The following is a 72089-nucleotide window of genomic DNA, read 5'->3' as shown; positions in this document are numbered from 1 at the left end:
TGGAAAGAAAAACATTTGACAATCCAAAGTGATGGTTAAACCAAAAACACATTTACAAAAAGATTCTAATAATTTCATACAAATTAGTTCATACACAAATATGTAAGTTAAACAACATATATCATTAAGGCAACCAGAACAGTCCAACTACAATAACAACATATGCATGAAAATGTGTTGGCTCTTATTATATAAAGAAGTGTAAGTTCCAATCATACAATACATCCATGTAAACTTGCTAGCCCCATCAGTGAAACGTTACAACCACATCCACATGCTCCTCCAAAGAGATGTACTAGCTTTGTGCAGTGGAGAAGCCAAGGCGCGTTACAATACTGTCCAAGCTTTCTTCAAGGTAGTCTTAATAGAAGCTTGGCTGACCACAAGCTTGTACAATGAGTTATGAGGGAATATTTATAGCAAAGGGTGGGGTGACCCTTGACATTCCCCTTTGTGACCATTCAACTACCCTCATGACTCTTCACCTCCTCTATGACTGTTACATCCACTATTGAGACTTGACTTACACTTGACATGACTCAACGTTACAATGCACATGTACCCATGTGAACAATGGATTGAAAAAGCCAAAGTAGACATCATTATGACTTAGACATCCTCGTGTTGATCAACAGTAACATATTGATGCAAGTATTGGTAGTCCTTGATAGTGTCTGTGTGTTCCAATGTGACATCTGTTTGAAGCTTGAACCTTGCCTCCATAGCATTCAGGTACACTGCTTGGACTCCTCTATCTAACTCGTAAGAAAGCATGTGAATCATTGTCTTCAATGTGGTTGGAGAAAAAACATACTTGTTCATGATGTTTGCACTCATAGGCAAGTCTGATCTGGTGGTGGTGCACATCAACTCGTCGAAGTACGAGTCAAGCTCTTGTCAAACCTGCTTCTTTGCATTCGCCTGGGTGAGAGTCCCAAGTGATGGGATCACATGTGTGTGCACCAAAATGTCCATGCTCTTGAATAATCATGCATGGGAAGCCTGTATGATAGTGATGAGCTACGATAGGTCTTTATAGTTTCGGATCTGACTCCAGATATGTACTTGCAGCTCGACTGCATTGGCCCTCATCATCTTTGGCAAGGGAAGCATGGATCCCTTGAACTTCGTCGTCCATGCTTTCATGTTATCAACAACAACATGTATGTTCTTCAAGATGCGTTCTCTTCTTGTACAACACTATTGCCATCTATGGAGATGGACGACTACTTGGTGCATGGTACCAAACTTGGAGTACAATTCTCGCAAAACTGTGTCAAGGGAAAATACTTCATCTAGTATTGCCTTCTTCAGTTTAGCTCGGGCAGACATTGTCCCAAAGTCTCCTCCTTGCTTGGCCACCTGTAGTTCCTTCACCATTCGCTCATTCTAAACTATGAGGAAACAAACACTTGAGCTAGTGGCTTCGGCATACACTCTAGTTGCATTGGCCAAAGTAGATAGATGCTTGTGCACATCAGTCATGATCACTTGTTCTTCAACTTACACAGGAGATGTTTGGACCTCCGAAGTCGGTATTTTGTGAGACTGCACAACTCTGTGATGAGATTTGTCAAAGGAGATGTTGTGGACCTTTGCTTCCAGCTAACCACCAAGGATCTCAGTGCATCCTTGGTCATTCGAGACTTGCTCATCATCTATATGCATTGAAGCGGGTGAGTCAACCTCTTTGTGGTGAGGCATGAGTTCGGTGTCCTATTCCAACTCATGTTTCTCCATGTCTGCATCCAACTATTCAAGTGCCTGTTCTATCTCATGAACAAAGTCTTTCCTCTGCGATGGTTCACCCTATTCGCCCGATGCCAACTATTCAGATGAATCAACTACTTATACGGGCGCTGCTTTGTCTATCTACAAGTGAAGCACCCCCTGTTGTATCTGCTGCTGTTGCACTTCCTTCTCCCGTTTGCATAGCTCTTATTATTTCTGGAGTTGCTCTCTCAGCTCATGCAACTCCTTCTTTGCTTCTTCCATTCTCTTCTTATCCCTCTACCTTCACGTGATTTGCTTGTCGCGATGCTGCCTCTTTGCCTGAATAGTCATAGCTACTTGTTCTAAGAGTGGATCTACTCAAAACTTCCAGCTTTGCTCCTCCTCCATGTGGTCGACAAGCTTCCTCTTCCCTTTGTCGCACAAAGGTATGCTTGGCTCTGCTACCGCTGCTGCTACTGCTGGTGCTCTCCGTGATGCTGCTTCATGTTGCTTTTCTATCCACTATATGGAGACGTTGACCTATTCATTGGGTCCAGAGCAATTGTAGCAATACCTCCATGAGTCTTCCTTGGCCCAATGAAATGCCCCATGGATCTGTTTGAACTAGACTCTCATGTAGTGATCCTTCACAATGCAATGTGGGTCATATGGGTTGAAGCTTCGGAGGTCGAACTGGTACTTCTTCATCTGTTCTACTTCGACGTCCACTTGCTTGATACTCTGGATCTCATATAACCCGATCCGTAACAGAAGAGTGGGCCAAGGTGCCTTCTTATTCTGCTACAATCTAGCTATCAATCCTCTTGATATGTGACACACTACTTCTTGCATGAAAAGTATGTCCAAGGAAAAATTTGGTAGAACATGCAGAGGCTTCTCCGCACTGAACATTTAGATGAAAGTGTCGGACAGTGAGGCATACCAATCTGAAATACCTAACAACGCCTCCATTTCTTCCATTGACATGCAAGGTAGATCTTGTTTGAATATACCCCTGTATACTGGGGTGACAAAATGGTCAGACAACCGTATGATTACTTCCCTGAAGCTACATTCGGACAACAACTTGAAATATGTGTTCACAACAGTCTCCGCAGGGGACCATGCCCACTCCAAGCCCGAGAACTCATGTCGGGCACATACTGCATCTAGGATGTAGGCAGTCATATAAATCTCTACGTGCATACCCTTAGGTGATTGTCGCGCCTTCATGACTTGTTTGTTCAGCTGATGAGCCAGTATGCCAGACCAGTTACATGGTCTTCCTTCTCTAGCCAGTTGGTCCAATGTGATCACCTAACTCTGAGTAAAGGTTTTAGTGATTGCTTGGCCACTTAGTTGACATGCGAATATGACTAAGTATTGGTACGCCTTCCTCAATATCTTTGTCTTGTAGATCTGGTTGGGTGTCATCCTAAAACGAGCTGGCTCCTTTACCCAATCCTTCAGAATGTCTCTAGAGTTACCTCTGCTGCTGGGAAAGATGAATGGAGGACTCATGACAGTCACGGGCTCTAACATTTGATACATCTCATCATAATCTCGTGCCCAGAAGGTTGCAAGCTTCATCCCACTGACACTGCTCAAGGTCATCGTCTTAGGATCAGTGTGAGAGATGATCTAGTGAATCATGTTCGTGCATGGGAATGCGGGGTATCTACATGCAATTCGGTACAAGCCAGACTTGTGAATGTTCACATACACCTGACGGTCTTCGAGGTCTTCCCCAAAAGTGCTTGTGAATGTTTCATTAACCTCTTTCCACTTCAGTTTGATGTCCTTGTCTAGATACAACTTCGTATCTTCATAGATCGACAGACTAGAGGACACCTGCTCAACTACTGCTCCAACTGCAACTCCATCAGTGTCCTGTGATCCTGTTCTCTTGGAAGCCATTGAGACAGATGAACACCTGAAAGATCTGGAAACAAAGCAAATCTGGGGAAGGATACAACACATACTCGGGAAACTGATGAACAAGATTGCGCAAATTTTACTGGGAGGATGGGTGATTGGCTGCCAGAATTGCAAAAAAGGTGGTCTACACTATTTGGGAGGAAGGAATGGCTGTTGGATCTACAAAATGCACAATCCAGTCAGGCAACTGGCTGCTGGGGTTGCACAATACATAATTCCAGCTGGGAAGGACTGCTAGCCCAGTGACAAATTTGTGCAATTTCTTCGGCCAAGAAGCCACTGTCCTCCAGAAATGTGCAAGACAGTCTTAGAGGCCAGTGCTAAGCAGGAATGTGCATTTCTGGAGAGGAAGGTGAGCCTTCCTTCCATGGAAAATTTTAGGGGCGAATTTTCGCCCTTGGGCTAAATTAAGGGGTTTTATATTTTATTGGGTGAATAGTTTGTATCATAGTACATTGTTACAAATCGCCTCAAATTTATTTTATGAAAAAAATTGGTATGGAGGTTAGCCCACCTTATTTTAAGGGAGAGGGTAAAAAAAGTAAATTTAGCCCTTGAAATTAGGAGTTACAATCTTCTATTCGCCCTCATTTTCAAGAAAATGTATTTATGATAGTTATAAATAAAAATATAAATACAGTGGAGGTATGGTAAATAAATAAAAATACAAATAAACTAGAGGTATGGTAAACAAATAAAACCTCTTTTTTATATTTAGTCCACAACCCTCTTTCTATTTAAGAAGGCTAAAAAACAAGGTTTCATTTAAGTGAATCCTATGGGCCAAATACCATATTTATAAAAGAGGTATGGTAAATTAATAAGAATATAAATAAACGAGAGGTATGGTAAATAAATAAAACATTTTTTTATATTTACTCCATATGTCACCTTATATTTATGAACACCAGGCGTGTAAATAAATAAAATAATAAATAAAGTGGAGGTATGGTAAATAAATAAAACCTCTTTTTATACTTCGAAGGTATGGTAAATAAATAAAAACTCTTTCTATATTTAGTCCATAACCCTCTTTCTATTTAAGAAGGCTCAAAAAAGATGTTTTATTTAATTGAATCCTATGGGCCAAATACCATATTTATAAATGAGGTATGGTAAATTAATAAAAATATAAATAAACGAGAGGTATGGTAAATAAATAAAACATTTTTTATATTTACTCCATAAGCCACTTTATATTTACGAACACTCAAAAGATGTGTTATATTTAGGTGAAGCCTATGGGCCAAATACCATGGGCCAAATTATTATTAATACCATGCAAACAAACATTATTAACCCTAATATTAGTATTAATAAAAATAAATATGGCACATGGTATTGACCCATGGTATTCACATGGAATGCAACCTATTTAAAGGGGGGAATTAAACTAGCATAGATCCATGTTTACTCTGGATTAAATATCGTGATATGCAAACTAACATAGAGTGAAAAATATTTGATTCCTCTCAGGGCTTGGTAGATCAAGAGTAAAAATGGATCTTGTAATGTAATGTCACTTAAACATTTTAACTTTGTTAAAATAAAAAAATAAAATAAAAAACAATTATTAATTTTATTAATTTTTATAAATTACTAATAGTAGTTTTTAAGCTCCAGGTTTATGATAACCCATGGTAATACCATGGTATTCATGTGAGCATAGACTATTTAAAGGGGAAATTCTATTAGTTTAGATCCATCTTAATTCCGGGTCTAATTCTATTAGTTTAGATCCATCTTAATTCCGGGTCTACCATGTACTGGGAGGGATAAATAGATTTCATCCCTCTAAGAGTGGTAGATGTGGAGTTAAGATGGATATAGGTTGGTTTTTATGATAATGAAGATATTAAATAGACTTAGGAAATTATATTGTAAAAAAAAATCTTAAGGTGAATGGTTAAAGCTACATTTAGTCACTTCAAAAAATTTAGTAAAAAATACCGATATCTCCATTAATATTGGTTTTTCTATTTAACAAAAAAAATTCAAAACAATGAAATATTAACTCTTTCCGCATCACCCTCCCAGAAGAGAGATAGTCGCTACCCAGATTTCCCACCATTTTTCAAACATTCTCATTATGATATCTTCATGAAAAAGTTAAGATACTGATCTTGGATTAGTTGTTACTGCACCATATTGTCCTAAAAGGCGGAGATTGTGCACCAAAAAGGAAATTAATCAACATGTTACAATGCTATTAAAAATGGTATGAAGGTAGTGCATTATGATAATAAGAAATTTATATTGGGAGAGACGTAATTAAATTTTATTATTTAATTCCAATTAAAATAATAATAAATCTACATTTATATATTTATATATTGATTCGAAGGATTCTAACAACTGTCACTTCTTTCCATTAGATCCCCTTCAAGCCTTTGGGATACCTACTACTTCATTATATTATATAGTTGGGGCTTGCTACTTGTTGGCGTGTTGGGGTAAAAAAAATTGATGTGTTTTTATTTTATTTTATTTTATTTTATATATCTTGCAGTTGGAGTCTATGGAATAAGAAATAAATTTGATAGCTTGGAAAAAGTGGTAGCTTGACAAAAGTGGTAGAGAAAACATTAATCTCTTCTACCATGACAAACATGGCCACTAAAACTTGCAACATTGTTTGTAGGAAGTGAAAATTATGTTTCTTTTTTCCAAATATATATGTTAGTATATTACAGTTTAATGAATATGTTTTATTATTATCATATATGGTTTCATACTTTAACAAAACATTCGCCAAGACTTCACAATGTTTTATTATTCAGTGAAAGATTTTCCATATATATATATATATATATATATATATATATATACATATTATATATTAGTGATAAAATCGCCTCCCATTTTTCCTATGTATCATGGGGATTCGCCCATTTATTATACATATAAATTTATGGTGGTTCTTAAAATTTTCCCTGCTTCCTTCCCCAAATTGCGCAATGTAGCCTTGGTGAATGCAAAGCCCGGGCCAAGGTTGGCCCGACTAGTCGACGGATAACTAAAAGCAAATAAAATAGTGAATGCATTGCGACACTAAGTGATAGCAGAAGTGATTGACAGTGCATGCAAAACATGAATGAAAGATTCAACAAATAGATCAACATGCATGTGGTTGAGGCAGTTCGCCGGATGGGAAAACGTCCGTGCAAAACAGTTTCATGCATGTGACAACAGTGAGATAGCAACTAAAATTGAAACAGAGATAGGACAAGCTATTACACATGTAAGCGACCACAAGCGTTCAAAGAAATCAAGCAAACAACACTCACACAAGCGAATACACAAAAAGTGACAGAAATGATGAAAAAAACAAGTTGAGGCCACTTACTCACAAATAGCTGAGTTGGATGTGTCGAAGAGTCCTAGATGTGCTTTGGGATGTTAGAGATCTGATGCATCAAATAAATAAGTTCGGTCTCATGACGTGCATGCCACAAATCTAGGAAAAAGCGACACTTGGAGGGAAACTTCTAAAACAACTTTGCCTGTGACCCCCGACTGCTAAAATTAGCTCCTTAAATCATGGGATGCCTTTTTCATGTTTTCTCTTGCTATTCCAAGAAGAGAAAGTCATGCATGCATGGAAGTCAAGTCTCCTTGGTCTCGGATGGAAGTTGTCAACTGGACTGTTCATGCATGCAGTTTTTCAATTGCTTTGGAAAAATGCACATTCTTGGCTGGGAGCTGGGCTGACTGCCCAGGAGGATTGCATAATTTCTGGGTAGATCAATTGAATATTGTCGAGATTTGCGCAAATCCTGGGCCGAGCAACCCTGCTGGGGAAATTTGCGCAAATCCTGTTGTGAGTGTTGGCTAGCAGGATTGCACAATCCTAGAGCCTAGCAGGCTGCCATAGAGGATTGCACAATTTCTGGAGGGAAGGCTGGCTTCCCTCCAGAAATGCACAAATTTCAAGGGGAAGCTACTCAATCTGCAGCTGGAACAAGTCTGGGTGAATAGCTTGTGAGGGGAATGGATCGACTGTGATCGACAAGCTGCCTTTGTGTGAGGAAAACATTGAAGCCTTAGTACTTGACAAAGAAATACAAAGTGTTGTGAAAGCTTGGTAGGGAGGCTCCAAAACAGGTTAAGGAAAAATTTTGGAGGGTGTTTGTAGCCGCTACAACACTTGGCGACACACTAGTAGAACTCTAACTCTCTGAATGGACCTTGTTCATGAAAAGCAAGTCTAACACCTCTAGAAATATTGTTCAACTCTCAACTCATCTTATCTTCACACTAGCTTGATTGTAAGATGCAGCATCTACTAAACTCTTGGTCGATTGACACACATTCCAAGCCAAGGCAACATAGTTTTTTCGATTGGGGTTGAGGGGTATATAAGTGCAAAATCTGTATAGTCGTTAGAGTCTTAGGTTCATCTCTAGTGTTGCTCCACTACCAGTAGGCCTGGATAGTACCCCGGTGGAGTCAAATAAGAACACAAGCATGGCTCCGCTGCCAGTGAGCCTGGTCAGTACCCCGGCGGAGTTACTTGCATCACCTCCTGGTGCAGGAAGCCTTTCTCTTCTTTCACCTTATTCATTTTTCATTTTTCATTTTTTTGACTTTTCATTTTTTATTTTTCACTGTGCATAACACTTATTCATTTCAGAGGCAGAAGAGGGATCCCTACTTATTGAGAGCATAAGAGGTTGTTACAGCAGAGAAGTAATTTATTATATCTCTGATGTGCCTATTAAGGTTTTCCCCCTCACCTTACTCTACTTGACTGAGCTGACAAGGGTTAGCCCAAAAACAACCGACTAGTGAAGGTGACACTAGTTAGTGCACAAGTGTTGTGTTATCACTAAGGTTCACTTTGAAAAATACATATTTTCCTTCGAAGTATCATGGACTAAGAGTAACAAGCTCATCATATAGAGGAAAGATGACATATAACCAAGTAGTGATAGCTGTACAATCCCTCTTGTAATTTACCCAGCTTGCTTCAAGAGTCATACATGGTTTCATGCAAGACTAACCTATGAACGAAACAAACGAACTAACAAACATCAAAGCAAAGAAAAAGTAGAAGGGAAAGTGAAATCAAAGTGAATAAGAAAACAAGCAAGCAAACAAACCAGTAAACAAAGCGTGTAAGAAAACAAGCATGAAAGCTAAAAAATGAAAGAAAACACTACTCCTACTTCTACACTAATGGTGCATGGGCCTGATCACATGAAGTGATATTTCCAATGCAGCCACCGCGCATTGGTAAACCCATGGTGGTACAGGCTTGGTCCACAGCAAGCTAGTTGTGTGGACCAACAAACAAGAAAGATATAACAATGAAGACAGCCACACTTCATGTTTCAAAGTGCCCACAGGACATAAGTGAGTGGAAGTGCATGACGGGTAGTCCGTGGACTTATCATGGTGTTGGGTGACACTACGTGCAACTTTGAAGCACAAGCACACTCTTGACTGTGACATGCAAGCAAATGAAAGAAACAAAGATAAGTTGCATCACACATGAGTGCTTGCAATGTAAGACTCCTCTAATGCATGAGTAATGGGATTGTGCAGTTCGAGTGGAGGAAGTGTGATCTGTGATTGAGATGGATCGTTAATGCATACAAATGAGTGATGAGGAGCCTTGGGTGATTGAACAATTTCATGATTGGAAGTGAGACTAACCCCAAGAGAGTGAGTACTTGACATAACCATCAATTCAGGCTGAAGTGCCTCGATAATCTTGGGTGTTTCAACTTCATCATCAGATAGATCATCATAAACGGGTGGTTTCAAAAGATCAACTACGATAGAGTCATGATCGTGATAAAAAAATGGAAGTAAATGGATCACGACTACCATGATCAGAAAGATCAATGAATTCTTCGACATCCTCATGATCAGATAAATCAAATAGAGGGGTAGATGAAAAGTGAACAAACTCATCCTCTGTATCTCTGGAAAGACAAATGAAGGATCAAGTGGATCTTCAATGAGTAACTTATCTCCTTCGTTGTCGAATGATGGACTAACATTCGGTGATTCATGCGACTAATCAACAATGGGTTTGTCCATGGATGAAGACACACGTGCAAAACCATGGATGGAAGGTTCACCAAAGAGGTTAGGAAAGAACAGAGGGGGCTTCGACAGAAGGGAGTCATCCTTCGCCAAGTGTTGATGCTCAAGTTCCCACTCATAATCTTCATGAATGGAAATGCATGTTGGTTGTGCAACACCAACTCCATCATTGGATTGTTTTATGTTCAAAACAAGTGAAAAGTACGTAATGGATGAACACAAGACAACATCATTCGGAGGAACACTCGAGTGTGAGGACGGAGGTTGTAGACAAGAATGCATATGAGAAATCAAAGGACTCACAACCAAATCTATGTGAAAATTGAGTGGATAGATGTTGGGAGAGTGTGAAGGATGAACAGGTGTGTGAGCATGCTCTTTAGCATGACTTGGCAGTGGTGGAGTTATTGAATGAGAGGGAGGCAGATGGCCAGTTGAGACGGTGTCCACATCCACACGAGATTTCGCAGCTCCATCAATAAAGAATGTTGAGCGAGGCTTGATTTCAAGCTGTCTCTTGGGATGGGCAGATTCCTTAAGACAATACTTGAACCGGTCTCAAAGATAAGAAAATTTCATTTGGCTCCTCAGAGCTTGAAACTGCAAGTCACGGAAGCGTTGCCAAAAATCAATAACTGATTCATGCGGGGCCCTCCATTGCTGTAACAGTTTCTGGTCAAGATGGTCTGGATCAAATGGATAGAATGTGTCTTCAATAAGATCACATAAGTTCTCAAATGAGTGCACAGCGTCAGACGGTAGGCTGAGCACCCAACGAAATGGAGATTTGCAAAGTGTGTATGTAAGCATCAAACTAGTCTATTCGTCAGAAAACTCATCTTCCTCATGAAGCATGGAAATAAAGTTATGTAAGTGCTCAGGCCAAGCCACTTTGCCTTCACCATCATACGTGTGAGTGGACAAGAGATTGAAAAGCTTCCCCGTGATGGAGACATCTTCATGATTCGAAAAACACTATGGGGGAAAAGAGTGCAAGACTCCATGAAAGATGTGTGAAGGTTCAAAACTGGATGAGAGAGCAAAGCTTTTCATCAAGCCCTCCTTCTAGCGCTAGAAATGTTGACGGTGCTAGACCCACCAACATGTCAAGGGGATCTCCCTGGTAAGAAGTCCCAATTAGACCTCAGACCGTTTGGCGTAGGAGTCCCAATAGTGGGTTGTAAGGTAATTCCTTGACCGCGATGTCGCACAGAGGCAAGTAAGATAACTCTGTCAGTAGCAAGGGTGTGACCGTTGCAGTGAGTCAAGGAAGATGCATGAAAGGTTCTAACACAAAGGGGGTGAGATGAGTGCACCCCTTGACAACCTGTATCAGTACTCAACTGGGAAGGGAACACACGAGCAAAGATGCATCACAAGCTGGAAAGCAGAACAATCGACAATCCAAAGTGATGGTTAAACCAAAAACACATTTGCAACAAGATTCTTATAATTGCATACAAATCAGTTCATACACAAATACGTAAGTTAAACAACATATATCATTAAGGTAACTGGAACAATCCAACTACAATAACAACATGTGCATGGAAATGTGCTGGCTCTCATTATATAAAGAAGTGTAAGTTCCAATCATACAATACATCCATGTAAACCTGCTAGCCCCATCAGTGAAATGTTACAACCACATCTTCCTGCTCCTCCAAAGAGATGTACTAGCTCCATGCAGTGGAGAAGCCAAGGCACGTTACAATATTGTCCAAGCTTTCTTCAAGGTAGTCTTAATAGAAGCTTGGCTGACCAAAAACCTATACAATGAGTTATGAGGGACTATTTATAACAAAGGGTGGGGTGACCCTTGACATTCCCCTTTGTGACCATTCAACTACCCTCATGACTCTTCACCTACTCTATGACTGTTACATCCACTATTGAGACTTGACTTACACTTGACATGACTCAACATTACAATGCACATGTACCCATGTGAACAATGGCTTGAACAAGCCAAACTAGACATCATTCTGACTTAGACAACTATAGAAGTCCAACTGCTCAACATCCTCATGCTGATCAACAATAACATATTGATGCCAAGATTGGTAGTCCTTGATAGTGTCCATGTGTTCCGCTGTGACATTTGTCTGAAACCTGAACCTTGCCTCCATAGCATCTGGGTACACTACTCAGGCTCCTCTATCGAACTTGTCTAAAAGCATGTGCATCATTGTCTTCAATGTGGTTGGACCAGCAACATAATTGTGCATGATGTTTGCACTGATAGGAAAGTTTGGGCTAGTGGCGGTGCACATCAACTCGTCGAAGTACGAGTCAAGCTCCCGTTGGACCTCCTTCTTTGTCTTCACTTCGGTGAGAGTCCCAAGTGATGGGATTGCATGTGTGTGCACCAAAACATCCATGCTGTTGAATACTCGTGCATGGGAAGCTTGTATGCTAGTGATGATCTGAGGTAGGTCTTCATAGTTTCGGATCTGACTCTGGATACATGCTTACAGCTCGATCGCATTGGCTCTCATCATATTTGGCAAGTGAAGTGGGGCTCCCTTGTACTTCATCTTCCATGCTTGTATGTTATCAACAACAGCATGTATGTTCTTCAAGATGCGTGCTTTTCTTGTACATCACTGCTGCCATTCGTGGAGATGGACGACTACTTGGTGCATGGTACCAAACTTGGAGTACAATGCTCGCATAACTGTGTCAAGGGAAAATACTTCATCTAGTATTTCCTTCTTGAGTTCAGCTCGGGCGGACATTGTCACCAAGTCTCCTCCTTTCTTAGCCACCTATCATTCCTTCTTCATCCGCTCATTCTCAGCTATGAGTAAATGAACACTTGAGCTAGTGGCTTCAGCATACACTACTTGTACGGGCACTGCTTTGTCTGTCTACACATGCTGCGCCCCCTGCTATATCTATTGCTATTGTGCTTCTTTCTCCCATTGGTGCAACTCTTGCTATTTCTGGAGTTTCTCCCTCAGCTCATGCAACCCCTTTTTTGCTTCTTCCATTCTCTTCTTATCCTTCCACCTTCACGTGATTCGCTTGTCACACTACTCCCTCTTTGCCTGAATAGCCATAATTGCTTGTTCTATAAGTGGATCTGCTCGAAACTTGCAACTTTGCTCCTCCTCGATGTTGTTGACAATATTCCTCTTCCCTTTATCATGCACAGGTATGATTGGCTCTACTGCCTCTGTTGCTGCTGCTACTGCTGCTACTGTTAGTGCTCTCCATGTTGCTGCTTCATGCTGTGTTGCTAACCACTCTACGATGAAGCTGACCTGTTCATTGGGTTTGGAGAAATTGTAACAATACCTCCATGAGTCTTCCTCAGCTCAATGAAATGCCCCATGGATCCAGTTGAATTGAACTCTCATGCATTGATAATTCACAATGCAATGTGGGTCATACGGGTTGAAGCTTTGAAGGTCGAACGGGTACTTCTTCATCTGTTATTCTTTGACATTCGCTTGCTTGATACTCTGGATATCATATAACCCAATATGCAATGGAAGAGTGGGCCAAGATGCATTCTTCTTCCATTGTAGTCTAGCTGTCAATCCTACTGAGATGTGATACACTACTTCCTGCATGACAAGTACATCCAAGGAAAACTTTGGCAGAACATGCGGAGGCTTCTCCACACTGAACATTCGGATGAAAGCACTGGACGGTGATGCATACCAATCTGCAATGCCTAACAACACCTCCATTTCTTCCTTTGACATGCAGGGTGGATCTTGTTCGAATATCATCCTATATACTGGGGTGAAAAAATGGTCGAACAGCCGTATGATTACTCCCCTGAAGCTACATTTAGACAACAACTTGAAATATGTGTTCACAACAGTCTCCGCAGGTGACCATGCCCACTCCAAGCCCGAGAACTCATGTCAGGCACAGACTGCATCTAGGATGTAGGTGGACATATAAATCTTTGCATGCATACCCTCGGGTGATTGTCGAGCCTTCATGACTTGTTCCTTCAGCTGATGAGCCAGTATGCCATACTAGTTGCATGGTCTTCCTTCTCTAGCCAATTGGTCCAATGCGATCACCCAACTCTAAGGAAAGGTTTCAGTGCTTTCTTGGCCACTCAGTCAACATGTGAATATGACCAAGTATTGGTACACCTTCCTCAATATCTTTGTCTTGTAGATCTGGTTGGGTGTCATCTTGAAACGAGCTGGCTCCTTTACCCAATCCTTCAGAATGTCTCTGGAGTTACCTCTACTGCTGGGAAAGTTGAATGGAGGACTCATGACAGTCATGAGCTCTGACATCTGATACATCTCATCATAATCTCGTGCCCAGAAGGTTTCAAGATTCGTCCCATTGACACTGCTCAAGGTCATCGTCTCAGGATCAGTGTGCGAGACGATCTAGTGAATCATGTTTGCGCATGGGAATGTGGGGTATCTACATGCAATCTGGTACAAGCTGGACTTATGAATGTTCACGTACACTTGATGGTCTTCGAGCTCTCCCCTAAAAGTGGCTACGAATGTTTCATTAACCTCTTTCCACTTCAGTTTAATGTCCTTTTCTAGATACATCTTCGTATCTTCATAGATTGACAGACTAGAGGACAGCTTCTCAACTGCTGCTCTAAATGCAACTTCATCAGTGTCCTGTGATATTGTTCTCTTGGAAGCCATTGAGACAGATGAACACTTGAAAGATTTGGAAATAAGCAGCATGCATGGCAAGAAATATGTCAATAGAAACAAAGCAAATCCAGGGAAGGACACAACAGATACCTGGGAAACTGATGAGAAAGATTACATAAATTTTACTGGGAGGCTGGGTGATTGGTTGCCAGAACTATGCAAAAGGCAGTATGGGCTGTCTGGTATGCAAGATTGGCTGATGGATCTACGAAATGCACAATCCAGTCAGGAAGCTAGCCACTAGGATTGCACAATTCACAATTCTAGATGGGAAGGACTACTGGCACAGGGACACATTTTTGCAATTTCTTGGGCCAAGCAACCACTGTCCTCTAGAAATGCAAAAACAATCCTGGAGGCTAGTGCTGGGAAGGAATGCACATTTCTGGATAGGAAGGTGAGCCTTCCTTCCCTAGATTACGCAATGTAGCCTTGGTGAAGGCAAAGCCCGGGCCAAGGTTGGCCCGACTCACTGGCAGGCAACTAAAAGCAAATAAAATAGTGAATTCATGGTGACACTAAGTGATATCAGAAGCGATTGAAAGTGCATGAAAGAAATGAATGAAATATTCAACAAACAGATCAACAAGCATGTGGGTGAGGCAGTTCGTTGGTTCGGCGAACGTCTGTGCAAAATAGTTTCATGCATGCGATAGCAGTGAGATAGCAACGAAAACTGAAACAGACCTAGGACAAGCTAGTACACATGTAAAGGACAACAAGCATTCAAAGAAATCAAGAAAACAACACTCACACAAGCAAATACATAATAAGTGACAGAAATGCTGAAAAAGACAAGTTGAGGCCACTTACTTGTGAATAACTGAGCCGAATGTGTCAAAGAGTCCTGGATGTGTTGTAAGATGTCAGAGCTCCAAGATCAATGTGAATGAATGAGCTATGATGCATCGAATAAATAAGTTTGGTCTCATGACGCGCATGCCACAAATCTAGGAAAAAATGACCCTTGGTGGGAAACTTCTAAAACAACTTTGCATGTGACCCCCGATTGCTAAAAATAGCTCCCTGAATCATGGGATTCCTTTTGCATGTTGTCTCTTGCTATTCCGAGAAGAGAAAATCATGCATGCATGCAAGTCTCCTTGGTCCCGGATGGAACTGGTCAATCAGACTATTCATGCATGTAGATTGGTAAAAATGTGCATTCTTGGCTGGGAGTTGGGCTAACTTCCCAAGAGGATTGCGTAATTTCTAGGCAAAGCAGCTGACTTCTGCCCATATTTGCACAAATCATGGGCTGAGTAGCCCTGCTGGGGAAATTTGCGCAAATCCTATTGGGAGTGTTGGCTAGCAGGATTGTGCAATCCTGGAGCCTAGCAGGATGTTAGAGAGGATTGCACAGTTTTTGGAGGGAAGGTTGTCTGCCCTCCAGAAATGCGCAAATTTCAAGGGGAAGCTACTCAACCTACAACTGGACCAAGTCTGGGTGAAAAACCAGTGAGGGGAATGGATCGACTGTGATCGACAGGCTGCCTTTGTGCGAGGAAAACACTGAAGCTTGAGTACTTGACGAAGTAAGACAAAGTGTTGTGAAAGGTTCGTAGGGAGGCTCCAAAACAGGCTAAGGAAAAATTTTGGAGGGTGGTTGTAGCTGCTACAAAAACTTCCTTGGTAATTTAATTTAATTTAAACTTATTATATATTATATATATATATATATATATATATATATATATATATATATATATATATATATATATATATATATATATATATATATATTCTCAATAATTTTTTTTTTTCTTAAACTCTAATTTTTTAATTTTTTTTCATTTGTTTTTTACTTTATATATATATATATATATATATATATATATATATATATATCTTTTTTTTTTCTATATATATTTATAATAATTTTTTTCTTTTTCTTTTTGAAAAGCTACAACCTTAGTGAAACGTGGTTATTCACCTCTTTGGGGTATAATATAAAATATATGTCCACTTATGTGCCTTTGACTTGGTGAATTTTCTCCACGTAAAAAGTAAAACTTACCATTCACATAAAGAGATTTCATATTCCTTTTGTTCTTATTTTACCTTCAAATACCATGGGCAATTACCATGGGTTTCTGAAACCACGAGCTTGTAAACCACTTAATGAATAATCAAAATAATATTATCTACTCTTCCTTCTCTTATATATAGTTTTAAGATATTTGGAAAGATCCCCTTTTGACTTTATCATGCACTTTTTATCAATAATGTAGATCTCTCTCTCTCTCTCTCTCTCTCTCTCTCTCTCTCTCTATATATATATATATATATATATATATACATATATGTATATGTATATGAATGTTTTCCTTCACAATTTACATTGACTATATTTTTTTTACTAGAATCATTGAAATGTCAATGGCTAAAGGCCTTATTTTTTTTTTCAATTATATATATATATATATATATATATATATATATATATATATATATATATAACTCTTTTATTTTATAATATTTTTTCCAATTCTTTTTTTTTACTTTTTTTTTAAAGTGGCCAAGGGCTTGATCGAAATGGAGAAACTCCAACTCATGTAGAGAAACACTTTAATTGCGATGAAAAGTTGATGGCCAAAGGTCAGGATCTGCTAACGTGGATCTGATACCAATGTAATGACTAAAAGTCGTATACACAACAAAAATATTTAAAATACTTCAAAGATGTAAATTTCCATTGTAAGATGTGTAACAATATATTGAATATTGTATAAGAATTGATATGAGATATAATATGATTACAAATGAGAATGAGGGTCTGCTTATATACCCTAGGTAGGTGTCCTTTCATGAATGGTCATGTCTCTAAGACATTTCTCTTCATATCTAACTAACTAACCATTAGTTAATTAATTATCATTTATTATTATTAGATTTATATTTATTTTTAATATATTTATATGAATTATATTCATAACATTATTTTTCTTTCACATGCCGCTTCCATCTGTCGCGTAAATGTAGTTGACCATGCATTCTGTCGAGTGGAAATTGTTTCCACTTGAGATAAGTCAATACTCGATACAGAGGTGAGAGTTAACTCTTATAACCATTGTGTATTCTAGATTTTAGATGAGATTCACAAATGAACTATTATAAATACATAGATGACGTTAATATTTGTGTTATTTCCAAGTTTATAGGGATACTCACTGAGTTTAAAGTAGTAAATATTTGAATTCGCTTAGCTCTCAAGGATAATTTGTAAGTGATTCTTCTAACACACTTCTGGAAATCAAAACTAGGTAAATATATAGATACTCTTCTTTATCTTTCAAGACTTTTAAATGTAAAATCATCATGGTTCTTATTCGACTATTGCGCATATTCAGGACATTCATGTAATTACTAGAATTATAGGAAAAAAGGTTTTTCTCCCACTTAAAACCCTAGGTTTTCTAGCCACAAAAGGGTTCTTTTCATTTATAGTTTTCGCATCATGATTTACTTATGGTGGTTCTAGTTTTTATTTATCAACTGGTGCTTTCTTTTTTCAGCTTACCAAAACATTCTGAGCCTGTTCTGTTGATATTATTTTTATTGCCTTTCCATTTTCAAAATTTTCCTTTTAGCTAAATGTAGAACTTTTGGCCTTAGTGTCTAAGAGAAATATTTTAATGTTCTTTCCTCTAGGGTTTAAATTACCTGCTCTTCTAAATATAATTTTTTTACAAAAGTTTCCTCATAAACTTGTTTGATTCTCTTGTATATTCATTTAACCAATCTTTTTCTCTTTCTTATGCAGAGGAGGTTTTTTGCAAAATAATCAACAACCATACAAGGTACTACTCTTTTCCTCTTTTGAGTAAAACCCTAGTTCATAGTATAAAATCTTTTATAGGTTATTACTAACCCATTCATGATATTTATTGTGTTTTTGTTCTAATTATGACATGTATTTACTAATTAAATTACTCTTGAGCATGCTTAAGGAAACAACACTGGTGGCAATTGAAGTTCTATTTCCGGGTTTTTAAATTTTAATGTTCGAATTGTGCCTTCTTTAGGTTAGAAAAAAATTTCAAACCCTCTAGCTCCTCTTTAGGAAAAGGAAAACTTATTTATATATGAAGACAATGTTTACTTCTGTTGTCTTTCCTTATTTTACCATGTCACACCTAGCAAGGAAATACCATTCTTATGAGCTAAAGATGTTTTATGTTAATAACAAACTTTTTTTCCCAATTCAAGACCTTGTATTTTTTCGAAATATTTCTTTGGAACATTTTCTCATATATACTTAGATAAGTTTACTATGACTAGATTATGCCATTATATATGTTATTAGAAAACGTTCATTTTTTTGTTTAAAAAGAGAATAGACCTCGTAGAGGCGATTACTTTTTATTTTCTCAAACTATGGTTTTAATATATTTATATATCCTATATTGTTTCTTTACTATCTTTTTCCAATTCATTCCATATGGCTCTACATCAAGATACCTCTCTTGTCATTGTTAGTAACTGTATGAGTATTCATTGTTGCACATTTTTTACTTTAGTTCTTCTTTCTTTTTCTTTAGAATATTTACTATTACTGTGCTTACCTAAATTATATTTCTATAATACTTCTCTCTCTCTCTCTCTCTCACACACACACACACATATATAATTAATTTTTTTTTGCATATATATGAATAGAATACAATGGTTATTGAATTTATTCACGTTGATAAAGGAATGAAATCTTCTTTATTTTACAATTCGTCTATATGCTTCTACATAACCGTCTAATTTTTCTCTACAATTACCTTCTATATCATTCTATTCTAACTACATTTTCGTTTTTTCTATTTAGTTGTTCTCATGCCACATATCATTATGGTTTTATATACAACCTACTCTTAGGTTTCTAATATCAATACTCTACTACTGAATTCAAACTGTATTTAAATAAAAGAAATTATTGTCTCTATATTATTTAAGTTATTATTTTCTTTGATAATACCCACGTATAGAAATGGAACATAAACAAAACATTCCCTGCTTGGTCTTAATAACATAATACATTATTCCTTTCATTCTTCAAACCAATCTAAAGAATAATGAACTAGTTAGGGACAAAATGAACAAGTTTTTTTAATATTCTAAATAATAATAAGAAAATATTAAAGTTGGAGACATTGACTTGAAAAATTTTCCAGGGAAAATAAGAATCAAGTACTTGGCTCCTCCCAACCTTGATACAACCACTACTAGTACCCCCGAGCAACTAGGCCTGCAATTTTTTTCTTCAGTCTATTACTTTTTGCTTCTCTTCAATCTCTCCAATTCTGCTCTTAGAAAATTGTGAGACAAAAGCAAGTAAAATTAAAAATATATTATCCATCTACCACATGTGACAGGTAGTTAACTACTCATTAATGAACTCTTGTTTCCCGCTCTTGAGAACAACTTCATGTCTTCTAGGAAATATTTAATTGACCAATATGATAATTTTAAAATTAAATCTAATTACCTAGATTAGATGCCTAGGACTTGTTGATGGATAATAATATTTTTATTTCAAGTTTCTGCGAACATCATCTTTGTGTAAATCATTTTTCAGATTCATGTCACATTTGGTAGTTGTAGTAATCGATGTTTTGAACCAGCAATGATGGTTCATCATTAGGATAATATATTTTCCAAAATAAAATTGCAGTTTATTCCCCTCTTCCAACCATTAATTTCCTAGTTTTGTTTTTATTTATAGAATAAAAACATAATTACAACTTTATAAACATTGTTAGCCTCTCTCATAAAACAATAATAAATCCAAAAAAAAAAAAAATTAAATATTCCAAGTTAGGAATTTGTGCCTAACTCTTGGGTTGTTCCTCTAAGATAGGAGTTAGTTTAGGTGACTCCTATATTGGTGTGTGTCTGGTGAGAAATTATCTCAACCAAAGGAGAAATTATCTCAACCAAAAGTGTCTAAGATAGCACGCAATATCTTGAGAACACTGTCTCTCATCTATTTATTTGTAACACTATATTCAATTATTTTAATGAATAAAAATATGAGAGAGAATACCTGAGGAAGCCATGAGGCTGAAGCATTTTCTACCAATATTTTGTGTCTGGTTTTTATGTGTGTTTTTCTATAATCTATTTGAGTTAATTTCATTTTCAATATGTGGTATCGGAGCTGCGTCTTGGTTCTATGTATTTTTCACTGTTGAGAGAATTTGTCGTACGCTCTGTCTCGGATGAGAGCCATGGTGATATTTGTGAGCTCCATGACATGAAATCGTAGATTAGTGGTGTTTAATGTTATTCCCTTGATGGCTGCAAGCTTCCTAGGCCGGCCTAGCTGCTTAGGAGTAATCAAAAGTTCTGCGGTGTGATTGTTGTTGCGTTTTTATTTGACATTGAAGGAACTATTGCGTGGGAGAAATCCATTCAATACTGAGGCAATTTGCGGCAAAGGGCATCTACAGTGAGAATAGAGTGGTAAGTTCACTAAAAGAAACCCCTTGATGGTGCTTTATAAATGTCTACATTTCTAGCAAAGCCAACAGATCTGGTTCTTTGAGCGTGTCCTGTTATTCTTTGACCTGTGCTAAGCGACAAGAAGTTGTTGGATGGATGGAGATTTTTTATTTGTTGCACAATTAATTGCATTTTGTTGTTTGAGATAGAATTCCACTGTTAGTTTTTTGCATAAATGACATAATTGTTACAGAGATTCCATGTGAAAGAAATACCAAACCAGTTTTGATCCATGTGCACCACGCTCTGTGACAAAATAAATCTCGACTGAATCCCCAAGCAAATCTTGCCAATTTTTTGAGTGAATTTCCCAACATAATCCCCTCAGTGTAATTCTCTTGGTGGTCCTCAGTGTCTATCCCCGTGGTTCAATAGTGTCTCGCTTGTATGAAACAGTGGGTTACAGCTGGTCGGATTCCTAGTGTGGATTTCTGGTTATTTGTATTCTCAATTGATGTTGTTAAGAGTGTTATTCAAGCAGGACTTCAAACACACCCCCGTACACACCAAACATAACAACATTTCCAGGTACTTCCCTTCGTAAAGTCAGAATAAGACCCTCGAAAAACCCTCTAGCGTATCTGAATCCACAGTTATCATTGCATTTGATTATCTGTCCAAAAAGCTATTGTGGTGTGCAACATTTTTGGCCCTTGAATTCTATTCAAGTATTGTCGAAATCCAATTATGTGTCTGCCATCCAAGCTGTGCAATTGTTGAATATTGATCTGAATTGTAGTGGAGTGTTGTGGCTATTGCTTTATTAACATATATTGGGACCTTGCAATTTTTAGCCAAATTGATGGCGTCGGATGGGCGTGCATCGACACTAAGCATCGCCTTCTCTTTTGGCTTGCCAATGTATATGCGAGCATAATATGTGTTCACCACTCTTTCTGTGATTCGTATCATTCGCACTTCATATCCAAGAGTTCCCACTAAATCTCTCATCAACTAAAATGGATTTGGACGCCCCCCTTTCTCATCTTCGTGTAATGCATCTATAAGCTTTCCAATAGAAAATTCACCAAAAATAATTGGCGGCAAGAGGTTTCCACCACAAGCAATTATGAGGAAATTGTTGGATTTCGAAACCGCCAGAGAAGACCATGTTCAATAAAGCTGATTTGATCGACCTCAGATTCTTTTGCTTCATTTATGGGTGTTTTTAACTGGTCAGATGAATGCCATAAGTTTGATGATCCTGATAACCCCTGCTTTCTCAGTTGTCGATGTTTCACTAGCTCAGTGTCAACCACATGGGCCTCCACATAATCACCATCATTCTCATCCCATTGATTTGAGCGACCACGGGAAGAATTATCAGAGGAAGCGGAGGAGCTGTTACAAAGCACCACCAACCTTTGTTGTGATTGAGATTGACCCTTCTTTTTGCTACCCTCAAATTAATTCCACAGATTTTCATAATTTGTGTTAGAGTCGGTCTAGTAGCCCTCCGTCAGCGATCAAAACTCTTTGCATTTCATTAGTATGTGTCTCATCAGTGTCCTCTTATTTCATTTCATTAGGCATGCCATAACCCTGATGGAGGAGCTTGTGTCTTTTATTCCCCTCTTGGCACTGCTGGTTCAAGTTGTTTCAGTCAATAAATGCTCTACAGGATCATTTGTCTTGTCTTGAAAGTCAAGGTCCTAGGTCTAAGGTTTAGTCCAATTTGTCTTTGAGGTCATGTTTTTAAGGTCAATAAATGCCCAGCAGGTCAGAGGGATGTCTATCAAAGCATCACTTCAAAGGATTTCATATTGTACAGCTAATTTTTACCTTGAATTCAAAAACCCTGTTTTTGAAGACAAGGTCATTTTCTCATTTTTTGTAAAATTGATAAAAATTCAAACTCTTCGGAAGTCAGCATGCGACCCTCGTCCCCTTTGCCAAGACTCCTCAGAAGCTACCTCTGCAAAAATTTTCAAGAAAAAGCATCATTTCAACCAATTTCAGGACAAAAGGAAACCATAAGTCAGCAGCATTTAAATTTTGAAAAGTGTCATGTTATAAACATTAGAAAGTGGGTTTGAGGGGAAATTAATTCAAATCAAGTTTATAAAAGCCCCCCTCCCTTCATTTTATCATTATTTGCCTCCAAGACTCCAAGAGCAAGTGTGAAAGGCGACTTAGTGAAAAAACTGGGCGAAATTGCTGTGAGAACCCGCGCGCTACGCATCAGGATTTGCGCGCTACACGTTGGGCAGGCGCTACGTGTCGGGGCAGTCATCGCAGTGGGAAAAAGACACAGGCGCTACGCGTTGGGCGCGCGCTACGCGTCAGGACCCGCGCGCTACGCGTTGGGGTTTACACACAGAAAAATTGCCTTCAAACCTCAAATCGACCCCAAATCTCTTCAAGGTTGCAGGTAGGCCTCCAAACATCAAAGTATATTGCTTGCTAAAGCTTGAATGAGCATTTAAATGTCATCATTTTGAAATGAGAAGTTCATGTGTATTTTGCTTACAAATGTCAAAGTGCAAGTAAGGCTAGGGTTTTGCTTTTACTGCTCAAGGTTATCCCTTTTCACCCCCATTTTTTCCCCACATCCCATTACCATCTCCCTTATCATTTTCACCTAATCTCCCTAACAAAAATACCAAAAGCCTTAAAACCCTACCCCTATCCCTAAAATTCAATAACATAACCCTAAACCCTACTTCCCGTAAAACCCCTGCAAATTATAATTGTATGATGTTGTATATGTCATGATTCCTTCCCTAAATCCCCTTTTACTTATATTTTCCCTCAGTTCCCTCAAAAGTATCCCTTCCCTAACATCTCCCTTGTGTTATTTGTCCCCTTGAAGCAACATTTCAATAGTTAAAACAACAGGTTTTTGAGCAGAAGCAGCAGTACGTTTCAGCCACTTTGCTCTTGAAACCATGTCAGAAACCGAAACCGACTATGAGCAAAGTGATGACCGTGAGTCAACACCAGAGGTTGAGGTACAAAGGAGGCCTCACAGGGGTGGTAAGGGTGGTCACTATGTGAGAGAGGAGCCCACCTCTTTGACCTATTTACAGGCTTGTCCACTTGCAGTCACATGTTTCCGCCATCAATCATGTTATGAATTTTGCGAGAGGATTTCTCAAATTCAACACCATAGGGAATTGGTCCGCTTGTTTGTTTTGCATTTGCATGACGGGCATGTGAATCTTGCAGGGGTGGATTTTACATTGTCACCTGAGGTTGTTGCTCAAGCAATAGGGATACCCAATGTTGGAGAAGAGTGGAACAAGCGCAAAATGTTGGACAGATTTCAGTATGAGCCCTACATTAAACCTGTGTACATGAGGCACATGACTGGTGTATTTCCTTTTAGATTTTTGAAGGATGAGTATGCTCCCTTAATGAGGCTCATCATTCGCTATTTCACCTGTGAGGGTAGATTTTCACGTTTGTATTCGTACCATATCCGCTTGTTGATGCATTTCACACAGGTACGGATGATGAACATACCATTTTTAATGTGCCGGAATATTGAGAGGATGGTGCCCTTGATGCAGAGAAAGAGCCCAGCACAACAACACAGGAGCATCTTTCATTATGGTTTGATCAAGCTTGTGGTCATACATCAGTTGGCCCAGCAGGGTATCCCATGGGAGGATTTCATCTCTCGAGATTTATTCACAGCACCACCACCCCCTGAGGTTGTTCATGAGGAGGGAGGATCATCACAGCAGTATGACATCCCTGAGCCCAGACATGTCAGCTCCCCTCCATTGGTCACATATCAGAGAGGCCACAAGGCCTTATTTGCATCAGCTTGGCGAGTATTTTCTCCACACCAGGTGGAAGGGGTCTCGCCATCTTCATCAGCACCGCGAGTGTTATCTCCACATCAGGTGGAAGGGGCCTCATTTCCGACAGCAGCACAGGTATCAGAGAGGGGCAAACAACCCATGATTGAGTAGGGATTGTCAGGTGATCCAGATATCGACATCATTGATCTTGACACTGTTCTCCTAGCACGGAGCTTCACAAGATCATTCAGCAAAAGGAGGCTGAAAATTGCTTGTTGCAAGAAAAATTAGAGATGGCACAATGGACGATTACATATTTGGAGCAGCGCAACAAGAAATTAGAAGATGAGCACACTCTTGATGAGTTGCGGAGGATCCATGAAGACCGCAACTTGGCTCGTAAGAGACCCAGTGATTTGGTACCCATTGAGCGAGAGGCTATGCTTCTCTGGGTCAATGCTCATTTGGAGAGGTTGCTGGCCAAGGCCAACAAAGATAAGGACCTGCTCCGGAACATGAAGAACCACTATTGGGCCCGAATGCACGTATGCAAGGCGAGAATGAAGGTGCTCCAAGGACAGTTGGCCAAAGCACTAAAACGAAGAAAAAGGACCGATCCCCTCCACATATTGGCTGAGGCTTTCCTGAAGGAGCATTATGCTAAATGACTCAACTCCAGCACAAATTTCAGAAAATTTTGGGCATTTTTGGTCACTTGTGAATTTTTTGGGCTAAAAACAAGTTTTCTTCACCAACGCGTAGCGCGCCGCGCGCGACCCTTAAGATGGGCAACTCCATTTCAGGAAAACTCAGCATTTTTGGATTTTTCATGCAAAAATACACTTTCTCAGCAATTTTCAAGAAATTTCACCAAGTTTTGAGCCTCCAGAAGGTCAAAAAACATGCAAAAAATGACTTTCTGCCACTTTTTTGACACAAAGGAAGCAGTCTTGGGAGATTGCAATTTTGGAGGGGCAAATGGACACTAAATTCAGAAATTCTACTTGGGTTGGAAAGTAGACATCCAGACCATTCCAACAAGCCCACTTTTGCCTCATTTGGACACCTAGAAGTGCCTCAAAAGTTTCTCCAAAGGCGCACTACGGGTTCAGAATCAGGGCGCTACGCGTTGGGCAATTTTCACAGGAATGCACCTACAGCTCAGTAAAACGCAGTTTTGATTGGATTTGAATTTTTGGAGTGGATTTTGATCCTCCTTGTTGTAAATTATGTAATTTTATGATATTTTGACACTCATTTATCTCTTCTAGAAGATTCATTCATGAGATAGGCAAAAATTTAATGAATGAATTGGTTTCCTAGCTTATAGAGGCAAGTTGTTTTGACTGCCTAGTTTTCAGTGCTCAGTTTAGAATTGGTTGAAACAGCTCCTAGGATAGTGAGCTCAACCCCTAGAGGCAAGGAAAGATGTTAGATTGCCTATATTATGTACTTTCTTGGTCATTTTCATGGTTGGACTCTTGAGGGAGAAAGATTCTATTGTATTACTCATTGTATCTCTGCAATTTTGGAAAAGGAAGAAAGACCAGGGTTTTGCAGTCCTTTTTGGAATTCCTGTGGTTACACGTATTGATTGTGTGTTTCTCTTTGTACTTGTAAGTTTTTTATGTGATTCATATTCTTACTTTTCCTTCTACAAATTAGGCAAATGAAGTGTTAAAGTAGAATTCATGATTGCCATGCTCTGCTTTTAAGTTTGCTTAATATCAATGTTTTCATCTGTTTAAGGATAACTCAAGGTGTTTACTTGCTCCCCTTAGCTCCTCACCAGTCATTCTTACCCATCTGACTCTTTCAAAGGCATCAATACAGTCTCCTACCTTGCCCCAAAGAACCCCCTGCAAAAACCGTGTCCAATCCCCGCACCCAAAATTGCCTTTCCCCGATTTTCCACCAAAATCCTAAAAATCTCAAATAAAACCTTTTATCAGTTTACTAGCCTAAAATCAGTGTTCTTTATTGGTTATCTCCTCCCTTTGAAGATCTTTGCTGGGATATACCGGAGAGAGCCCTCTCCTGCCTCGTAGGGCTAGCTACGAGGCTAAGTGGTTTGATGTTGCCTTGGAGTTTGCCTTTCTCAGCCTGAGGTGAAATTTCAAGCGCTAACAATTTGCACAGACAGGAGATGTACTGCGTTAATAGCGTGAAAAAGGAGAACTATTGACACCATTATTGCAGAAGATCGCAGGCTCATAAAATACTGCAGAGTTGTGAAGCGTATATGTGAAGGAAGTGACATATTTTAAAAAAAAGACTAATTATACTTGCCAGCATTCACCAAATTGCAACCAGTTTGTTCCAGTCAGTCAGCCAGCGTTCCAACCAGTTTGTGTGCCAACATTTTAAGGTAATTTCCAGCGTTCCACTCAGCGTTAATGATTGGTGAAATTAAAAAGTGGAGTTGGTAATTGGAGTTTTTTTTTAAATTGTAATTGTGATTTGCAATTAAAATCATATTTTATTCGGAGGAATAATATGAGTGCGAGAGGAATGAATATGGTTTTATGACCATAAGTGAATGTTTTTTTTTTTAAAAAGGAGCTTCGACATGTGTTGAAATTTCCCAGTGAGTGGATTTACTTGACATGAAATTGGAGATGCATTTTTATATGCATGAAAGTGGTGAGATTGTGAGTTGGAAGGATAGTTTTTCGCTCTGTGTAATTGAAGAAATAAGGAATGTTTCCATTTGTATTTGGAGCGATAAGGTGCATTACATTTTGTAAATTTGAAGAATATTTTGTGGAGATACAAGTGTCTTATTTTGTATTTGGAGTGATAAGGGAAAGTTGTTGTAATTCAAAGTATTGTTTTACTTTGAGAGGGATCGTGTCACTATCCATTCAGATTTTGAAGGCGAGGTGTTTGAAAGGGTTGTCAGCTTGGAATTATCATTGCTTCAGATGTACTCAGTGATTAATAAAGATATCATTTTTTTGGTGTTTATGTGTCCTAGATCCACCTGAAATTGAATAAGGAGATAAGGTACACTATGTGTGTTTGATGACGCATGTGTTTTATGGCTTCATGTTTTTTATTTTTGATTTGTGTCTAGTTTTGACACATAAATGATCTCATTTAACACACATGACGTTCAATGCAAGCAAGCACAACACTTGTAACAAAATAGCATCAATAAAGGATAATTAAGTTCAAAACATGCATTTGCATCACTACAACAAATAATCAAAGTTTTCAACATCGATATTCTACCTCAACAAACAAAATCACTCAATACAATCAATTTCATGAATCTGCAAACTCCAACATTTCAAAGCAAAGTCTACATCAACATTATTGAACTTGTAATCAAACTCAAATTACATTGAATTGTAAGGGTGCATTCTCGGTTGAAACCGACATCCAAGTCTTGAATTGAGTCAAAGTGAATTCCTTGTTTTATGTGAGTCATTAAAATCATTAAGCATTTTTTGGGTGCATTTTCGACAGTGTTCGACACCCTTCCTTTAAGCAGAATCACGTGAATGCACAAATTTTAACTCTAAAGCAAACAAGCAACAAGTTCACATCTCCTGCAAGCGAGCATGAGTATTCATTCAAGTAATTTGCGTCAAAATAGTACAAAGTTCAGACCTTCAAGCAAGCCAGAGTGAAGTTCATTACAGTAACCATCAAAGAAACCAAGCAAGTTCCACTCTAACACCAATCAAGCAAGTTGAGATCGACATAAAGCGAGCATGGCTATTCCTTCAAGTGAGCATAAAGTCATCAAGTAAGGCAAGTGAGCATTCATGCAAACACGATCGTCATCAAGCAAGCGTGAATTGTAGAGTTTAAGCAAGAAAGTTCTACAACTCTAGCAAGTGTTCCCAGTAAGTGCAATAAGAAACAAATCAAGCGAGCATGCCATTCAAGTCCCATAGCAAGCGAGCCTGTCATTCAAGTAACAAAATCAAGTGAAACAATTCAAAGCACGACATCTACGACAAGAGAGCCTGATTTCAAGTGAGCAAGTTTAGATGGCGCAACATATTCAGTTGTTAAACATTCTTCACAGTTTGATCATCTCCAGTGATGAAGACATGGTGCACATCAGCAAAGAAACTCTTGCTGATCTTTCGCGGCATCTACAACAAACACATGAAACCATTGAGTTTCTTCAACTCGAGTCGCAACTACAAAGCGATGAGCTGCAACAAAAGAGTGCTTCTTCCAAGTCATTCAACCATACAAATGAAGATAAAGATGTTGATTCCAAATCACTCATCCAAACAACTTCAAGTGTCGAAGTTGTTCATGATCAAATACAGATTTCTTCCAAACCCATCATCAAGCCCTGGGAAGAGATTCAAAATAACAAGAATCGACGAGGCTTAGGATATGTCACTGACGACACCAACTTACATATCCCAAATTATACCAAGCCAATTAAGTTTATCAGTGCAGGATTTCTTGCACAACTCCCCTCAGCGGGTTCTGAGAAAGTTGCAGTCAAACAGAATTGCACGCAACCTGAAGTTGAAGTCCAACCGAAGTGTTCTCATTGTCAAAGAACTGGTCATTTGGAAGATCAGTGTTTTGATCTCCATCCTTGTTGCCATTGTGGCAAGCCCAATCATTCCTCAGCAAAATGTCACAACGAACAAAAATCAGCCAGATTGAAGATACATTATGAATGGATCGATCCTTGGGAATGGTCATCCATAGTCAAAAGATTGTCTCATTTCTACAACCAACTACAATCACACATAGTGCAACCAGCAGTGAATCGAGGATGGTACTCTCATGCAGTTGAACGAGGGAGTACAACAGTGAAACTCTCCTACACCTAAAGGGGGGGAGTTAAAATATATTTTGGAGAAGATTGTCTCTCCTTTCAGCTGACAAAGGGGGGAAAATGTCAATGAAATTGACAAGTGGTTGTCAGACTAAAAGTCTCGTCAACATTAGCGAAGTAGCCAGTGGGCATCTTCATCAGCCAGTGGGCATTTGTCATCAACATTGAGCATCAGCAAATTCGCCAGTGGGCGATCGACAGCCAAAGCAGTAGTGAGCAACTTTCATCATAGCAAAAGCAACATTGAGTTGTTTTTCGACATCTTCAGCCAGTGGGAAATCATCATCAACAAATACGCTAGTGGGCGTTCATCAAATTGTGTCAGTGGACACCGGATGTTGTTTTCAAGCAAAGGATAGTTGGATCCTTTTTCAGCTTGGCACATGATGGAGTTGTCAAGCGTCCTTCTGAGATGAATCAGTGATGCAGCTGACTCAGTCTCTTCATATTGTAGTTTCTTCAGCATCCAGATTTGGCGGTTTTTCAGGCAATATTTTTGAGGATCAACATGAGAACTTGGAAGATGGTTCCTCGTTCTTATTTTGGATTTATCATTGAAGGGGGGAATGTTAGCCTCTCTCATAAAACAATAATAAATCCAAAAATAAATAAATAAATTAAATATTCCAAGTTAGGAATTTGTGCCTAACTCTTGGGTTGTTCCTCTAAGATAGGAGTTAGTTTAGGTAACTCCTATATTGGTGTGTGTCTGGTGAGAAATTATCTCAACCAAAGGAGAAATTATCTCAACCAAAAGTGTCTAAGATAGCACCCACTATCTTGAGAACATTGTCTCTCATCTATTTATTTGTAACACTATATTCAATTATTTTAATGAATAAAAATATGAGAGAGAATACCTAAGGAAGCCATGAGGCTGAAGCCTTTTCTACCAATATTTTGTGTCTGGTTTTTATGTGTTTTTTTCTATAATCTATTTGAGTTAATTTCATTTTCAATAAACATCAACTTTACAAATAATTATTATTAGAAAAATTACTGATAATTAAATGTAGATCTGTCTTTTAATGTAGCATACTCAACCAAAATTAAACTTATTCACATTTAATTACAATGAAATCATTAAGTTGAGGAATATTACAGAAGTGTAATATACTTGCTCAAATGGAAATTTCAGTTCTCTATAGAATACTATGCCTTTGATGTATAGAATATAAACAATACCTTCATTTTTTGGAACTACTGTTACAATGAAGAATACTATAGTTGTACATAAGCTCGAGTAGAACGGTTCATCTCCAAAAGTAACCAAACTCCTAACTCACTAATCCAAGCTCATTGTCATATTAGCATTAGTGAGTGTCACCGTTAAGCTGCACTCTCCAAGATTTTATGATATAAAAGAGTGAAGCGTTTCTAGTCTAAAAAATCTAGCCCATCTATAGTCTAGACTTTTAACGAAAAAAATACTTGCATACACATCCATGTTCAAAAGGAAGTCAATTTAAACAAATTGTAATGCAAGATATATCATCTTTTTTGTCACAATTTGCAACTTCAACTATTAACTACTTTGTTGCCACTTGTGGATCCCTAATTTTCGTAATGAAATCAATTACCTCCTGGTTTCCCCTTACCTTTCACAAATCATCATTGGTGAGGATTAAAATCTTAGTTCTTAAATCCATTTCCACTTCTTTGACATAATGGTTTAACCATTGATGAGATTCAAAATATTATCTTCAAATGCTTGGGAAATAACTAGCTCTCCATCCACTCTAAGCACATTTCCTAACATGAACAAATGTAAGAGTAGAGATTCTTGGAGAAAGAAAATGAGTGAGAAGTATGTGTTGAAACCAAATGAATTCACTTATAATCCAACTAAGGCAAGCACTACAAATCCAAATACAATAAGTCAATGTGAAATCATGTAGAAGTCAGGTTGTTCCTAGACATGGTAATTGCTTCTTTGATTTACCCTGCAGGGAACACCTTCATTGTCACAAAGAAAGACAACCTATGGCCAAGAGAGTAGCCAAGGTTTGCAAATATTGGCCATCAACATCGCTAGCAAAGGAAGGACAAGAGATATGACCAAGTCTTTCAAGAAGAGATCAGTTAACACTATCTACCATTGATAAGGATTTCAACATAGAGTCTTGTGGATATTTTATCAATTGTATCCTCAAAAAACCATGTCTCAAGCAAAGCATGTGTAGAATACGTAAATAAATTTCTTGAAAATAGACACCTTACAATATAGTATAGTACAATACTATATCACATGTCGTATGTGATATTTTTTGTTCATAGATATATTCAAACTCTGAGGCAATCTGAAATTGAAAAACCATAATTCTTAGAACACTAGATACAATAGGCAACAACTTGATGTCCGTGTTAGAGCTATGGTTGATGTGTCAATGAAAACACTCAAGAAGGAAGTTGACGTCTAGAGCCATGATCCACTACAAGGTTTATTCCTTATAATTAATGAATTTGTGATAACAAATCCTAATATGCCAAGCATATTTTAGAAATTCCTCCATATTTAATTGTAGTTGATCCTTTTGGAATCTCCATTGATTGGTTGTTAGACAATTCATGGTCATCAGGTTAAAGGTCAAGGAAGGCATCCACTATAATGAATGAAGAGAAAAAATTTGAGCAATACAATTCTTAACGAATTTGTTTTTGGAACCTTAAGCATAAAAATAGGTGCAACAAGAAACAATTCTCAACAATGCTCAAAAGGAGGAATTTATGTATTCCATTATCATATTAGTAGAGAGAATAACACAAAATGACAAAGCTCATAACTAATATGGTTTTTTTTTTAGCACTATACACAGAAGGGGTACAAATAGAGCTAGCACATGAGTTATGGTTTTGTATAAGACTTCTAGGTGCATTTGATTCACATGAAGGATTAGAGTTCCAAGAGGGCAGTGGAATGATAGGATTTACGTAATTATTGAGAAAAAAAGTCTAGCGTAGGTCTACTGTAACAACCCAAAATTAAAACATACAACGGATTTCATCAATTTACACGATTAATAATCAACACACAAACTGTTCAAATAAATGGCATAGAATTTTTGAGAAATGTGCACAAAGAAGACTTACTAGTGGGGATATACCTTTCATGTGATTCTGGAGTTGTAACACTACTCAAATCCTGTTGACCACAATAAAATTTTGGGGACGACTCTCCACCCAACCATAGGATCAACTACACATAATCCTTCTACAACTAGCCACCACTGAGCCCTTAATCAACTACTACTGCCAGGGAATCCTTTGTCTCACAACAATCTCATTCCAAAGAAATGAATAATGCTTCTCATATCCCTTTTAGTCCATTAAATAAAACAAATGGTTCCAAAAATAGAAAGGGATTGGAAAAGAATTTACATGCACACAATCCATGTTGCAACATTCCAACTTTTATTTCTTTTTTTTTAAGTTTTATGTAATTCACCCTTTTTTCTTAATTTATCTTTTTCTTATTTCGTTTGGTTTTACTTTTGTTAACTTACTTATTCTTACTATTTTTATAGTTTATTTTTTTCTAAATATATTTAGAATTTTAGTTTATTATTATTATTTACTATTATTATCTTGTGTTCTTTATTTATTATTTATTTTCTATTCTTATATTTTCTTTATTATTTATTTATATATTAATATTATTTCATTGATTATTATTATTATTATTATTATTATTATTATTATTATTATTATTACGGGTAATCATAATTTCTTAAGGAACATCGTCGTCCAATTAAATTGAATCATTTAACTTTTTATTTTTATTTTATTTAGTTATTTGTTACTTCATGTTTTCCCTACACCTTCTGCTGAACTAGTATACTAGCGTGCATTGAAAGTTACACAACATTAGGGAAATCCCAAGGAATCTCAGTTTTTTTCCCAACTTTTAGAACTAGACATAAAGTCTCATCAGTCTATACCATAGCCCCAAGGTAGACATCTGTTCTCGATACTCAATGACTCCGGGCATATCGAAAGGTTGGCCCAACTCCCCCCACACACACTAAGGTGTACAACTTGAGGCATAAAAGTCCTCATTCCCCCTCCAAACTTTGGCATCTCAATCTAATATCAGATGCTCAACCTCCTCAAGATGGTCCCATAGCCCCTCAAGGGATCTCCATCAAGAGCTATACAAGACAAAAGAACCACTAGCATATGTAGTGGTGATTGAGTCTATCCCCAATCCATATGGTGTTACATATTCTCCCTCATAGTTATGGGCTCCCATGAGATCATCAAATAAATCGTTCCTCTCAGCCCATTTATGGATTTCTTGTCAATCACCACATCTCAGCATGCAACCAATGCATTAGTTATAACATCACAATACAATAATCTACATTCTAACTTTTGCATGCCTTCATGAGAACATAACATCATTGTTATCACAACATTCTAAATGGAAAAATTACATGCTTATGCATGTCATAACATATGTATGTAATAACCATATGCTTCACATCCTGAAATACCATCATAAGATCAACATATCTATATTGAAGATGTATCATGACATCACATAATAAATAGAACCACATGTCAATATAACCTTCTATCATAACATCATAGATATGAGAATCATTTCGATACACATCAAATATAGAGAAATAATGCACTATAGGTGTTCTTATCATGATTCACCATAAAAATAAATTTCATTTGATTATATAGACAATAAATACCAACTATGAGATAAGATTATTCAACATCTAGTTAGGATCTAGACTATCCTATCACTACTATTAGTATCATGTTTTCATCAAGATAATAATTACTTTTTAATAATCGTTTCCACTTCTTTCAATAGGAAGTAAACAATTTACGTAGTAAGTATATTCATTTAATTTAGAGAGAGAATCTTCGGCGAAAATCACATGGAAAATCAATTGTCGACGCGTTTCGAACCAACAAGTGTGGTCGACAATTGATTTTCCAAGTGATTTTCGCCGAAGATTCTCTCTCTAAATTGATATGGATCACAGAAGCCTGAACTCTATTATATTCATTTAAGTACATCGTTAAATTTCAAATGAGCCTCATCATCTTGAGCCTTAATCTCTAGTCATGTGTTCTTCCTTCCCCAAGAAAATTTAGTGAGATTCATCATTAAGATATTATGGGTTGTACAATTATTCCTTAAATCATCAATACAAAAATTAAGATTCTATGATCACTATGTACATTTTTCTTATCCATTCTAGTATCATTCTTCTCAATGGCACACAAACACCAAGTCACCATTGTTTAAGTCTTTTATCATGCTTAATTCATTTAAACCAATGGATTTGTTGATCCCTAGTTATTTATCCATCACTCAGTCATTATTGTTGTTCACTCTAAAAGGATTTTCTTATCTCATAAATTTCCCATCTCAATATCACTTGATCTCTTTTATCATAGATTCACCTTTATTGATGTTAGACAAGAGATTATTCTCTTTCACTTTTGGTTTCTGAACACTATCTTTTTAGATTTTGCAGCACTTGATATAATGCTACCATTATTGTCCACAAAATTTTTGTATGCTTGATGTGGTTGTATTAACTTCTTTCAATACCTAATATTTATAGCCAGACATGGTCATTATCGACTTTAAAATGTAAATCATCCACCTATATCTCACACTTCACAGAAATATATAACCATTAATAATAACATAACCATGATTCATATGTGCACTTGAAGATCTATCACCCTTGCATTTAATTTTTTCTACATACCTAGACATGATAGGTTTGTGAATATATCAAGTTATTCTGTTTTCACGCAGACACCAAAAGCAATAATTGTTGCAGTTCCCTTGCCAATTAAATTACAGTTTGGAATTCAAATACGTTGAAGCATGTATGTATTCCCTATAACCGGGCATGCGCAAACTTCTACAATGTCTATTGTTTCACGTTAGTACAACTGACCTATTAAATATTGGATATAACAAAGGGTATCGATAAAGAATTATCCAAGGTGAAAATAAACAATGTTTGATGGATCATTTAGTTCAATGCTCCAAGAACTTGGATATATAGAAAGGGCGTTATTTTGAGATTTGTATACCCCCATGCTACATTTATTTTTGGGTTTGATTAAGGATGAGATGCTTACTAAAGATGGGTTTTTATATATTTTACCATTGATTAAATTGAAAAAACAACCTTTTGGAACAAGCAATCAAGCAATCGCATTAAACCATAATAGTTTTAGAAGTAATTTGAAATAATTTGTAACCTGAACATTAATATAAATATTGATTGCATATAATTATAAAAGGGATTAAGGTTTTGAGAGTTGCAACCATGCAGATCCCTTTCCATTTTGGAACTGTTTGTTCTATTTAAAGGAAAAAAATGGAGATAAGAAACATTATTCATTCCTTTGGAACGAGAGTATTGTGAGACAAAGGATTCCCTGGCAATAGTAGCTGATTAAGGACTTTGGGGCGGCCAACTATAAAAAGATTATATGCAATTGAGCCTACAATTGCATGGAGAGTCGTCCCAATAACTTTAATAGCGCCTCAAACTGAATATGGAGATTGTGGGGGCTGGGGGTTATTCCAAACTTTAATAGCGGCTCAAACTGAATATGGACGCAGAGATTGCGGGGGTTTAGTTATTCCAAAATTTAATAGTGGCTCAAACAGAATATGGATGCAGAGATTGCGAGGGCTCCATCATCGATTGCAATAAATAAATAAATAAATAATTCTAGGCTTCTCGTTGTTGTTCAACTGATTATGGGATACTATCTCAAATTCTTAACCCTTTTTGGAGACTTCACACTTAGAAACTTTCATCTGCTTCTAAATCCAAAATTGTATTTTATGATTCATTATGCTCTCCACTCTTGTATTTTATGATTCATTATGCCAAGAGTTTTAAATCCACTCTTGTTTTTTTTCATGATTTGTTTTCTACTTTGTGAAGAGTTTTATATTTGTTTTCATACTATGAAAATATTTCAAACTTATAATCTAATTATATTTCGTTATTTACATTTATAATAGCTATAGTATTTTAAAAGGGAAAAACAATATAACAATAAACCAACACATATGATAATCGTTAACCTTTTCATATCACTCAGTGAAACAAACAATCCTCTATCATGAAATCATAGTGATTGGGTGATGGATGCAGATTATAACTTAGTTACAGTTAGAGTTGGGTGAGTTCTTAGTACTATATAGATTTTGCTTTTCACAAATAAAATTATCAAAATTATTTATTAATAATTTTTTTAATTTTGTATATATATATATATATATATATATAGATTTGGAAAATTAATTTTTTTAAATAATATATATTCTAAGTAGGTGCTAAATACAACCAATTGCTATATTCATATATTACATTTTTTTTTTAATTCCAAAAATTATAATAGGTTGGAGCTTGTACTTTGATATCATATGTAACAGGCCAAAATTAAAATATACAACCAATTTTATCAATTTATGTGATTAATAATCAACACACTAACTATTCAACTAAATGACATATAATTTTCAAAAATCGTGACAAAAGAAGACTTACCTATAGCGACGATATACTTTGTGATTTTAGAGTTGTAACACTATTCAAATCCTATTAACCGCAACAAATTTTTGGGGACAAATCTCCACCCAACCGTAGGCTCAACTTCACATAATATTTTTACAACTAGCCACCAGTGAGCCCTCAATCAACTACTACTACTACCAAGGACTCCTTTGTCTTACAGGACTCTTCTTCCAAATGAATGAATAATGCTTTTCATCCATTAAATAGAAAAAAATGGTTCCAAAATGGAAAGGGATTGGAAAGGGATCCAATGCGCACAATCCATAGGTCAACATGCCAACTTTTATTTCTTTGTTTTAAGTTTTACTTAATTCAACCTTTTTTTTCTTATTTTATTCATTTTTACTTTTGTTAGCTTACTTATTCTTATATATATATATATATATATATATATATATATATATATATATATATATATATATATATATATATATAACTTTAGTTGGCTATTTATTATTTTTATTATTTACTATTATTATCTTGTATTCTTTATTTTCTATTCTTATGTTTTCTTTATTATTTATCTATATATTAACATTAATATTATTATTATTATTATTATTATTATTATTATTATTATTATTATTTTTATTATTACATGGCATTACATTTGCAATTTGAGAAACATAGATGACAGAGTTTTTAGAGAGAGAAGGGGTACAATATTGGTGAGGGTGCCTAGGTTGAGGCCACAAAAATAGTGAATCAAACAATTAAGAAGGGCAGGAGTAAATTTGCTTTGATGTACATATAAATATATTTTTTATGGCCCTTTGTTTCATGTTCTAAGAGGTCTCTTAGAATTCTCATGATTGTTTGATTCACTCGGGGCTTTTTGCCTTCCATTCAAGTGAATGAAGCAAATTTACATAACCCCAAAGGATTATGTTTCCAAGAATACTGTCATTCTTAATGAGTGTTCTAATGAAGTGATATTTGGTGTCAACATGCTTGGAGTTATAATGAAATACTATATTATTGGCCATATTTTATCACCAACTATATTTTCATTTTTTAAAATTGAAAGAAAAATTACATTAATAAAAAATGTTGTCGCAACCAAGACTAGCAAGGGTTTACAATGCGCGAATTCAAGGTGTTATGATTAACGAACAACAATCATATTGATGGAGCTAATTAGGAGTATTCTTGATTTCCATCCTCCTTTCACAGAACAAGGGAAGAGAGATTGGGATTTTCTACTAAAACTTTTCATATCAGTTTCCCAAGTACATGGATAAATTATCACAAATTGGTTACAAAGTAAAATACAAATGTTGAGTATAGTAAAACAAAAAAAATGTTGAAGGGATTCTTGATATCCTTGGTGGATATTCTTTTTTGTATCATGAGTTATTACTTCTTGTCAGATTTCCTTCCCTTTCCAAGGTGAGGGGAAGGGTATGGTGCCTTCTATAGAGCTTTGGTAAAAGAGATGGACTATAGGGCTCAAGATGGACCTGCACTTCCAACTCTGCCTCTCGTTCCCCTTCTTGAGTTAAATCTTTTTCTTCCTCATCTATTTCCTTTAATTCTTCATCCTTCTCTTTTGCGTTGTTTTCATTTTCCTATTCTTCATCCTCCTATTCTTATGCATTAGACACTAGGTCCTCAGGGCATGGATCGATGTTACTATTGGGATGAGATGGTTCAAGGTTAATATATGTTTCCTATTCATATTCAATCTCCTCCTCCATATTTTATAAATTTACCATTTCCTCTAAGTTCCCTAGGACTTCAAATTTGTTGTTGCTTGGAAAAGGTGGACCCTATTGTGATGGATTGGGATTAGATGGTCCGTTGTCACTGAAAACTATTTTGAACTTGGGTTCTTTCCTTGATAGAAACTTGAGTTGTTTCTTGGAAGATGGATCCTCTTCTTGGAATTTCAAAAAGATTTTATAAAAATTTCCATAAGCATAACAAGCCATACATTTTAATGAAATATGCTCATAATATAATGCTTGTTAATAACTCCACCCATCAAGATTGATTTGCAGGGTTTTAGGGAGTCCCTCTTCCAAATCAACATTCATGCATGTTCTCACATATGAATATATATTCCCTTTTTTTTGCATTATCAATGAACAAATACAATTTGTCCTTGGTATGATGGCACTATAAATATTATTGTAAAAATTTAATCTAGGATAAATTGAAGAGTTATAGCTAAATAGGAACAACCATTCAACCTATTAGAAGATGAAACCAAAGGACACATGTTTGTATATATATTTGGCATACTTCAATATAAAATATATAATATTTGGAGTTACACATACTTGACCTATTTGTGGTGTCAAAGCATGCTGCTTCTTTGATAACTTTGTTCATCTTGCCTACTTGTTGCTTCCCTTCACCTTTTATAAATGTTTTTTATCCTTCACAAATTTTTAATTATTGGATTGATGAAGCATTCCAAATATTTTAATGAGAATATCTCTATATGTGATTTCTAGAAGAATTCAACATTGTTGTCACTATAGTGTAGACATGGATTCTATAACATCCCCATATTGACCCTTGAATTATTTTGTAATTATGTTAATGGTATTGTATTTCCTTTATCAACATGTATGTGTCACTATTGCAACAAAGGTGAATAGGATGAATACATGAACAATGTATATGTAATCTAAATTCTTAATTTATGAATATGTTGGTAGAACCAATTGGGAACATATGAGCACTGATACATGCTATGATATCACAAGTGGGAAACAATGAAGGGATTGTGGAAATTGTCTTGCCAAAACCTTTCCATGAACTTCAAATTCAAAAATAATCATGTTCCCTCTAAGAACTTATTGATTGTAAATGAATAGATAGTTGGAATAATTACCCTCATAGTTGTGGAAGTTGGTGTGGTAACTGAAATGTTGCTCCAAAATTCAATGGAAATAATGGGTTGAGTATATCCCGTGGAATTTGAATCTGACCTATGGATTTCCTTGGAAGACTGAGCTAAACATGGATTTATACAACAACATATAGAATTGACTGTAGAAAACTATGAAGGGGGCAGAGATCCATGAAGGGAAAAGGGTGTGAACCAATCATTCAGAGAGATGTTCAATCATACATAGAGAATAATTCATTTGGCGATACATAGAGAGAAACTAGATGCACTTTAGATATTGGGAAGCATATTGAGAAGTAGAATACTAAAAATTCTAAGTGGAAAGCTTGTTGGAGTGTTCTAAGAGTTCATGTATTATTTTAACTCTCAAAATAATCAATTCTTCGTACTACAATACACGAGATATTTAGAACTTAGCTAAGTATAAGGAGACGCTAATTTTATGTGTTTAAAGTGAGCACAATAAGTAATGGATAAAGAAATCACAAAGGTATTATAGAGCAACACAGGGATTTCCATATTACTATGTTATCTAGCTAAGAGGAATCTATAATTTTTGGACATCGCAAGCTCAACAAGTAGAGGATTTATGATGTTTTCATAGCAGTGCAGGAGAGTTGTTTTCATCTACCCCATTTATTAGTGAGTTATTAGTTTTCCCCTTGTGGTATCATGACTTGGCTTGGCCAATTCTAGGAAGTTGATTGGGTAGAAAAATCTCCTTCCCTCAACAATAGATAATTTTCAAACAATTATCCCTATGTTTTAATTGGAAATGTAATTATTCATTTACTGACATGAAAATGATGGCTACAAATGTCTGATTAACTGTAGATTCTTGTTGAGTAGTAAAAATTGATTAATGAATCTATATATGGTTTAATGCTTGGATTTCTTAATGACGACTGAGGAAGTTTTAGGGGCTTTGACCACCGAAAGTGAGGTTGTCCTTGAATGATAAGGTAAGGTTGGAAGGACAGAGAAAAAGCGTCTTTCAGCCTCTTGAGAAACCTTGATGGTTGGATGGTAATGGAAGACTACCAATGGATTTCAAATAAGAGGGTTGGGCTTGCATCAACCATGCAAATTAATTTTGGACATGTTACTCAAAGGAAGGATGTCCATATGGATTCAAAAATTTCATTCCAAGAGGAAAATCCTATAATATCTGCTTTAATTTAATTTATAGCTTTTTTTAATCAAATATTTATTAAAAAAAAATTCTAAAAAACCATGTTGAAAAATATAACAAATTCCAACAAATTTGGACAACTAGTAATCAGATTGATTGAAAACGCCACAAAAAAAACCCAACCAATTTATTAATAAAATCGTGGAAGATTTACATCAATTTAGTTTTTGGCAGAAACTAGAAAATTGACCAGTGGAGATAATTCAATGTCTTTTTGGAAATTCTCTAGCTTGATCCTTGGCTACAAATTCTCTCGAAAATTTGGCTAGATCAAATCTGGCCTCTTCAAAATTTAAGATCTAGTTGGAACAACTGGGACTTCTTAGCTAGCCCTCCACAACTCCATAACAATTTGGCCTTTCTCAGTGTCCACAATTCAACCTCCTTGAAGAGATTCATATTTTTGTAACTGGACCTTTCTTTTCAACTCCGATCTTTGACCCTTCCTCTCTGATGAGTTCCAATGAATAACTTGATGTGGTTCCCCCCCATGACTATCTAGGGTGTATGTTTCACCACCAAAAATAATCACCACCAACTAGGGTGGATAATTTCACCATTGAAACTGGGATCTCAACAAGGGTTTCCCCTCATAAAGTAAGCTACCAAATCTCCCGAAACAATTATCAAAATCAACAACCAATACATACCCGAAAATGAGCTCCAATTCTCTTTTATAAATTTATCTTATAACACCATGGGTCATTAGAATATCACAGGTTAGAATACCATGGGCCATTAAGATACCATGGTTTTTCTCTTTTATAACCCTTTTTAATTTAATTATTGATTTCACTTTTTGAAGTTGGATTTTTCTCCAAGTGAAAATGAACAATTAAATCGATCTTATTGGAAAGGGGATTATAGTCCTCCCTTCATGAGATTCCTTGCCCTTAAGCAATCTAGAATCCACATATCAATACCAAGATCCAAAAATATGGTTGTAGAATGCTCCAACATATACCGATTGTACCATCCTAATACCATTGAACCCAACATCACTATCAAACTCTACCTTGTGTCGCTTTGATCTCTTACTAGAAACAATATGAAAATAACTACATAATGTTAATTGTGCCTTGGGAAATGATATATCATGAAGAAGATGATTTTTGGGGATTGTTCTTGTAAGTTTTGAGGTTGATGCTGAAGGATATTTTTTTGTGGCACCTATTATTGCTAAAAAATATGCCTTTGTAACTGTGGACTTGAGTTGTGTTGAAAATGTTGAGATTTCCAATGATGTTGTTGTTGAAATTGCAAGAGTTGTTTTGATGGACCATGACTTCTCACTCCCTGTAAGATCTTAGGTGTGTCATCCCCACACGTGTGAACTCCTACGACCTTTATTTTTCTTGTGCATTCAATTATTTTCATGAAAATTCAATCAGGATGGCCTGGTAATGTTATTTTCATAGGTTGAAATCTAGTTGTGTATACATCAATGTCTTTATATTGATCAACTATGTAAGAGCCCTATCCTAGGATCTTCTAACAGATCTATTTCTCTAGAATTTAAATGCAATAAGAGGCAATACTTTACTTTCTTACAAGACTTTTAAACATTGAAAATTTTACCATTTACATCCTAATCCTTATAACCTATAGTGAACATTTAATTTTAATAAATTTGCATGAGCAATCTATAGAGGAATACCTATACCGGTAGCTAGTGGAGATGCCTTTGAGCTGCTGCTCCTGCTGAATTCTCCTCTTGACTAACCCAACTTGATTTACCTCCCAGCCAACTAGGAAATAATTCCTAGCCCGGGAAACCTCCACAGGTTCCCTAGCCCTCCGAGCCCAAGTCTAATCAGATGTAGTGTGTGTGTCCAAGATGAATGATCCAGACCAAGATGAACAATATTTCCCTCCTATCAACAACCCAAGAAACTTCCATAGGTTCCTAAGGTATCCAAAAATCACAGCAAATTCTAAAATCACAGCCAACCCAAAATCATAAGCAAGACCCAACATCCCCCTTTCTCCCTTCCTCCTTCCCCTTTTATGCCCTTCCTCTCTTCTCCACCTCAACCACCTCTCATTAATGTCATTAATTTCCCCTTCATCCTTATAGTTGACTTCTCTTCTCCCAAGTAAATCTGAGAGTACATTTGGAAATGTGATATGAATATAAAATTAGGTAATTAATGGGAGAGTACATTTGGGAATGTGAGATGAGGACCATGTCTTCTCCCAAGTAAATGTGAGAGTACATTGGGGAATGTGAGATGAATATATAATTAGTAGGACAGGACCATGTCTTCTCCCAAGTAAATGTGAGAGTACATTTGATCCGAATTTGATCCATGAAGAATAATTAGAAGAGCCATGATTGTACCAGGTTAGGATAGACTTCAAAGAATCAAGATCAGCGACCAAAAACACCTCTAAAATAGTGGTAGTTAGCAGCTAGCATGGAACGATGAGGGCCTCGGTCAAAGCGCACTGACCGAGGTCCATGGAGACTATGCGGGAGGTGAAAATAGTCCTTGGGGAGCCTTGATCGGGAAATGGAGAGAGTTTTTGATGCACGATCGTGCTTCGTTGGGAAAAAACCCTCGAGAAGGAGAGGTCCCAAGCACTCAGTCGTGTGGGAGTCGAGAAAACCATGGGACAAAAGGCTAAAGGCTAAAGGCGGGACCCACTCCAAAAACCGATGGTATTGATTGGAGGCACCCTTGGGCGATAAGCAGTTTTAATGAAATCAGAGCGATTCCACTCAGCGCCCGACGCGTGGCAAGCAGAGGAGAGAGAAAACCGTCGCTCATCGTGCGCTAACGGATGAGCAATTCCATCGCGCAAAATGAGCGGATGGCATTGGATCTGGGGGATCCAGATCTGACGGTTGATATCGTGCCCGATGTTAAGACCGGATTTAACGAGGGAATAAGCCATTATCTAGAAGAATTTGAGGTCCACTTTGACCGCCAAGGTGGCGAAAGACTCATTCCATGACGTAATCGAAGAATTGAACCGACGAAAGGCTAGCACAGTTCACAAGAGGACAAGTGGCTGCTCCTTATGAGTTTGATGATGACGCCAAATAGGGAACTCCAAGCGCAACTGCAACAAGTGAATCGATGGAGGTGGAAGAAGAACCGAACCACCATGAGCTTGAATGGCTTTAAAGCCATGAACAGAGAATAGAACGGACACCAAAGACGGAGAGGAAGAACCAAAGACAAAAGACAGAGAAGAGAAAAGAACCAGTGAAGAAAAAAGCAGAAAGAAGACAGAGGGCTGAGCTAACCAAAGGCAGCGTTGAGCACCAGAGAGCTTGAGAGATTCAAGCCATCCCTGAGAGGATCTGTCAGACTAGAGATGTCAAAGAGCTGGTAAGGAAAAGAGTCTATGTACTCTAGTGGTTTGAGGAATCCAAGAACCACCCTGCCAAGCTAATCTGTTTCAGGAGACTCACATTGAGCTCCTTCACTATATTTCTCTGCTTCAAGACACAATAAAAGAGGGCCACCACTGAGAGCTAGACCAGAGATGCAGCCCTGGAGGATAGGGTGAACTCCTTATTAGTTACTTGTGTTATTGTATTTTCTTATTATGTTTCTCTGTTGCTTTTCATTTTAAGTGTCTGTACATTTGCAATATGATCGATTTGTTGCTTAAATAACATAGACATACACACCAGCACATGAGTCTGTAATACCTTCATTTAATAAATCTTTAACTAGGGTCACTCATAGGGTGATTATCAGATCAAGTGGTATCAGAGCTTTAGGTTGTAAGGTCAGACAAGCTTGTGTTGGTTTAGCTATTGAATGCTCACTAGATCAAAGCTCAAATTAGGAGGAGAGTTGGTTGAAACTAATCCTGAAATTGGGAGAGTCTATCCTCGGAAGACAATGTTAGAGGAAGGTTCTGTGGGGCCAGACCCTCAATTCATAGAATGTTTCCTAGCTATAAAGTCTATGGTAGAATAAATGTATAGGGACTTTAGAAAGCATAAGGATGAAGATTCATCAAGTTCTAAACAAGACAAAGAAGAAGATGAGTCTCATTCCCATGACCACTCGAAAGGAAAGGGGAAAGAGGAAAGTTTCCTCACACCTCCTAATAGCCCTGTGCATAATAAGAAAGAATATTTGATCAAGCTAGATGTTAAATTTGATTTGCCTATATATGATGGAGAGCTAAATGCTGAAAAGTTGGACAATTGGATTAGAAAAATTGATGTTTATTGCAGAGTACAGAACATCAATTCAAACAAGAGCAAAATTCAGCTGGCAATCCTATGCCTAGGAGGCACTGCCTAGGAGGAACTGCCTTGGTTTGGTGGGAAGGCAGAACCCAAGCTGACATGAAAATACATGGTAATATTATCTCTGTCTGGGGTGACTTTGTTTCTGCAATCAAGAAGCAGTTCTATCCATTGGCCTAAATGCAACAAGCCATGATGAGTTGGAAAACTCTTCGGCAGTTGAAAGGGAAAAGTGTGCAAGGGTACACTCAAGAATTTAGAAAGAGAGCATTGATTCTAGGGATCTCATTAGATTCATGAGAGACTCTTTTGAAGTACATTGGTGGTCTACACAACTACATGAGGCATACCATCCTCTTGTTTAATCCCACTATTATAGCTGAGGTATCTGTACAAGCTACTCATCTAGAAGCTAGAGGAAAGAATGGAAATCTAGAAGTTGGGGGACCATCCCAACCCACTGCAAGTAAGAGCAAGGAGAAAAGAAAGCAGAAGTGGAAAGCAAGGAAGGAAAACACTGCATAGAAAAGAAAGGCTTCATGCACTCACTGTAAAAAGGATGGGCATGATGATGAGCATTGTTGGATTCTGCATCCAGAGCTGAGACCTAAGAAGTCTGAGGGAAAGAAGAAGAAAGCTATTGCAGATATCCAGAAAGATTTGGGGTCAGACTCGGGAGATGAAACAACCATTGCAGCCACAGGTATAGAAGGTAAGAACTCTCAAGCATCTACTAGCAATTCTGCTCAATCTATTATTTATGAAGAACATGAGAGAAAAAGACATGAGCTTTTCCATATTCGAGTTGTTTCCAAATATCAAAAGATTGATACTTTGTTTGATAGTGGCTCACAAGTAAATTTGATTTCTGAAGCAATTGTAAAGAAATTGGGATTAGCAACTACACCTCATAAGAAACCATACCCATTAGGATGGTTGAATGATAAAGCACAACTACAAGTGACTAGACAGTGCAAACTCAACTTTTCTTTTGGGTCAACATTTGTAGATGAGGTTGAGTTAGACATAATTCCTTTGGATATATGTGGAATTGTTTTAGGAAGTCCTTACTTGTATGATAGAAAGGCTATTTTGTATAAAGCTGAAAACAAGTATCTACTTGTTAAATATGGAATCGAATACTTTGTAAGAGCTCACAAGCTCAAGAATAATTACACTCTCACAAACTCAGGGCAGATGAAAAGAATGATAAATTCATGCAAATAATTCTTACTGATGGTTGTAAAGGACAAGAAACTTGATAAAACCAATGTATTTAAGGGTTGTAATGCTAAAAAGCAATCTTATTTAGAAAACGTTGTTTCAGAGTATGATGTCTTGTTTCAAGAACCTAAAGGTCTGCCACCCAAAAAGGAAATAGCACATGATATTATTTTGCAGTAAGATGCTCCATTGCCTGACATTGGAATGTACAGGATGTCTGCTTTAGAGAATGTTGAAATCAAGAAGCAGGTGCAGGAGTTGCTCGAGAAGGGGTTGATCAGGCCTAGCACATCATCATGTGGGTCACCAATCGTTTTGGTGAGAAAGAAAGATGGATCATGGAGAATGTGCATTGACTATCGAGCACTGGATAAGATAAAAATAAAAAATCGTTATCCCCTTCCTCACATAGATGATCTTTTAGATCAATTAAAGTAAGCTTTTTATTTCACCAAGCTAGACTTGCACAGTGGATACCATTAGGTCAGAGTTGCAGAGCAAGATGCATGGAAGACTGCTTTTAAAACAAAGCAGGGATTGTATGAGTGGCTGGTTACGCCTTTTGGCTTAACCAATGCTCGTGCTACTTTCATGAGATTAATGAATGATGTGCTCAAACCTTTTCTTGATGATTTTGTTATTGTGTATCTGGATGACATTCTGATTTTCAGTAAAATGTGGGAAGAACACTTAAAGCATGTTAAGCAGACATTAGATGTTTTGAAAAGAGAAAAAATTCATGTTAAACTCTCAAAATGTGAATTTGGCAAAACATCTCTAAATTATTTGGGTCATATAGTAGGGGGCGGTGAATTGAAAATAGATCCCTCTAAATTGGAAGTCATTGTAAACTGGCCTAAACCCAAGCCTGCTACAGAAGTGAGAAGCTTCTTAGGAGTAGCAAAATATTGGAGGAATTTCATCTCTAACTTTTCCTCAATTGCAGCTCCCTTACATGCTTTAACAGGATTGAACAAGGTGTTTCAGTGGGGAGGCAAACATCAGAAAGCCTTCAACGCCTTGAAAGAAAAGATTAGTACAACACCTATACTAGCACTGCCTGATCTACAAAGACCATTTGAGATCCAAACAGATGCCAGTGACTATGCCATGGGAGCAGTGTTGACACAGCACGGCAAACCCATATATTATCATTCTGAGACTTTTAATCCTGCAGTAGTTAACTATCCTACATATGATAAAGAATTGTATGCATTAGTTCATTGTGTGAAAAAGTGGAAACGTTACTTAATGGGCAAAGAGACAGTAATACATACTGATCATCAACCACTTCAATATCTGCACTCCCAAACTAAGTTGCAGCAATAAAGACTCTAAAGATGGATGGGTTTTCTACAACAGTTTCATTTAGTTATCAAATATAAAAAGGGCATACATAACAAAGTTGCAGAAATGTTATCTAGAACCATTATAAATGCATCTACTATACTTAAGCATAATTCTGTACTACATGAAAGCTACATTGAACAATATGCTCAAGATATAGAATTTAAAGATGTATATGCAACTTTGAGTCAAGGAAAAAGAGTAGAAGAATTGGATTATCATGTGAAGGACCGAATCTTATATCTTTGTGGGAAACTCTGCATTCCACAAACTGAGAGATTAAAGATAATTAGAGAAGCACACACTTCTCTGATATCATGTCACTTTGGGGTAAGTAAAACAATTGCACAACTGCAAAGATTTTGTTATTGGCCAAGAATGAGTGAGACAGTTTCTAGATAATAAGAGTGTGTACTATGTGTGCTAAAAGTAAGCCTAGCAATAGAAAACTAGGCTTGTACACTCCATTACCAGTACCTTCTCACCCTTGGGAAAGTGTTTCCATGGATTTTGTTGGAGGACTGCCTAAATATAGGAAAGGTCATGATTATTTGTATGTTGTTGTGGATAGGTTCAACAAAATGTGTATTTTGATACCTTGTAATAAACAGATTACAGCTGAACAAACTACAAAACTGTTCTTTGAACATATATGGGTTCATTTTGGACTACCCACTTCCATTGTATCTGATTGAGACACCTGAATTGTGGGGAAGTTTTGGTCAAGTCTGTGGAAACTGATGGACACCAAACTGAAGAAGAGCACAACTTTTCATCCACAAACTGATGGCCAGACAGAAGTAGTTAGCAGGATAGTGATCCAGTTACTCAGAGGATATTGCACCAAACATCCTAAGCTTTGGGATGAACACTTGTGTTATGTGCAACATGCTTACAAAAGAGCAAAACATTCTTCTACACAGAGATCTCCTTTTGAGACTTGTTTTGGTTTCACACCAAGGTCTCCTTTGGATTTTTTCTTTGGTAAAGATACCACAGTTGATGGACACAGTGATGTGGACAAGGTGTTACACAGTAATTTGTCACTGTCTCCCTGTCAGTCACCCTACTGTGTCAGGAATTCACAATAATCAAGTTTATGCCTTCTGAATTGGCCAAAACCCACTTTTCCAAAGTTTTCCTCATCAGCGCGTCTGTTTCTAACATACCCACGCTGACTGGCGCTTCATAACAGACCGCGTGCGCTGCCAGCGCGAAAGCACACGACTTTCCCGCGCTGATCGAATTTCATGACCAGCGCAACCTCTGTTTGTATTGACCCACACTGACATGACCCTTCCCATTATGTCTTCGCGACGTCAGCGCGCCAGACCAGTTATGCACCCGCGCTGATCCAGTTTGGGCGAATTTGTTCCAACAGCCAGCCTTCCAGATAACTCCAGACTTGGTTGTTGGCCTTGTGAGTATCGCCTCCCTTCTATGGCATGTCTGTTCGACCCTTTGCAACTACTTCCCTTGAAGATAAGCTCATCCTTCCACCATTCAAGGAGACTCCTTCTCCTATATAAACCTTTACCATTACCATGAGCAGCTAGTTTGGAATGGCTTGGATTGTGTGGAGCTTATAGTGCTCAGATTGCTGCTACTATAGGTAGTTGGTGTGATAAGTGTGGAAGTGCTTGATAGCTTAGGGAAGGTTGTGTTGTGTTGCTAGTGTGAGAGAGAGAGCTCTTGTCTTGGGAGAATTATTTCCAAAGGTGAATGCTTAAGAGACTTGCTGAATGGCCCCTCTTGAGAAGGATATCGACATCAGAACATTTGGTTGTACTCTTCTCTGTTGTTGATTAATAATAGATGACTACTATTATTGTTCCATTCTCATTTGTCTCAGCAATGGTTAAATGTGAATTACATCCTTTCTGACTGATGTATGGTTGCTTTTATTAGATTTCATGCTTGTGTTTGTCTTCTCTTCATGTGTGCAGGTATCTATTCACGGAGATTGCGGAGGATTGTGACCGGCCAGAGCGAAGGAGCGAAGGTGGCATCTCTTCATCAAACAACAACGCTGGAATCCAAGTAGGTGTTCTTTGCCTACCTTTTAATTGCAATTAGGAACTTGCATAGTAGCATTGACTGATTGTTGCTAGACCCACTATAGGCTAGTAGGGATCGCCTCTATCCGTAGAGGGGATTTGCCTCTCCAACAATTTGGCAACTCCGCTGGGGAGTTCAGCCTTTTGTCTCTTGTGTCCATTCTTGTGTTTGAATTTGATTGTTCTCTCTTTTCGAGTTTGGGGATTAGTTCTCTATTTTTAGACTTCCTGGGTCAGTCTGGGAGGTGTATGAATTGTTTAAAGAGTTCTGGCCTTGGTTTGGGAGTTCTTGGCTTGTTTTTACCTCTTTTTTAACCTCAGCGCGGTTTATATCAAAACAGTTGCGCTGACAGCGCATAGCTGTTTCTTTAAACCTGTTGTCATCGCGCATGTACGTAAAACAGTCGCGACGGTTCTGAAATTGAACCAACGCGCTTAATCCATGTCCTTCCGCGCTGACAGCGCCAAGTTGCTACGCGTGACCTAGTTTCAGTGCACAGTTGCTGAAGGCTACCCGCGCTGATACAGTAAAATTGAAATTGTCTCAGTTTTACCTCCTGAACCTCTTGGTTTGGCTATCTCCAACTCTTTCTACTTGGTTTGTGACTTGATATTCACTGTTTGAACTGTTGCACACTTACTTGCAAAGCCTTGTCGAACGAATTTCGTTTTTGCGTCCCGTGACCTAGTGCCGTCATCCAGTTTTCACTGGACCAACCTTGTTTTGTTCGCTTGTTCACTTGTTCGAAAAAGTTCGTTGCTGCTTGCCTTTGCTACTACGTAAACCTTCCTTTTCGCTTTCTTTGCTTGGTTGTTTAGGTGATTGTCCTCGAACCAGTCCTTCGGTTGTTTCGGCTACTCTTCGCCACCCAGACATAGATTACAATTGCTTGGGTTCAACCAACTCTTTTCACGCTTGTTGTGTGTTCCATTGAGTGATTTTTGTTTTCTTTACTCGGTGTTGCTTGTCTCTCAAAATTCATTGTAAGTGCATTATGTCATTGAAAAGAAAATCGAACTAAAATCTTTTGCATTCAATAGTTAATCAAAGGAAAGAGCATTTTGTTGATTTGCATTCTCAAAAGAAAAGTCTCATTTCTTTGTCATTAGCTGCATTAGATTGTTTGATCGATTGAGTTCGTTTTGTTTGATCGAAAAGCTCTTAACCTTCTCGTAGTTAGAATTCATCGAACGGAATGATGTTCTTTGGCATATAGCTTGCATCTAGGTAATTCTGAGAGATCACACGATAGGGCTTGAAATCGAAACTTAAATTCAAGATCAACCATAAAATGAACTGAATTAACCTAAAAACGCATTGGAACTAAACGCAAATATCTAGAGGTCTAGGTTAGAGACGTGTTCCGGCGTCTTTAAACATAGTCACTATTGTTTCACATTACGGTTGGGTGTTTCCTCCTTCTGTGACTCGATTGTGGTCTAACACGGATTGTGCTCCCACGTACCATCGCGTATATAGGGAGACCCCACTAGGCTTTTATCCTTGATCCATAGGAATCCGAGTCTGCCGCCTTGTGAACCGTAACGCACCGAACACAGCATTCAGGAAGATTGACTGCAGTACGGAAAGTCCTTGGCTCTCATACGATTGCTAAGGTGTATAAGCAGTTTTACGGATCGCTTGGTAAACCCTTTACCTAGAGTCTCCAGAGCAGTCACTTTTGATCCTTTTCGGACTCCCTAAATGAAAAGGTGCCTGTGAGCGTCTTGTCACTTCGTGCTCATTAAACATTCGAAGGAGACTGGAGTCACCTTTTCGTCCTTTTCTCGACTCTTGAAACATGAAAAGGTGAAGTTTGGTTCCTGTGTCTTAAAAATTTATTCGGCCACGATAACATCACCTGGTTAGATCTTGTGTGCGTTAGCTTGAGTAGGTTTCGTTTCCATTTGCTATGGCAACTTTTCTGGGATTCACTAACCCAGGTTCCCCCTCTAATGGGAATCCAGGTCAATTCCCTCCTCCTGGGAATGTTGGTGCTCCGTATATGGCGACGTTGTCCCTACCAGGGTTAACTGTCGGGTTGCCTGTGTGGTTGTTTTCAACCTCTTTGGTCCCTACCGTATCGGCTGTTAGTCCATCAGTCCCTCCACCTGAACAACATCATGTTGATCCTAAAGGTGGATCTCTCCCCTTCGACGCCTACTTCTACGTCCTCATCTTCTACTTCGCCTGGTGAAGGCCTCGTTTCGAGTAACCAGGTGGCTAAGACGAAGAAGAAGAAGACCAAGAAGAAGAAGTCTCCTAAAGGAGAGGCTACAAGTATAACTCTTGCTCCACCGAGTACACCTGAAGTCGGGCCCCCTTCCACTCCTCCGCGGAAGGTTAAGTTTCCTTGTCGATTATGCAAGGAGGACCATCTTCTTCGCGATTGTCCTGGCATTCCCAGGGTGCTAGAAATATGGTCTCGCGATCCGGCCCACCACTCATCGTCCTCTGAAGCTCACAACGATGCTACCTTATCAGTTGGGAATGGTAAGGGAAAAGGGAAGATTCGAATCCCCTGTAGACTTTGTGAAGGCAATCATCCCCTTCACCTTTGTCCACTAATGGATAAAGCCTCTGTTGTCTTGGAAAGTCTTACAGCTCCTTCACCCCAACTCCCCGTTGGATATCAACGTCTTTCTGCAGCTGCAGATCATCCGCCTCCCGACAATGAGATTGGTTCACATTCTTCTCTTTTCCAGGCCCCTCTTCCCAAACCCGGCTGTGTCCAGCCTGTTCCAGACCAACCATTGGTTGGAAAGAGTGTCGACTCGAGTCCGCCACTCGCTCACTCTGTTTCGGAAGAGAATCACGCCCATGTTCTTCTCGTCTCTTCAGATTCTCCTGAGTCCCGAAATGACTCTCCTAACCCAGCTGCTCCCGAAGGTTCTCCTTCGGTTCCTTTAGCACAGGGGGGCAATCATATGATTCCCCCACCAAGTAGTCTGGTCGCTTCCTTTGATTGGAATCGCCTGATCGCCGGTCGCCTTCCATCCCATATGCCTTTCCAGATCACAGTACATGCCTGTGCTAAGGCAGTACCTGGCACTGTTTTGGATGAAGGGGCGTCTGTCAGTCTTATGCCGTACACTACTTGGAAAGCCTTAGGCTCCCTGCAGCTTGGGCCAGTCACTCAGAATCTGTTGGCCTTCGACGGAGGAGCCTGTCCATCTATAGGAGTTCTCCCGAAGTTCCCTATTACTTTGAGAGGCAAAACCGTCTATATAGACGTCTTGGTTACCCAAGGTGTTTTAGACTTTAGTCTTCTCCTTGGTCGTGACTATGTTTACGCCATGGGGGCCCTCATTTCTTCGCTTTTCTGTGTGGTTTGCTTTCCACACGATGGAAGAATTGTGACTATCGATCAATTGTCGTTCGTTAGTCCCCCAATGCCTCCTGCGCAGTTATCGTCCCCTCCTAGTTTTTATCCACCAGTTGTATCTGCCTCACCGCAGATCAACTACGTGGCCACCTACCCCGTGCCTAGATCCAGTGATGCTGCCATCGTGCATAGTGTCCTGGGGGCATTGGGCCCTAACTTCCAAGATGTTTCCCTTCCACCGGGAGTGGCAATCTTGGAAGCCCCGACTTTCTATTCATTATGATGAAGTTCGGTTGGAGCATAGTTCCTTTCCGGTGTCAAGCTCCTTAAAAAATGAAACCAGGTCTGGTGGAGCATAGTTCACTTTCCTATGTCAAGCTCCTTAAAAAATGAAACTGGATCAGTCCCGAGGATAGTTCTGATCTTGTGTCGACCTCGTTAAAAAACGAAACAAGGAGACGAGCATAGTTCCTGATCTTGTGTCAAGCTCATTAAAAAATGAAACAAGGGTTATGAGGATAGTTCTTTTACTGTGTCAACCTCATTAAAAAATGAAACAACTCCCTTTCCAAATCGAGTCTTTTGATTAAGATCTCGTAAAATACAAGTCGAGTCTTTCATAGATCTCGAGAGTGAACCTTCATTCCATCCACTTTGTTGAATGCTATGAAGCTTGGGGGGCATGTACCTTGATTTGCGTCATTATGCTGGGGGCATGCGAGCTTATAACAAGCATATTTTTTCGTTTCAAGCTTGTGTAAACATGAAACCGAATCCAAGCAGAGTTCTCCATGGTTCAAGCTTGTGTAAAAATGAACCCATACCTGATTTACATCTCGTGATTGCCATTTTTATCCGCTGAATTCTGCTAGATGAGCCTTGGTTGTTTCATTCCATTGCTACCATCTCTTTGGCCGATCATACGCTCTCACTTGGTTGTTTATCCTTTCCAGAGGAACCGCAACGATGAGTGGTTTTATTAGCCAACCCCTTGACCATTACATGTTTTGAGCAGTTCCACCATTGCCGGAACCAGTTGCTATCCTTTATACCACTCGTTCCTCTAGGACGAGTCACCTTTAAGTTCTTTTCTGACTCATAAAATGTGAAAAGATTGCCGAGTATTTTTCCCTTTTTGACTCGTTAAAGAGAATAAAAATGGAGGTCTGCTTTCAGCTCTTTTTTAACCGTTTAAAGATGAAAAGATTGCCGAGTCCCCCTCTCGACTGGTTAAAGAAATGAGAGGCGGTCGCCTTTAAAGCTCTTTTTTCGACCGTTTAAACTAAAAAGATTACCGGGTGTTTGTCGTTTCGCACTCGTTATTGGCTTTAAAACGACGTGCTTCCGACCGCTTTTTTACTTTTTCGGGTCGAAGCTACTATTCACGAAAAGTACTCCTCGATCATACTGGTCGGGCGGTTCTTTCGAGCATTGTTTTATACTTTTTCGGGCTCGAGAGACACAACTCTATGAAAAAGGACCCACCTGGAGTTTCCTTTTCCGCTGTCTTTTCAGACTCTCTAAACAAGAAAAGACGCCGAGCTCCTCCTTTGTCAGGCTCGTTAAAACTCAATGGCATCGGACATCGTCAAAATGACGCCTTTCCAAGCATATGCTATCCCCGTCAAGCTTGTCATCCAAAAATAACCGGGGTACCTGCCAGAAATGGTGGGGAAAATGAAACTGTAATAATGGTCGTGTCGGCAGTATGTCGCTCTTGAACATGGCACTCATCTGCATTCGTGTCTGGGTGGGGATTTCTCATCTTTTTTTACACTAGCCTCCGTGGGTTTGGGTTATCCTATTTGACCTCTCATCTGCTCATTGCCATTGTCACCATGACCTCTGCTCCTTTGATGTCAGATACTGCCAAATCCACTGTTGTGTCGCCGATATGTTCAAGAGAAGTTGACCTCTGCAAGATTACCACCTCCCTCTGATGTCTCACACAAAATCTTTTGTCCTTCTCTGTCTCGTGTCGATGATGTGGGAAACATCATGGCCCACCTTCGATCAAGGTTACTTCCTGTCGACTTCAGCTCATTATCCAGGAAAGTGACCTAGAGACTCCCTTCAGGTGCCTTAGAGCCTGCATGCCTCAATGGCAGGTTCTTCGTGTTCGACGTGAGGTTTTCATCATTGGCCTTCGATCGGATGATTCTGCGGGTGTTCGACACCAGCTCATTGATTCACACGTCACGGATTGTACCTATAAGTACCTTGAGGGCCATTGTCATTATTGGTGGTACCTCTCGCGTCTGTTAACAGTTTTCATTATTGGCTGGTAATCAGACGATGTTCATGCATGTTCGACTTCAGCTCATGTATTCACATGCTTGGACTTGTACTTTGTTCAGGTTGGGATGGAGCGCAAGACCCTGGTTTTTGTCTGTTGTGGACCAGGCTGCGATTTTGTGGATTGTTATTACATGACTCATTGATGGATGGCTGCGCCCATACCTGATTCTTTGGGATGGCTGCGACCATACCTTCTTATCATCATGGTATTTTCAGTTGGGTGGCTGCGTCCATACCACAGACCTTCTTCGTATGTCTTTTGGATGGCTGCGCCCATGCCTAGACTACATGTAATCGAGATATCAGTTGTACATACGTGCAGGTCCTTCCTGGTGGTGTTCCAGTTCAGCAGTTTTGTAAAGCATTTCACCCCTCCCACTCTCTCGGTCTTCATGCTTTAGGGGGCATCTGTTACACAGTAATTTGTCACTGTCTCCCTGTCAGTCACCCTACTGTGTCAGGAATTCACAATAATCAAGTTTATGCCTTCTAAACTGGCCAAAACCCACTTTTCCAAAGTTTTCCTCATCAGCGCGTCTGTTTCTAACATACCCGCGCTGACTGGCGCTTCATAACAGACCGCGTGCGCTGCCAGCGCGGAAGCACACGACTTTCCCGCGCTGATCGAATTTCATGACCAGTGCAGCCTCTGTTTGTATTGACCCGCGCTGACATGACCCTTCCCATTATGTCTTCGCGACGTTAGCGCGCCAGACCAGTTATGCACCCACGCTGATCCAGTTTGGGCGAATTTGTTCCAACAGCCAGCCTTCCAGATAACTCCAGACTTGGTTGTTGGCCTTGTGAGTATCGCCTCCCTTCTATCGCATGTCTGTTCGACCCTTTGCAACTACTTCCCTTGAAGATAAGCTCATCCTTCCACCATTCAAGGAGACTCCTTCTCCTATATAAACCTCTACCATTACCATGAGCAGCTAGTTTGGAATGGCTTGGATTGTGTGGAGCTTATAGTGCTCAGATTGCTGCTACTATAGGTAGTTGGTGTGATAAGTGTGGAAGTGCTTGATAGCTTAGGGAAGGTTGTGTTGTGTTGCTAGTGTGAGAGAGAGAGCTCTTGTCTTGGGAGAATCATTTCCAAAGGCGAATGCTTAAGAGACTTGCTGACTGGCCCCTCCTGAGAAGGATATCGACGTCAGAACATTTGGTTGTACTCTTCTCTGTTGTTGATTAATAATAGATGACTACTATTATTGTTCCATTCTCATTTGTCTCTGCAATGGTTAAATGTGAATTACATCCTTTCTGACTGATGTATGGTTGCTTTTATTAGATTTCATGCTTGTGTTTGTCTTCTCTTCGTGTGTGCAGGTATCTATTCGCGGAGATCGCGGAGGATTGTGACTGGCCAGAGCGAAGGAGCGAAGGTGGCATCTCTTCATCAAACAACAGCGCTGGAATCCAAGTAGGTGTTCTTTGCCTACCTTTTAATTGCAATTAGGAACTTGCATAGTAGCATTGACTGATTGTTGCTAGACCCACTCTGGGCTAGTAGGGATCGCCTCTATCCGTAGAGGGGATTTGCCTCTCCAACACAAGGAAACTAGGTTCATTGAACATATCCAGGAGATCCACCAAGAAGTACAGGAATAGCTGGAAAAGAGCCAAGCCAAATACAAGGCTAGGCATGACAAGCATCGGATGGAGCATAGTTTTCAAGTTGGTGACCAGGTCTCATTGTATATCAGTAAGGACAGGATGCAAGGTGAAGGTAAAAAGCTAAAGCCTATAAGGTATGGACCCTTTAGGATACTTGAGAAGATTGGTAAAAATGATTTTCGCCTTGATTTACTAGCTTACATGCACATCTACTCAGTCGTAAATGCAAACTTCTTGAGACTGTTTGAACCTTCAATGATCGAGGATCCTGAAGAGCAAAGTCAGTTACCTTCTATTGATGACCTGCTACCTGAATATCTTAATGAATTGCAAGAAGACATAGTCTTGGACAGGAAGGTGAGGACAACACACAAAGGAGATGTTGAGTACCTCAGAATTGGGCTCAAAGGTTCAAAGCCGAGGAGTGCAAAGTGGATTGAGATTGGACAAGTGAGACAACAGTACCCTCACTTAGTCGATGCTTGAAAAAACAACTTTTGGTGGTCCAAAATCTTTTCAGTGGGAAGGCCGTGATCCGAATTGGATCCTTTAAGAATAATCAGAAGAGCCATGACTATACCAGGTTGGGACAGAATTCAAAGAATCAAGAGCAGTGATCAAAAACACCTCTAAAATAGTGGTAGTTAGCAGCTAGCGTGGAACGGCGAGGACCTTGGTAAAAGTGCGCTGACCGAGGCCCATGGAGACTGCGCAGGAGGTGAAAATAGCCCCTATGGAGCCCTGATCAGGAAACAGAGGGAGTTTTTGATGCGTAATCACATTTCACTAGGCAAAAACCCTTGAGAAGGAGAGGCCCCAAGCACTCGTTCACATGGGAGCTGGGAAAACCATGGGACAAAAGGCTAAAGGCTAAAGGCGGGACCTGCTCCAAAAACCGATGATATTGGTCGGAGGTACCCTTTGGCAGTAAGCAGTTTTGATGAAATCAGAGCGATTCCACTCAGCACTCGACACGTGGCAAGCCGAGGAGAGATAAAACTACTGTCATCGGGCGCTAACGGACGAGCAAGTCCACCACGCGAAATGAACAGATGGAATTGGATTTGGGGGATCTAGATCTGATGGTTGATATCGCACCCAACGATAAGACAGGATTTAACAAGGGAATAAGCCACGATCTAGAAGAATTTGAGGTCCACTTTGACTACCAAGGTGGCAGAAGACTCATTCCACGATGTAATTGAAGAATTGAACCGACAAAAGGCTGGCACAGTTCATAGGAGGACAAGTGGCCGCTCCCTGTGAGTCTGATGATGACGCCGAACAGGGAACTCCAAGCGTAGCTGCAGCAGACGAATCGATGGAGGTGGAAGAGGAACCAAACCGCCATGAGCTTGAATGGCTTTAAAGCCATGAACAAAGAACAAAATAGACACTGAAGATAGAGAGAAAGAACCGAAGACAGAAGAAAGAGAAGAGAAAAGAACCAGTGAAGCAAAAACCAGAAAGAAGACAGAGGGCCGAGCTGACCAAGGGCAGTGTCGAGCACCAGAGAGCTTGAGAGATTCAAGCCATCCCTGAGAGGATATATCAGACCGGAGAGGTCAAAGAGTCGGTAAGGAAAAGAGTCTGTGTACTCTAGTGGTTTGGGGAATCTAAGAACCACCCTGCCAAGCCAATCTGTTTCAGGAGACTCACATTGAGCTCCTTCATTGTAATTCTCTACTTCAAGACACAATAAAAGAGGGCCACCACTGAGAGCTGGACTAGAGATGTAGCCCTGGAGGATAGGGTGAACTCCTTATTAATTGCTTGTGTTTTTGTATTTGCTTACTGTGTTTCTCTGTTGTTTTCCATTTTAAGTGTCTGTGTATTTGCAATTTGATCGATCGTTTCTTAAATAACATAGACATACACACTAGCACATTAGTCTGTAATACCTTCATTTAATAAATCTTTAACTGAGGTCACTCATAGGGTGATTATCAGATCAACATTGGGGAATGTGAGATGAATATATATATTGATAATTAGTAGGAGAGGACCATGTCTTCTCCCAAGTAAATGTGAGGGTACATTGGAGAATGTGAGATGAATATATATATATATATATATATATATATATATATATTATTTGAAATAATGGAAGGAGACCATATCCTACCTAAGATTCAATTTGAGAAGGCAAGTTGGGAATTTGAATAATAGAAATCATGAATTTTATATTAGACAACAAATTTATAGTTTCCCAAATGAAGGTATTCACCAATATTTCTCAATATTTTCAGGTAATGTAAACATTAATAAAATTTGCAGGATAAGATTTAAGTGGGGCATTACATACACCCCTCCTTCAGAAAACTTCGTCCCGAAGTTAGAATGAAAAGATACAAGGAGTTCGAAAGCATAGCAAACCAGAGAGAGTTATAGCAGTAAAATTTGATAAGTTAGACAATGACATTACTTCCCATCAAGAGTCTCCAACTGATCTATATCCTCCTATCCATCCTAACCTACTTCCGTTCCCACCCTATCCGTCCTCTGCTACTTTATCAGTGGAAACGGCCATACTAACCACTGATAAAACCGACATGGTGGAAGCGTCGACTATATCGACCTAAATTCCCCAGCAGGCAACTGGAAATCATCATGAAATGTCTAGGGGAGCGTGTCCACCACTGTCCTCCCACGATTCCAAGTTTCGGAGGACACACAGTGGAAAATTCCTCCACCCCTCCTTCACAACTAGTGTCAACGCCCTAACATGGACCACACTATAGAGTTCGTTGGACTTGTCATCGAATAATCCAGTTAGGTAGTCTTTGCCACCTGTCATTTGCATTTTACTCATGTCATAAGAGTGCATATCAAGTAGATACCAAATGTAATAGAACAATGTGCATTATACCTTCCCCATGAGATGTCTTGACCTTCCCTCAATGGAAGAGTAGCTCTCGGCTATCATATAGTTCTTTCCCCCTGCGGGTTAGCTCTCATTCATGCATTTATATAACAACAAGATGTATAATCATCACATTATTAAGTCTAGTATCCACATGTCAATTTTGTAGTTCATACTAGAAACAATCATAATTTCACTACGTCATTCATTAGATAAATCATATCCACTTAAGCCATACATGAAACAACAATAGCTATGATAATTCATGTAATAGATAAATCATCACCAAGTAAGTCATACATCAAATATTTCCATCATAAAAATCAAGCCTAAGTAGTTTCACATGTTCAACCAAATGTATCAATATTACACAATGTTCATAAATAAATAACATGGAACTGCAAAATAAAACCTTAACATAGGTAGTTGTCTACGTCAAAATGGGAATCGTAAATGCTCACGTGACATCCTTGTGGAACTCCTCAAATCAATTAGAGTTGAAACAGATTCATCTGTCTGTCATGGAAAATAGCATTTGAACCTAGATATGCTATAAGGTGGTACAAAAACTAAAATAATGGCAAGCAACAGATTAGTGCACTATCAATTCCACTAGAAGGTGCTAGTATAAGTTTCATGCATATCGTTTCATTAAAACCTTAGTGAATATAAAAGTCCCACTCTTCCAATTTGATGGTTTTTCATCTTCCAAACCAATTAGCTAATCTTGAAAATAAAAAATTCAAAACTTCAGAACTGTTTCCAGCATGATTTTCATATTTTTTTTTTTGTAAATTGAGAGAAATGTCCTCTAAATATCAAAGATTCAAATTTATTATAGATTTAATCATTTTTTACTAGTACCAAAACAATTTCATGATATATAATTCAGCTCACAATATGACTAGACAAATGAGAAATAATTAAATGAATGGAATAATTGCCTCTGCCCTGCTGTTATTAGTATTTCCCTTCTAAATGGCACCGCATTTTTAAAGATGCCTACTCCTTTCACAAGTGGCCAGTGACCACAAAAGTTGCGAAGAAAGTTGAGGGTCCTTTTATCCAAAACTAGAGACACATTACTTTTCACGACATTTTTATTCAACACTAGAATAAGGGTAAAAGTGTATTCTAATATTTTCATTAGTCGTTCATTGACTAAATAAGCTCCCATTCTGAAATCCCAATTTCTCTATAAATTGATCTTCTCATTTAATTTAAGATCATTAAAAACAATTATCACAATAAGCCTTACACATGTCCATGGTATTCAATCTATGTTTTCACTAGAAGATTCCACCACCCATAGAATAATCATTAACGTGACATATAGGGTATTTCAACACATCCTAATTTGAATTCCCATGCTTCATAGTTGTTTACTTCTTAAACTCGAGATTTTTTATTATGACTTCTGCTGTGAAGAATGACAATTATACTATCTGAAAGATAATCCTACTATCCAAATGGAAAATCTACTTTATTTTTAATAAATATAATGATAATCTACTATCAACAGAATTAAAAGCCACCCTCATATGTAAAATAGAACTGACTACATTCTTTAGATTGGGACACATTTTGGGCATAAATTACTGGCTCCATTGTAAAGCTATACATGGATGCTAATGGTCCTTGCTGTGCACGTTGAGGAAAAGGGGTCAGATCAGGTGAAAGTTTGGGAAAATTTTTGATAGATAACTCTGCAACCTATTACCTAAGCTAAAGGAAGTCTATGTTATGCATTGCAACATTGACCTTGGGGCATGCTTCTCGAAACAATTTAAAAAATAAAGAATCCTATGAAGAATGTGGTCACATCTTGCACTTGACATGTGGAACGTAAGGCATGATTGTACAATCCATCATATAGGAATCACACCACTAGGGCTAGGTATGAAACCTACACAAGGAATCTCTTGTACACAAGTATATTCTTCATTGTATTTTCATCATGTTGTATCCCCTAGATGAGGCTTGAGATTACCTAATGGAACTCTTACCTGACTTCACATTTTGTTGCCAACCACGATGAAAGCAAAGCTTTCCATATAGGCTACTTAAAACATTGCATGGCATTGCCATAGACCTAAACAAGTTCGGCAAGAAGAAAGTGCATGTTTTCCAAACTAACAATGTAAGCTTTTAAGAATCATCCCAAAAGCCAAAAAATGTTAACGGGGTATTCAATTGGCTTTAGTCAAGACAATGAGGGTCATTAAACAAAATAGGTAGGTTATTCCAAATGATCCATGGTTCAAGGGAAATGCCTTGACTTATGCAAGAACAGAAACAATGGCTAAAATTGGACCTTATGATGAGTAGGTAATACATATTACTACATACAATTAATTATATGAAAAAGAATATCCACAAGATGGCAAAAATTGTTGTGGACTTAAATTACCGTTGGATGATAATGAAATCAAGTATTTCTAAACAATTTTTCTATTTCAAAACTTATGTAGTGTGTTTCACACCTCCACTTCTATCACAACCTTACAAATTCTCAACATAGATTAAACACAGCTTTACAAATTCTCAACATAAATTAAACAACTCATAAATTAAATGACACATCAATATTTTAATAGCTATCAACATATATTAAGATGTATTAGACATTTAATTTATATAACTTTACTACTTTTTAATAACCTCTAAAATCAACTCATACATAAAACCTAATGCCACCATACTTATTATTTCTTAAATTATATATAAAATCAAACACTGCCATACTTATATAAATATGAATAAATGAAAGCAATATAACCTTACACTAAAAAAATAATTTAAATCCTAAATCAAACCTTGTCCCAAATACTTATATAAATATGAATAAATGAAAGCAATATAACCTTACACTAAAAAAAATGATTTAAATCCTAAATCAATCCTTGTCCCAAATACTTCGGTGAAAGATTCCTTTCTTAGTCTCATTACCATGACATTCGCTTTCAGATGAACTCGCCCTTCTATTAGAATGCCTTGAAAAGTGAACTCTCTTTGGTTCCAAGGTGCTAGAAGGGTATCCACAACCAAGAAACACAGTCAACACCAATTCCCTATTGGATTGGTTTTCTCCCCAGACGGTTGTCATGCTTGGTGTCACCATTTTTTAGTCATTTGCCTTAGCGTTTGAGCTTGCCAAACGTTTTGGGTTTGTTGGGTCTTTTTGTTTTCAATGAGTTAATTGATTCCTGTTCTTGGGCAATGATATTTGAGGAAATTTAGTAGGTGGGAACTAAACTTTCCCTAGAATGGATATACAGAATGGAAGAATTTAGCTTTTTCTCTTCGTGGCAAGCCTCATAATTTTTAGTATGACAGGCATGTATTTTGCATGTATCTTTTGAGAAAAAAAATAGTACCAATAGTTCTTTCATTATTTCATATCTGTTTCACTTCTTGAAGCATGCCCACTTCTTGGTCTGATCATATGCTTTTATTTCCCCTGCACAGCCTTTGAGTTTAACCAGTATGATTATGATTAGACCATTTTCTTAATCTAGATTAGGCACTTTTCTGCCATTCTGAACATTTTTAAATGGACAGTATAAAACGCAGACTCTAGACTCTATGGTACAGATGTCATTAAGCACAAGCTCAAGTTATTAAGATTGGGCTTTAAACTTTAAGGCCCAGTCTCTATGAAAGGTTCTCTTGAAGTGGAGAGGAGGATTCTCCACATGAAAGCAAATGATCCAAAATCAAATTGCAGCAGAACCCAATGTGACTATGTATAAGTGGTCCTCTCAGTGAATCCTCTAAAGCTCCAAGCTAGGTAAATTGCACAACCTAACGCTAATGGAAGTAGGAAGACCTGTAACTTACCCATGAAAATGAAGCCTTCTTTGGAATCGTATCAGTTAAAGGTTGAAAATTTTGGAAGAGACCAAATGTTCTTTTTTTTCCTCTTATTATTTTAATTTGATCTGGTAAAACTTAGTGCGCTCGCCTAATTTCATGTTTATTAGGTAACCCAAACATGTAGCTTGAAAGGTCCACAACAGTTGCTCAGAAAATTTTGGCCTTCTCTATAGAGGTGTCAATAGGTGTCAATTTCGCAGGATGGTTAAAAGCCGCAGGAATCTAGTTCCTCTCTAAGTGTCGGTAGATGGACATTTCAAATCAGATCTAAATGTGGATGACGCATTATATTGGTCATTTCTCTAGATGGTCCCATTGTTTTCTTTTTGGATTCTTTTAAGTTGAAAGGTGCTCATAAGTTGGATTTTTATGCAATGGGACTGTGGCCTTGAATGGTAGCCTATAGTTGAGGAAATTGCAGAATTGCATGCTTCCCAGAACAGTATAGAAGAGGACCCTGGTCCTCCTAAAGACAATGAGGCCGTGATTGAAGAAAAGATCTGCAGTCTTATGATGGAAGATGAAGAAAATAGCCTAGAATTGAAAGGTGAGCAGAGTCGTGAGTCTGAAAATGATCAAGAAGCCATTATAAATCAAGAAATGGGCACATCCAGCCCCCTGGAAATTGCGGAAGCAGCCATGGATAATACCAATTTTTGAAGATGTGTCAAAGCCTAGAATTGAAGGTAATAAATCAGCTATTGAAGATGGAAAAACCAGCAGCCCAAAAGAGACAGTTTCCAACACTCATATGGAGATTTGTAGGCTCAAGTTTGAAGATGAAGCAGTAACTTTTATGAGGAGTGCCTGGATTTGGAAAAGGGTGAACTTTCACCTGCAATCACCATCATGGACACAGGCAGGACATATCCAAGCAACCTGTAACAATTTCCAGTGTGCCAACAGCTATCATCTCAGCCCAAAAGACATCAGGTGGCCCAGATTTATTGTCCAGATCACAGTTGAATATAGATGAGACATCTTTTGTTGCTGCCCCTGAATCTAAAGGTGACAAAGAAGCAGCCAGCCAAGAAAATATTGTTTCCAGCACTCTGTCTGGGGATGATGAAATCAGTATGTGAAAAGATATTCCTTGCCCTGTATTTAAAGGCAATGAAGCAGCTTTCAATGAAAACATTTCTAGCCTTAGGAAGTTTTCCAGATACAACTGAAGCAAATGCCCCATGCATCAGAGGATTTTCCAGAATTAGAACAGGACACTCTAATCCAGGACGTTTACTCATGCAGGAAGGGGACACTTCTCTGGGTTAAATTTAGGGTTTAGAGTTTTGCTTCTAAAATTTGAAGCTTTATTTTGTAAAACCCTTGCCTTCTTCATCTATACGAGAAGACAGAATGGATGATCGTCATTCGTCATTTTTATAGTTTTCCAGTGATTAGAAAGTGTGGTATGTAATTTTCTGTTTTGCAGTTAACAGACAGAGTGTGGTTGAGTGCTGCAGGCTCTTAGCTCATCATTCAGTGTTTTCAGTTATCTTGCATTCTTACGTGCAAATTTGATAGGTTAAACAGTTTTAACCTACCTAAGGTTTGTAAGAGTGCAGATCTGCTTACCGGGAATTGAACATTCAACAACAATTCCTGCACTGACAGTGGAGTTTCAAATTACAAAATACTCTCTGGTGAAGATGCATATCAGATTCAAATTAAAACTTGACGCAACATTTCGTCATATGATTCATGTTGCATTTCTTCATGGCAGAAGCATAAGACATTGTTAAAGGAGAAATAAATCAACCACACAACTCTATAAAAGGACTGACTCACAAACAATGGCCATCTTTGATATATGCTCCATTAACTATTTTGCCCCTCTGCCATGGGTTTGTTTCAGTACGCTCGGGATTTATGCCATATGCTAAGAGCATAGGAATAAGTTTTGATACAATTGAGGACAACAGTAAAACCTCAAAATGTCGCTGAAATAATATACGAAATAAACAGCAACCCAAATTGCATATTTTTTTTGGATGTATTTTTCTCCTAAAATTGTTCAAACCAGACTCAGATATCGCTCGATTGGAATAGAAACGCAATGAGTGAAACGAAACTAGCAGTGGCCTCATTGCTGGCACCATGTCATTGTATAGTTGATGGTGCTTAGGAAACTCAATAACAACCTCAATGCTACTATAAACAAACTCAGAAATCTGCGCATTTAATCCCTGGTGTGCTTCAGAATTACAACCATCATCAATACTAAAATTGTGATTGTCTCTCTACATTTTTTTTTCATATATTTAAAGATGGGGGCCTCGCAAAAAAATTGTTGAAGGACATAAACAAAACTGATAGGTTTGCAAATGAAAAAGACCAAAATATTTAATTCTGCGCAAGCAGAATATTTGAGAACCTTGGTGTTTTAAAACAACAATCCTGCAAAATAAAATACAGAAAAGGAAGCAAGGTTTGTGAAATACCGCCTGATTCATCAGTGGAAAGCTCCCCTGGTTCAGCCTTAGAGGCCATGATACTTGAATCTTCAATCAAACTACTTGGGTTGTTACGTCTATAATCCAGAGCTCCTCCAAAAGATGTCGACGCATGTGCCCATTTTGAACATGCTAGCAAACTGGAGAAACTGTACCGGTGGCTAGTATGTAATGTCTTAGATGGGATCCTTCTAGAATATGCAGCAAACTATATTCATAAAAATTCACCAAAGTTGTACTTATTAACAAAGAACCATGTTCTGATTTCCCTTGACTGGAGAAACAGGGTGTTTGATGAATATCACTTTCATTTCATTTGCCGAGAACAAAATTTTTTCTTGTTGCAACAGAAACTAAAATGTTATTTTAGCTTAGATGGAAGCTTCTACAGGATTGCAAGGAAAAATTTAAAGTGCAATTTACAGGTTAGGAATGTCTTGGTCTTCAAAGATTCAACTAGATTTGAAAAATCTCTAATAGGTAGGCTTCAAGGTCTAGATTTTGAACCAAAGCTCTGATACCATGTGTAAGAGCCCTATCCTAGGGTCTTCTAAGAGATCTATTTCTCTAGAATTTAAATGAAATAAGAGGCAATAATTTACTTTCTTACAAGACTTTTAAATAATGAAAGTTTTACCATTTACATCCTAATCCTTATAACTTATAGTGAACATTTCATTTTAATAAATTTACATGAGCAATCTATAGAGGAATAGCTGTACTGGTGGCTGGTGGAGATGCCTTTGAGCTGCTTCTCCTACTAAACACTCCTCTTGACTAACCGAACTAGATTTACCTCCCAGTCAACTAGGAAATAATTCCTAGCTCAGGAAACCTCCACAGGTTTCCTAGCCCTCCAAGCCCAAGTCCAACTAGATGTAGTGTGTGTGTCCAAGATGAATGATCCAAACCAAGTTGAACAATATTTCCTTCCTCTCAACAACCCAAGAAACCTCCACAGGTTCCTAAGGTCTCCAAAAATCACAACAAATCCCAAAATCATAGCCAACCCAAAATCATAAGCAAGACCAAACATCCCCCTTTCTCCCTTCCTCCTTCCCCTTTTATGCCATTCCTCTCTTCTCCACCTCAACCACCTCTCACTAATGTCATTAATTTCCCCTTCATCCTTACATTTGACTTCTCTTCTCCCAAGTAAATATAAAGTACATTTGGAAATGTGATATGAATATAAAATTAGGTAATTAATGGGAGAGTACATTTGGGAATGTAAGATGAGGACCATGTCTTCTCCCAAGTGAATGTGAGAGTACATTGGGGAATGTGAGATGAATATATATATTGATAATTAGTTGGAGAGGATCATTTCTTCTCCCAAGTAAATGTGAGGGTACATTGGAGAATGTGAGATGAATATATATATTATTTGAAATAATGGAAGGAGACGATATCCTACCTAAGATTCAATTTGAGAAGGCGAGTTGGGAATTTGAATAATAGAAATCATGAATTTTATATTAGACAACAAATTTATATTTTCCCAAATGAAGGTATTCACCAATATTTCTCAATATTTTCAGGTAATGTAAACATTAATAAAATTTGCAGGATAAGATTTAAGTTGGGCATTACAAACCACTTGTTGCTACTTGAGACAAACTTTTCCAATTGGAGGTTGAGTGAACATTGTAGATGGTATATTTCTGTAGTTAGGGTTTGTAGGTGGGTTGGGAAACATAATTATAGAAAATTTCCCTCCTTCCATTCTAGCAACTAGATTCAAACTTACCCTCTTACTCACATCCCAAATAACATATATATATTTAATAAATTCCCTTAAATATCCATCTACCTCAATGGCACCATTCTTGTTTATTTTTACTCCAATCTTGTTTATTTTTACTCCAATCTAGTCTAAACCCAAATTCTTAGTGTTTGGTACTCGACTAGTAGTAAACATTATATGAGAAAAATCATCATTGAATCCTTTGGTAATCCTAAATGTAAGTGGTCCATTTGATTCTTTTTCTATATCTTGTGGGACCTCTTCAACATGAAATTCAATCCTTCTAAAGGCCATTTGTTCTGATACAAAATATATAACTTCCTTATCGAAGCCTCTTACAAACGTTTTTTGGTAGATGAACACATGAACATTGGAATTTAATCTTTTGATGATACTTGAAAATTCCAAAGCAATGTAACCACCCCCAATTATAGTGATTTTGTCTAGTTATGAAATATAGAGCAACGTCAGAATTGATTGCAAGTTCTTTTCCAGGAATTTTGGGAATAAATGAGTGTCCACCAGCAAGTATGTGGTTTGACAGGTACAACTTCCCATCCTCTTCCACTGTATGTTGATTCAAAAATCTTCCCATGACCTTATATTAGAGTTATACAAGAATTTTTCAAAACGTTTTTTACACTTCGGTCAACTGTCTTATTTTTGTGTTTTTATTGGATAATAGAGTGGCCTAATCATGCTTGGGCTTTAATGCATAAGACTAACCAAATACCTTTGCTTCTAATATAGTCTAGAGAGCAAGGATATAAATTTCTTGTTCTTCTAGCCCTTCTTTTGACATTGAGGAGATAATGACAATTAAAAGCATCCATCACACTACACTTGTGGGAGCCTTTCAAATGTAATTAATGCATAGTATTATTTTTCCTACACTTCCATTGACACATTCCCAAGAACATCCAGAATACAAGGAAGAACAATTTCATAATGTGCCACAATTTCAAACTATAAATGATCTGCAAACTGTTTCAATGAGAAAGATGTTGCTCCACATACTATTTGGTACAAATCCTTTAGGGTTTGCAAGGCAATAGTTAAAATCATTACTAGGGTTTACCCCATGGATTTTGGTAATGATATATGTAATTTAGTAATCATCGGTTCAAGAGATGAAATCTTGTGTGTAAATAAGTCAAGAAGAGCCTAGACAAGCTAATTGATTGATCTTGAACCAAGCGACTTGACTTATGAAAAACATATGAGGTAAGCCAAAGAACTTGTTATACAATTGGGAAAATGATTGATAGGCCATGTTCAAATCATATGAATAGAAATAAAAACTAGATTTCCCATGTATAATAGGTGTCCGTTGAACTGGTCTTTGGTACACTTTCAATGGGTGAATATAACACCCATTGAATATAACACCGAGTAGTATTACATAAGACCAAATTGTCCAACAAATCATTTTGTGTATTTGTAGAAATATGCAAGGCAAGGTTATCAGGAAAATAGACAAGTGAGATGTTATTTGAAATATCATTTCGCATAACATTTTATGGTCCATTGATAAATATTCTTCTAGGTGCTGATAAGTGAGTCTTGAAATGTCTAATAGTTGTTGCAATTCGACATTATAACATTATATCACGAGATTCAAAGAGTTCAAAAATTAAGTCAATATTTTTTCAAAACTTTTATTCATCCTTTGGCCAATCAAGAATCCTAAGTTAATAATTCTACTTAGGAGCTTTAAATGTCATCTTTTAAACATTGCATCATACTGTCTAGGTGAGACAACAAATTTTTTTAGATTAATAGAGGCAAATAGGAATACCAGATTAAGTAACTTGCCGATATCACGACTTTTATAGTATGTTGTATTTGATAACTCTTTAAACCTTGCAATCCTTCCCCTGTGAACTATAACCCCTAAAGAGCCAAAGGTAAAACTAAACTTGGTAAATTTGATCAAAACTATGATATAATGTGCCTTTGCCTTTCTAGGTGAATTTGTGATAAGGTGTACTTGAGGTTTTATAGTGTCATAAAGAGATATTACTAGTGTTGGAGGAGAAACGATTGTCCTTGTTTTGACAATGAGATATTTGGCCTGAAGATTCACTGTGACAACAACTACACTTGAGAGATTTATAATCTTAAGAAGAAATGACATCTTGAAAATGTCTTTCTGTTTGTGCAGACTATCAACTGACATAAACTATGTTACAATGTTGGAAATAATACTGAGAAGGGGGGGGTGAATCAGTATTATCAGATCAATCAAACTTTTTCAATGCTCAGAAACATATACGCTACTTCAATTAAGTGAACCCGCGTGTACACGCTACTGTGTCTAATGAAACTCGCGTATATCCAGAGATCTTATAATTCAGTTAGCTTAATCTTCAGTAAATGCATCAGATCATTATTAAGCATATTAACAGTAAACAGGTGCAGAATAACAGAACAGAACATCACACAAGAGCCACACACATGAACACAAAGATATAAGGTGGAAACCCAATGTGGGTGAAAACCACCTGCTGCAAGTCATCTCAATCTTCTTCTTAATAAGAAAATCCTTTTACAATGTTTGCACTGGTGCAGTCTTATACCAGTACGGGAGCTACAACCCCCTTTGCTCTTGTACTAGCCGATCCATTTACTAGTACGCAGGCTGCTACCTGCTGCAATGCTTCAAAGATCTCCTTTAGCTTTTGTACTAGCTTAGATACTAGTACGTAGGTGCTTGCCTACAATCTTCTCACCTCCAGGTACCACGTTTCATCAATTTTCAGACTGGATACACTGAAGCACAACACATAATCTGTAAGGCCACTTTTCATCCAATTTTCATACTGGACCCATAACTATCATTGAAGCTCAAAACAATCATCAAACCCTGAATCACTGAAACCCTGTTAACAACAGTCACCAGAACACAGAGCAGACACAGAACTCTGTAATAACCATCAGATCCATCTGCAACTTCAAATATCAAGCTTTACAATGTATACGCTACTTCGATGAATCAAACCCGCGTGTATACGCGCTTTTATCAAAGACAACCCGCGTACAGATCTAAAAATAATTTCTCATAACTTGCAGCTGTACCAGACATCAGTCATACTCATAACACTTATAGAACAATACATGCGTCAGTATGTAGATCTAGAATAAGCATCATAAAGATAGTTCATTTCAAACCATTTGATCCCGATCTCTCCTTAGATCTTGTTCTCCATCAACCGGTGAGATCTCTCCTTAGCTCAGATCAAGCAATGCATCATCAACCCATAACCTGCATACTGGATCTCATACTTCTTCAGATATTCAAGACATTTCAGATGCACTTGCCTAATGATTTCCTTCCCTTTATATAGCCTTAGGCCTTGTTCAATACCAAGAGCCAAAACCATAGAAATCCAATACCATCAACTTCAAAACTAGGGATCAACACGTCCGTCGAGACACAATGGTCCGAAACCATAGGCACAACTTCCAAGGACTAACCGCCATGGACCAAAGGTACTTTTCCACATACACGCGCTTTTGCTGAAGCCAACCTGCGTGTACACGCGACTTGGGCTTAACGAACCTGCGTGTATGAACTTTCTCTTCTTCTTATAGTCTGATCATCAATTCCTTGCTGCTGACCTTCTGTACTATGATTTGTCATCAGTGAGGTTTGCCATCAAGGACAACACTTATCTCATAATGCCAACAATCTCCCCCTTTGGACTTGATGGCAAAGCTAACTTGTCACACTTAGAATTAGCATCTGATTCCTTTGAGCTGTCCTCCATCAGTCACATCTGATATCTCTTCTGAAGATTCATCATCTGATTCCTTTGAGCTATCCTCCATCAGTCACATCTGATATCTCGTCTGAAGATTCATCCAGTTATACATAAGTGAGATATTCTTCCATCAGTCACATCTGATATCTCTTCTGAAGATTCATCATCTGATTCCTTTGAGCTATCCTCCATCAGTTACATCTGATATCTCGTCTGAAGATTCATCCAGTTATACATAAGTGAGATATG

General features: G+C 38.0%; 1 pseudogene; it reads right to left on the bottom strand.

Annotated features, from left to right (window-relative positions):
• Positions 1 to 21512: 21512 nt before the first annotated feature.
• On the bottom strand, positions 21513 to 68370 carry LOC149142184 (uncharacterized; annotated as a pseudogene).
• Between the last annotated feature and the right edge of the window lie 3719 nt (positions 68371 to 72089).

The sequence above is a fragment of the Pinus tabuliformis genome, chromosome X (genome assembly GCF_031772625.1).
Source record: "Pinus tabuliformis cultivar Carrire ecotype Pingquan chromosome X, CPIR1, whole genome shotgun sequence".
Classification (NCBI taxonomy): Eukaryota; Viridiplantae; Streptophyta; class Pinopsida; order Pinales; family Pinaceae; genus Pinus; species Pinus tabuliformis.
The sequence above is the reverse complement of the archived record's forward strand: the minus strand, read 5'-3'. Positions and strand labels throughout refer to the sequence as shown.